Below are 72089 nucleotides of genomic sequence, written 5' to 3'. Positions count from 1 at the left end.
CTGAGAAGGCACTAATCTGGTGGCTGAGAAGCACTGATCACGTGACTCAGCAGGGACTAAACCCATGACTGAGCAGGCACTAATCACGCAGCTCAGCAGGCAATAATCACGGAGCTGAGCAGGCTGTAATGCTGTGGCTAAGCAGACTCTAATCACATGACTCAGTGGCACTAAACCCATGACTGAGCAGACACTAATCACATAGCTCAGCAGGAACTAATCACTTGGTGAGAAGGCACTAAACCTGTGACTGAGCAGACACTAATCACGCAGCTGAGCAGGCAATAATCAAGGAACTGAGCAGGCACAAATCATGCAGCTGAGCAGGCACGAATCACGCAGCTGATCAGGAACTAATCACACAGTTGCACAGGCACTATTCACGCAGCTGAGCAGGGCTAATCCTGTGACTCATCAGGCACAGATCACGTGGCTGAGCAGGCACTGATAACATGACTAGCAGGCACTGATCACATTCTAAGCATGCACTGATCAAGTGGCTGATCATGCAATGATCACGTGGCTGAGAGGCACTTATCACGTGACTGAGCAGGCACTAATCACTTGGCTGAGCAGGCACTAATCATGGAGCTGAGCAGGCACTAATCACTTGGATGAACAGGCACTAAACCGCTGACTGAGCAGACACTAATCACACAGCTCAGCAGGCTATAATCAAGGAGCTGAGCAGGCACTAATGACGTGGCTAAGCCTGACTCTTGTGAGCCCATGAACTATAGCCTACCAAGCACCTCTGTCCATGGAATTCTCCAGGGAAGAATACTGGAGTGGGGTGCCACTTCTGTTTCCAGGGGAACTTCCTGACCCAGGAATTGAACCCAGGTCTCCCTCATTTCAGGAATATGTTTACCAACTAAGCCAGACAGGAAGCTATTTAAGTCATATGGTTTTAGAATACTGTTTAGGTAGCAAGAGATAATTGCAGCAGTGTGGATATACAAACAAGAAAATATTTTAGGGATAATTATTTCCCATATATATTTATATTATATATATTTATTTTATATATTTGTATTATATTAATACTAATATAATTGTATATTTTATACAGGTATATATACCTGAATATAAATATTGTATATTATATACAGGTAAAATATATAATTGTATATTATATATATAATTGTATGTTATATATATAATTGTATATTATATACAGGTATAATATAATACCAGGTAATGCTACCTGGTATTATATTAATACAAATATATTATATTTGTATATATATACATATATATAAAATGGAGATATATATATAAAATTATATATATATATGTATATATATATATATATATATATATGTGTGTGTATATATATATATAAAACGGAGAAGGCAATGGCAACCCACTCCAGTACTCTTGCCTGGATAATCCCAAGGATGGAGGAGCCTGGTAGGCTGCAGTCCATGGGGTCGCTAAGAGTAGGATATGACTGAGTGTATTCACTTTTACTTTTCATTTTCATGCATTGGAGAAGGAAATGGCAACCCACTCCAGTGTTCTTGCCTGGAGAATCCCAGGGATGGGGGAGCATCGTGGGCTGCCATCTATGGGGTCGAATAGAGTCAGACATGACCGAAGCAATTTAGCAGCAGTAGAAGTATATATATATATATATATATATATATATATATATATATATTAGTATACCTCTGAAAAGTGAAGAAAATATTTGAAAAGTATATATACACATCTGAAAAAGAATTTGTATCCAAACTTTATGAAGTGTTCTCATCAATAATAAAAAAAAATTATAATAATAAAATTCAGGCAAAGGATTGAACAGATATGCTCAACAAGAAGATGTGCAAATAGAAACATTGTGTATGAGTTTACTCAGTATCATTCAGTTCAGTTCAGTTCAGTCTCTCAGTCGTGCCTGACTCTTTGTCCAACTCTTTGCAACACCATGAATTGCAGGACACCAGGCCTCCCTGTCCATCACCAACTCCCAGAGTTTACAAAAACTCATGTCCATCGAGTCGGTGATGCCATTGAGCCATCTCATCCTCTGTCATCTCCTTCTCCTCCTGCCCCCAATCCCTCCCAGCATAAGGGTTAGCAAAAGGTCCCTCTTTTCCAATGAGGCAACTCTTAGCACGAGGTGGCCAAAGTATTGGAGTTTTAGCTTTAGCATCAGTCCTTCCAATGAACACCCAGGATTGGTCTTCTATAGGATGGACTCGTTGGATCTCCTTGCAATCCAAGCAGATGACACAACCCTTATGTCAGAAAGTGAAGAGGAACTAAAAATCCTCTTGATGAAAGTAAAAGTGGAGAGTGAAAAAGTTGGCTTCAAGCTCAACATTCAGAAAACTAAGAGCATGGCATCTAGTCCCATCACTTCATGGGAAATATATGGCAAAAAAGTGGAAACAGTTGCTGACTTTATTTTGGGGGGGGGGGCTCCAAAATCACTGCAGATGGTGATTTCAACCATGAAATTGAAAGATGCTTACTCCTTGAAAGGAAAGTTATGACCAAACTAGACAGCATATTTAAAAGTAGAGACATTATTTTGCCAACAAAGGTCCATCCAATCAAGGTTATGCTTTTTCCAGTGGTCATGTATGGATGTGAGATTTGGACAGTGAAGAAAGCTGAGCACCAAAGAATTGCTGCTTTGACCTGCAGTGTTGGAGAAGACTCTTGAGAGTTCACAGTATTGTTAATTTTTAGGGAAAATAAAGTGACAATGTTTTCTAAATAGGTTAAAATTAGAAATATTGATCATACCTAATGTTTCCTGTTTCATATGAAGTCTCATTCAGGATTTAACAAGGACACAGATTGAGAGGTAACAGGCAGGAAGGCCAGGGGTCTCCAAACAGAAGAAATAGGCTTCAAGCATTTTTATCTCTCTTAAACGGCAGGAGGAAACAAACTAGCGATATTTTTCTTTCTTTTTCTATACAAATTTAAAAGGAGATTTCTCTTAAAATACTGTGTTGCCATAATGACACCTGATTTCACCTGAAGTTAACTATTCTCAACCCTTGAGTTAACCAATGCGTTTTTCTTATGGAAATGTTTGTATTAAGCTATGTTAATGTGCTATGCATTTACCCCAAACTCTGTCTTCAAGTCAGGCTTGCCTAAATGGCTCAGAACCTACTTGACAAGCCAGTATGTTATACTCAGACATTGTTCCCCTAATCTATGTAAACAAAACTATTTGTATGGTAATCTGCCCTTCTATAAGATTCAAGTCTGGACTGGGATGAATCATCTGGTGCCAAGATTATCCCAAAATGCATTTTATGGATGAGGGGCCTGGTGCCATTCTGAGTTTTAAGACATTACTTTCTTTCATTAACAGACTGCTAGTGACTATATAACATCCAGCTGAGGACTAGCAGGGGGTTACTCTTTCTGTCCCCTTCTGATGCCTATGTCAGAAGCTTTCTCTATCTCCTTTTTACTTTAATAAAACTTTATTACACAAAAGTTCTGACCGATCAAGCCTCATCTGTAGCCCCAGATTGAATTCTTCTCCTCCAGAGGCCAAGAATCCCAGCATCTTTTTGTTCAGCAACAATCTTTCATCTTGGGGGCTCTTCCGGGATCCTTCAGGACAAGGTAAGGATGCTTGGAGCCCTAGTTCTTTGTTCTCAGTGCAAACATGTTTTCTGCTGTACTTTACTAACTCTGTAGTGTGCTTGTGTGAATGAATGAAACACCCTGAAAGAAGCAAGTGTGGAACCCTGCTCTCTGGTTCCACGGTGGTCTCATACAGCTTATGACAGAAACCTGTCGGGGGTTTATACCGATCTGCAAATGCCAAGAGGCACCCAACGTCTCTTTGGGGACCAACCAGAAATGGGAAAAAACGTGTGGACCGAACTCTTCTTTCTCGGTCAAACTTTTCAGTCTCTTTCACCATTTCATAACTCCCTGAGAATTAGAGTGAGTCAAGTCAATCAGTCGTGTCCCATTCTTTGCAATCCCATGGACTGTAGCCTACTAGGCTCCTCCGTCTATGGGATTTTCCAGGCAAGAATACTGGAGTGGGTTGACATTAATTAGAAGCACTAACCTAATCTATTGGATCATAGACTTTCAAGGGACTTGTGATCTATACTGTTACTGTGTACTGTGGCTTAGGTCCCAAACCTGGATTGGTAGTCAGGAAGTGCCTAGCCTCACTAGGAATGGAAAGTTTGGAAGCTAGATGGAACTATAGCTCCAAGAACATCTCTTAGGTTAAAGGTTACTCAGATTAGGACTGCAATGGGTTTTTTCCTTTGGTAATGCTGGCTCTTAGTGGACCAGAGGTCCATTATTATACTGATGTGGTGACGATTGGAAAGTACATCTCAGTTTTATGTTCATATCGATCTTATTGTGGTCAGGAATATACTCAGGCTTGTGAACAGGCACTCAGGTGATGAATATTTCCACCAGCGGTTTAGCCTGTGAGGCATTCTGGAAGGTTACTCTGAGTGGCATCAGAGGCAAGCCAGGTTTTAATGGTGAAGAGCTGGACATCAGTCTGGGATGCCATCAGGTCTAACCGGTGCATCCCCATCCCATCTTGGTGGTAGAACCGGGAGGGATGAATATGATGCCTTTGTTAGTAAGGGAAAGACTAAGTCTGAATAGGAAGGAAAAGCTTTTGGTGTAAAGTATGTCTACACCCCCATCTAGAGCAGGGAGGGACGCCTCCAGTAGGAAGATGGTGCTGGTCACTTTTTTTCCCTCTTACAGATGGGAGCTAGCAATTCCAGCCTCACTCCTTTGAACTGTATCCTGAAAAACTGGGATAGATTTGATCCCCAGGGCTTAAAGAAGACACACCTCGTCTTCCTATGTGATACTGCATGGCTGCAGTACCCACTAGAGGATGACGAATGGAGGCCAGTTGGAGAGGCTTTTAAGTATAATACTGTTTTACAATTAGACTGGTTCTGAAGAAAACAATGGAAAAGTGATCTTAAAGGATAGCTTTCTCACTCACTCTGCTCCAGATATCTGCCATAAGCTATTAAAATGGGCCTATGGACAAAATCAGTCTTTAGATACTCTGTTACAACTGGTTCAAACAGTCTATTAAGATAGGGAATATGAGGAAAAGAAAGAAAGGCAGAAAAAGACAAAGGAAAAGGTGGAAGCCCTCACAATGACTGTAAGAACCCTTCTTAAACAGCCTGAGAAAAATGCCCAGAGGGACTGAAGTGAAAAGGGATGGGCTTGCTATTAATGTGGAAAGGAGGGGCACCTCAAGAGGGATTGTCCTCAAGCATTCAAGCCATCCCCGGCTCCATGTCCGGTCTGCAAGGGACCACACTGGAGGAGAGACTGCCCCCAGAGGCGTAGACTTCAGGGGTCAGGCTCTCAAGACAATCAGGACTGAAGGTGCCTTGGGGTCCCCACACAAGCTCCCATCCTAATTACACCTGAGGAACTCTGGGAATTAATAACTGTGGGGGGCTAATCTGTCGATTTCCTTTTAGATACTGAAGCAACCTACTCTGTGCTTACTGAAGCCCCTGGCCCACTTTTTTCCCAATCCACTTTCTTAATGGGACAGTGTGGATGAGCCAAAAAGTATTATTTCCGTTATTCTTTATGTTGTAACTGGGACACTGTGGTATTTTTCACACGAGTTTCTGATCCTGCCAGAGTCTCCCTCACCCTTTTGGGGAGAGATATACTGAGCAAGGTCTATGCCTCTGTTTTCATGAATAAGGAGCCCTCCTTTTCTCTCCCTTTAGTTGAACAAAATGTAAATCCTAGAGTATGGGCTGATGGAAAATCTGTGGGTTGAGCACAAAATGCTATCCCTGTCATTGTCAAGCTCAAAGACTCGCACTTATTTCCACATAAGAAGCAGTATTCACTGAAACCTGAGGTTAAGGAAGGGTTAAAACCCATCATCAAAAATTTAAAGGAGCAGGGACTATTAGTTCCCTGTAACAGTCAATAAAACACTCCTGTTTTGATTATAAAGAAATCAAATGGCAAATGGAGACTAGTTCAAGATTTACAAATAATAAATGAGGCTGTAGTTCCTTTACAGCCCATGGTGCCTAATCCTTATACTCTATTATCTGCAATTCCTGAATGAGCCAAATATTTACAGTAATTGATTTGAAAGATGCCTTCTATTCAATGCCTTTGGCAGAAGAAAGTCAATTTTTATTTGCCTTTGAAGACCCTATGCAGCCAGCTTCTCAGTTAACCTGGACAGTTTTGCCCCAGGGATTTCTTGACAGTCCTCACTTATTTGGACAAAGTTTGTCACGGGATCGACAAAACTTTAATAGTACTGAAGCAGTGGTGTTACAATATGTAGATGATATTTTGCTCTGTGCTGAGACAGAGGAAGCTTGTTCGTGAGCCTCACAAGATTTCTTAAACATTCTGGTAGGCTGCAGTTACAAGGCCTTAAGAGAAAAGGCTCAGTTTTGTCAACAATCTGTTAGATATCTGGGCCTAATCATATCAGAAGGGCCATAGGCCCTGAGAGAATTAAACCTATAGTAAATCATCCCTTACCTATGACTTTAAGACAACTGATAGGATTTTTGGGAATCACAGGCTACTGTCATATTTGGATTCCAGGTTATGGAGAACTTGCCCAACCTTTATATAAACTTATAGCTGAAACTCAGCAGGCCCAAACCGACAAACAAACTAGCTTGGTCTCCAGATACTCAAAAGGCTTTTAAGGTTCTTCAGACTACTCTCCTACAAGCTCCTTCTCTGAGCTTGCCCACAAGGTCAGAATTTAATGTGTTTGTCACTGAAAGAAAAGGTATGGCCTTGGGAGTTTTGACAAAACCCCAAGGGCCTCACCAGCAACCTATTGCTCATCTAAGCAGATAATTAGATGTAATTTCACGTGGGTGGACACACTGCTTAAGAGTAATTGGGGGAAGTGGCTTTATTAGAACCTGAAGCTTTAAAAATAATTAATGGACGAAACATTACTGTGCTGACTTCTCATAATGTGAGTGGAATCTTAAATTCTAAGGTTAATATTTGAATGACAGACAGTAGGCTTCTTAAATATCAGTCATTGTTGTTAGAAGGCCCAGTAGCTAAGCTTAAAGTCTGTGGAAATTAAAATCCTGCCACTTTCCTTCCTGAGAAGGAAAATGAAACACCTGATCACGATTGTTCCAAATTCCTAATTTTAAACTATGCAGCTTGGGAGGATCTAATGGATACCCCATTAGATAATCCTGACATGGAAACATTTAGCGATGTCAGTTCTTCTGTTTGGAATGGAAAGTGTAAAGCAGGTTACACTGTGGTGACTGCTGAACAGGTTTTAGAAGTAAAATCTCTCCCCCAGGGAATCAGTGCTCAGTTAGCAGAGCCTGTGGCTCTGACCCGAACTCTAGAGTTAAGCAAAGGGCAGCGAGTAAATATCTACACTGATTCTAAGTATACTTATTTGACTTTACATGCTCATGCTGCAATATGGAAAGAAAGTTTAAAACAGTAACAGGAATATCTATTAAGCATTTCAGAGAGATCCAGAGACTTTTAACTGCTGTATATTGTCTTAAAGAAGTAGCTGTTATGCATAGCAAAGGGCACAGCAGGGCAAAGTAGCATAAGGTAATCAGTTGGCTGACTGTCAAGCCAAAAAAAAAAAAAAAAAGCACTTTACAAAATCCCTTCACTGCAGACACCTTTGATCTGGACGGGTCCTGTGGAATAGGAAAAAAAAAAAAAAAAAACAAAACACACACAATATACTGAGGAAGAATTAGAAAGATATGAGAAAAGAGGAGCAAAGATTACTGATAAAGGATGGTTACAGTCCGAGAATGGACGATTAATAATTCCTGAAAAAGTTCTGTGGAAAATTCTTAAGGGTTTACACTAGAGTTTTCATTTGGGTGCAGAGAGTACTTACCAGATGGCTTCTTGTTCGTCTGAAGGAAAAAATGTAATGAAAACGTTAAAGAACATTATAATAAGGTATGAGGTTTGTCAGAAAAATAGCCCTGAGACTGAAAAGCTAGCAAAATCTGGATTACAAAGAAGTGGAAAGTATCCTGGAGAGGACTGGGAAATTCATTTTACTCATATGCCAAAAGCTAATGGATATTCTTGCTTACAAGTTTGGGTAGATACTTTTCCTGGAGGGACTGAGGCTTTTCCCTGTCACAGTGAGCAGGCTAAGGAGGTTATGAAAAATTTAATCCATGAAATTATCCCCAGGTTTGGGCTGCCACGGAGCCTTCAGAGTGACAATGGCTCCGCCTTTAAATCTGCTGTAACTCAGGGGGTATCTAAAGCTCTAGGAATAAAATATCACTCACACTGTTCCTGAAAAATCCCAATCCTCAGGAAAGGTTGAAAAGGCTAATGACATTACCAAAAGACATCTGCACAAATTAACTCAAGAGATGCAGGACAATTGGATTAAGTCCTACCCATAGTTTTAATGAGGGCTGGAACTGTCCCCCCAAAAGGAGGGACTGTCCCCCTTTGAATGTATTTATGGAAAGCCTTTCTTATGCACAGACATTGTTATAGACCCTGAAACCTAATTAACTAGTTATGTAACTCAGCTCTCAGCTTTTCAACAGGCATTAACAGAACACTAAGAGACGACTCCTGATCCAGCCTCTGAGTCAAGCAAGCCTCTATTTCAGCCAGGAACCAAGGTCCTCATAAAAACGTTAGGGTCTGGGGGCCCATCCGTTGAGCCCCTCTGTGAAGGATCTTACCAGGTTATTCTTTCTTCTCCCACAGCTGTCAAACTGCCAGGAATTTATTCGTGGGTACATCACACTCGAGTTAAGAGGTGGCACCCTGACCAGAACTAAGTGACTTCATTTTATATCTTTACTTTCTATGCTCTGACTTTGTACTTTTAAAAATGGGCCGGTTAACCTATGTGAGCTTACTTCTGCTGACTCCAAAAATCCAGTGTGCCGTTTGATCCTCAAGACAATGCCTTCCTGTCCTGGGATCACTCCTACACTACATTCCAAAATCGGTCTAACTGCTGGGTCTGCGGAGCACTCCCTTCTTCATCAGTGGAAGGCTTCCCATGGTGGACATCTCCACTTCAAGGAAAAGACTTTTTCCAATTCTCTGAATACCTTCAACAACAATCATATATGATGCCTCTTCTTCATCTGATGACACCTAACAACCCTAAAATGGACTGGTGCAACACTTTGTACTTTAACTATGGCCATAACATGACTTTTAACTTTTTGATTTTAACTTGTTTTAATGACTATTTTGTCTTGCATCTGGAACTGTGTAACTGGATTTGTTTCTAGTTGCATGAAAGTTTTTAAGTTACAAATGATTGTTCAAACTCCTGCTACTGCTGCAGCTTCTTACAACTACTATTTGGGGCCCCTGGATCAGAAATCCTCAGCATGAGGGTTAGGAAAATATGTTGTCTTACCAATTTAGGGACAATGCCCTTTGTCCGCTCAGAAACAGTTATGGAATGAGAAAAACGCCCCTTTACCCTAGGCATCATAATTCTCCTAAAAGAAAAGAGGGGAATGAGAGGGTAACAGGCAGGAAGGCCAGTGGTCTCTAAATGGAGGAAATAGGAGGAATATGCCTGCAAGTGTCAGACATTTTTATCTCTCTTAAGAGGCAGGAAGAAACAGACTAGCAATATTTTTTTTTCCTTCTCTATACAAATTTAAAAGGAGATTTCTCTTAAAATACTGTGTTGCCATAATGACACCTGGTTTCACCTGAAGTTAACTATTCTCAAACCTTGAGTTAACCAATGCATTTTTCTTATGAAAATGTTTGTTTTAAGCTATATTAATGTACTATGCATTTACCCCAAACTCTGTCTTCAAGTCGGTCCTGCCTAAGGGCTCAGAACCTACTTGACAAACCAGTATGTTATACTCATTGTTCCCCTAATCTATGTAAATGAAACTATTTGTATGGTAATCTGGCCTTCTATAAGATTCAAGTCAATCGTTTCATGGCCTGGGACGAATCATCTGGTGCCAAGATTATCCCAAAGTGCATCTTATGGATGAGGGGGCTGGTGCCATTCTGAATTTTAAGACATTCCTTTCTTTCATTAACAGACTGCTAGTACTCTTCCCTGGAAAATTCCAAGGATGGAGGAGCCTGGTAGGCTGCAGTCCATGGGATCACTGAGAGTCGGACATGACTGAGTGACTTCACTTTCACTTTTCACTTGAATGCATTGGAGAAGGAAATGGCAACCCACTCCAGTGTTCTTGCCTGGAGAATCCCAGGGGTGGCGGAGCCTGGTGGGCTGCCGCCTATGGGGTCGCACAGAGTTGGACATGAATGAAGTGACTTAGCAGCAGCAGCAGCAGCAGCAGTGACTATATACGGAGAAGGTAATGGCAACCCATTCCAGTACTCTTGCCTGGAAATTCCCATGGATGGAGGAGACTGGTAGGCTGCAGTCCATGGGATCACTGAGAGTCGGACATGACTGAGTGACTTCACTTTCACTTTTCACTTGCATGCATTGGAGAAGGAAGTGGCAACCCACTCCAGTGTTCTTGCCTGGAGAATCCCAGAGACAGGGGAGCCTGGTGGGCTGCCATCTTTGGGGTCACACAGAGTCAGACACGACTGAAGTGACCTAGCAGCGGCAGCAGCAGCAGTGACTATATAACACCCAGCTGAAGACTAGCAGAGGGGTACTCTTTTTGCCCACTTCTGACGCCTATGTCAGAAGTTTTCTCTATTTCCTTTATACTTGAATAAAACTTTATTACACAAAAGCTCTGAGTGATCAAGCGTCGTCTCTGGCCCCAGATTGAATTCTTCTCCTCCAGAGGCCAAGAATCCCAGCATCTTTTCGTTCAGCAACAATCTTTCAAGATTATCTTTTTATTTTGGTGGTTACTTCTCTGATTATTTCTTTTAATTGTTTCTTGGTTTTTACCTCTTTTTTTTCTCTAAAGCTAGGAAACTCATCAAACTAAATTGTGTGCAATTACTGTGTTTTTAGTTTTATGAAAATAATAGCGATAATTTTTTATGTCTTTTTATATGTCATTGCCATTCTTGTTGTGACAGCCTCAATCCTCAGATACTAACTGTCCTCCTGTGGAGATACAGTTGAGGCAAAGCTTAAGCCACATAACTAATTGTTAATAATTTTCCACCAATTAAAATCAAGAAATTTTTGATTTCTTGTGTTACAAGAAATCTCTTTGTGTTACAAAAGAGTTTAGCAACCATCATTTGTTCACTTTCTACCACACTGTCAATGTGTGTAGAATAGTCCTTGGTCACCTAATTCTACCTCTGTCCTAATTAATTTTTCCCTCAGGTAAGTCCCTATCTTCTGGGATGCAAAAATCCCTTGGGTTACATTTTAATCAGCCAGACCCGGCGTTAGTTTTTTATCAGTGCTGCTCCTCAAGACCACACAGGATAACCTCCTTTCAATATACTCCCATCCAACAATTTCAACCTGACTTTGGGTAGATACATTATTAATACAAGCTGGGCAACCTAAAATATCTCCCAATGGGATTTTCCATTAAAAATGGAGATCTGAGATAACTGAAAAACATGTATCCAAGAGAAAATGTATGCATCAGATAAAGGAAGTGAGAAAAATTTAGATTTCAGGATTTCCTAGTGCCCATGGTAACAGTAAAATCAGTTGCCTGTGTAAGCAACTATCTACTCAGAAGATGACTTTCTCAGAACATGGTTGTATGTTCCTCAAACCTGGAGTACTGTGATACAGTGTTCACTGCATGATTAGGCACCACATTTCATTATGTCTCATGGTTGTTGGGAGAATAACTAGGGGAGCCAGTGAGTGGCTATAGACAGTGTTGTTCTACAAGTAAGGAGTACTTCTAGTAATATAAATATTAATTGTGTACTGAGATATGAATGTGTGCACTACATCAGTTTCACAAATATATAATCAATACTTATTTTGTATAAGAAACTATCATATTAAAAATATTCTGATAGTGAACATTCTTTAAGGAAAACTCTTTTTTTAGAGTACAATACACATTTAGAAAATTTCTTCTATAAATGTATGCATTAGTAATGAAGAAATTCTGCTCCCAGAATAAAAACAAAGATAAAACATTACTAACATCTCAGAAATTGTCCTCCCCCCCCACATCCATCACAAATGGATACCAAATATGATCCTTCAGAGGCTTCCCAGGTGACTCAGCTGGATAAGAATGCAGCTACCAATGAAGGAGATAAAAGAGACAAAGTTTCAATCCTTGAGTCAGGAAGATCCCTTAGAGGAGGGCATGGCAACCCACTCCAATATTCTTGACTGGAGAGTCCGATGGACAGAAGAGCCTGGTGGGCTATCGTCCATAGGGTTGCACAGAGTCAGACAGGACTCAGGCGACTTAGCAGGCACACATAATATTCAGTTTGGATACTTTTGAAGTATACATTAACAAAATCATACAGCTTTCACAGCTTTATTTATGACCTCTTTCATATAACATCAATTCACCCTCATTGTTGTATAGCTTTCCTAGGTACAAACTTACCATACAGTGATTTATCTAATTTAGAGCTGGGGTCAGTATACTTGACCCCTAAAGTTTCATTGGAGATGGACATACCATTTATCTGTATATTTTCATGGGTGCTTTTGTGATACAGGTAAAATCTGAGCATTTTGACAAAGTTAATGAACTATAAATTCTAATATATACACTATTTAACACTTTAAGGATGTTTGTCAAGTCCTGAGCTAGAGTGTTGAAAATTTGGTTAAAAATATAAAATTCAGTTTTATATTATAACAGATAATTCAGTGAAGTACATTTTTGTATAAGTCTTTTGGTAGTCATATTCATTAATTTCTCTTAGGTATAATTCAAAGAAGCCATTTTTGAGCCATAGAACATATATTATTATATGTTCTACTGTATTAGACACAGCTTACAGTTGTATAAAGTGTACTGGTAACTCTCATCTAATTGTAAATTGTAAAAGCCATACTTGTTCCACATCCTCACTAACAATTTCTAATCCAATTATTTCCATCTTACTCTTCTTTAGGTGACTCATAATGTGGTTTTTATTTGCTATTAATTTTTTATTTAAGTTTTACTTACTAGATGGCTACTACATTTGGATATTCACTTTGATGAGAAGTTTATGAGATACTAAATTTGAATTGCAAGTCTCATCAAAGAGCTATGTTTGAAAGTGTTTAGTCTTCTGAATTTCATACTATATAGATGGCTTCATGTAACCACTATTTAAGGTTAAAACAGTCTACAAGTACAGTACAATTTCTGAATTCAACATAAAGTAACTCCTTTTTTTTTAATGTTTTCCAAATCTTTTCCAGTACTGGGATTGATTTACACAGCAGTAGAGTCACATTTTATGTAGACAGGTTGTATCATTTGGAAAAGACATTATAGGAAATCTACTTGACGTCTCTGTCTTACATAGGGGAATCTGATGGCTAGAAAGGGAAAGTGTTGTGTTAAGTTTAGTTTAACATTACTGCCTGGTACATGGCACATTTCTAGAGACAGAGATGTCCAGGGAGGTTGAAAGGTCACTGCCTCTGTATTTAGCTCGGACCTATGTACTTATTGGATTATTGAACATTACTTTTTACAAGTGAAGTTATATGTCCCATATCTATCTCTCTCTTCTCTGCCTTAGACAAACACTTAAATCTACTATTGTTATGCCATATTTCTCCTTAAGTATTTCAGTGGCAAGGATGAAATTGTCAAGATATAAGAACTTGACAGCAGTATTAGCCCATTACACACTGTAGTTTATAATATTGCATTTTTACAATGATATTTGCTATATTTGTGGATGCAGGAGAAAGGTGTGATATAAAAAGGGAAGTATAGGGATGGGGATTAAAGTAGAGAGAAATATATCAAAATTTATAGTGCTGGTTTCTAATTTTTTAGAATCCCCAAATAGAAAAGTTTTTATATGTTCTTGTTCAAGTTTTCATTTGAGTTATCAATTCCCTAAAAAATATTTTCATAATTTGGTATTTAACCTGGCAATATATGGGAGAAATAAAATCAATGAATTCCATTTTTGGTCTTACTTTAATGGGCTCAATTTTTTTTTCTTTTTTATATCACACAAATAGATTAAATAAATTATGCCTATTTTATATCAAATAGGTCTTTAGATATGGTAAGGAATTTCTGCCAGATGGAGTGAAATGGTTTATTCATGGCAGTCTAGTGACACCCTATTTTGATTGGACTTTGTTATATTTCAAACTATGCTTTTTTCTGCCATATTGTTGCTCATAAGAAACAACTCCAGAAGAGTTTGGGTGAACTGATAAAATATACTAGAGATAGACTTTTAACACTTTTATCTAAAATAAGAATTCTCGGTAGCTTTTTATCCACCATGAGTTCTTTTCCTAGCCTATCATGACATCTTATAAATACTACCCTGAAAACAAGAGGCATTTTTTTAGACTTTAGTGAAATTCTAAAATATTTTCACATAAGGAAACTGCAATGGCAGTAAGAAAACCTAAGAACTTTAATGACTTTTAACCTTTGCAGTTTCAATGGATTATTATGAATGTCTTTCAGTCTTATAATGTTTTTCAGATATATGGTCAAAAACCACACTTTCTGAAGGAATAGATTCAATGCTGTAGCCTTCAGGGAACAAGAACAAATGCAGATGAAATAGCCAAATATCAGGAACTCAGAGTTCTTTACTCCTAGTATAACCAATATGCATGTCTTCATGGAGACATTATTTTAGTATCCACACCATGCTATGTATCTTCTCAAAAATATGTTGTGTGTATGCATACAACGTATATACTGCAGTATATATGTACAGAAGATGCTATCTCTGTGCTAATTTTGCTACTGAGATATAATTAACACTCAAAAATATTATATAGTGTGTTTAGTTTGTCATGTATTTGTTTATTTCCCCAGAAAACATGGAATATTTTGATGTAGTGGATAGAATGCTCAATCCATTAGCAGAAAATGCTCACAGAGTGAAATAAATAAGGCTTTAAGTATGTGACTGTCTGTGATTCACAAAGGGACAGAGAGAGACATTCAACCAGGACTAAGAAGAGGAAAGAGGAGAAATAAGTTAACTTGCAGAAAGTGACAGAAAAACGAATAGTTGATAAGGAATGCACAATGATATACTTTACCCAGGTATTTTCCATTGACCCTTAAAAAACGTTTCTTCTTTTTTTCAAACTTTATTCAGATAAAATTGACAAATAGCATGTGTAAGGTATTCAGAATGAAGATGTGATATATGTATACATTATGATATGTACAATGAAATTAATTAACACATTCATTAATTCACATAGTTACAATTTGGAGTATGCATTTGATGAGGACAATTAAGATCTATTCTTCTAGCAAATTTTAAGTTTACTGTTCAAAAGTGTTAACTAGAATCATCATGTATGTTAGATCCTCAGAACTTATTCATTGACTAGCAGTTATTCACTTTGAATAACATCCTCAATCTCTTCCACCTTCTAGACTCTGGAAACAACCAATCCACTTTCTATTTCTATGAGTTCACCCTTTTTAGATTCAACATATATGTGAGATTATACAGTACTTACCATTTACTGTTTGACTTATTTCACTTAGCATACTCCCTTCAAGTTTTTTCTATGTTGTGGCAAACAAGGATATTGTACTTCTAAAAGACATGGGCTTGTCCACCTTAAAATCCATCAAATTGTTCCATCCTCTGACTAATATCCTTTCACTTCCCAACTTGAATGATTTTTAGATCTGAAACTGAGTATATCTATCCAAAGACATACTAGTTTTGTTTTTAGCTTTATGTTTATAATCCCCCATTTTTACTTATTTTAATATAAATTTATTTATTTTAATTGGAGGCTAATTACTCTACAATATTGTATTGGTTTTGCCATACATCAACATGAATCCGCCAAAGGTATACACGTGTTCCCCATCCCGAACCCTCCTCCCTCCTCCCTCCCCATACCATCCCTCTGGGTCGTCCCAGTGCACCAGCCCCAAGCAACCAGTATCATGCACTGAACTTGGACTGGCGATTCATTTCATATATGATACTATACATGTTTCAATGCAATTCTACCAAATCATCCCACCCTCTCCCTCTCCCTCTCCCACAGAGTCCAAAAGACTGTTCTATACATCTGTGTCTCTTTTGCTGTCTCGCATACAGGGTTATCGTTACCCTCTTTCTAAATTCCATATATATGCGTTAGTATACTCTATTGGTGTTTTTCTTTCTGGCTTACTTCACTCTGTATAATAGGCTCCAGTTTCATCCACCTCATTAGAAATGATTCAAATGTATTATTTTTAATGGCTGAGTAATAGTCCATTGTGTATATGTACCACAGCTTTCTTATCCATTCATCTGCTGATGGACATCTAGGTTGCTTCCATGTCCAGGATTTGTGAAATCTTATGAATTTTTTAGACAGCTTCCAAATGCTTATGTTTAGCACTAGCTTATATTCATTAGTACAGAAAGCACAGTACATACCATAGAGTATTTCATAAAAAGTTCAAATATCTGTCAGTAAACACATGAGAATTATCTAGCAATGTGACGAAATTAGAACACTCAGGAAAGTTTTCAACAAAGAGAACATGCCATATATAAATTCTTGATACATATGAGTGGGCTGTATTTGGAAGTTGTAGCATCTCTAAAATTTGGGCTTTATAACCAATGCTTATTATTAATTTATGTTTTAGTGAGACAACTTCGTTTCTCTTGTATGATGCAACATACATTTACAAATACAAAAACCACAATGTGTGTGTTTTTCTGTGTGTGAAATATGAACATTTAGCATAATATTTTAAATTTTATTTTTCTAAGGCTTGTTTCACATCCTTGTTCCTTAAGCTATAAATCAGAGGGTTTAACATTGAAATTGCGAGTGTAAAACAATGAAGTAATTTTATCTTGATCAAGAGAATAGGTTGAACTTGGCCTGAAATACATAAACAGCATAGTTCCCTAGAAAATTGCCACTGCAGTTAGGTGGGAGGTTCAGGTAGAGAACGCTTTGAACCTCCCCTAGACAGAGTGGATCTTCAAGACTGAAAGGATGATAAAACAGTAAGAGACAAGGACTCCTGAAATGGTACTCAGTTCAACGAAGCCAAAAACAATGAATAATGCCAACTCATTGACCTGTATATCAGATCAGGAAAGGAGAAAACGTGGAGGTAAATCACAGAAGAAATAGTTAATCTCATTTGACTCACAGAAACATACACGGAATGCTAATGTAATGTGTATCAGAGCATCTGCCATCCCCGCTAGGTAAACTCCAGCCATGAGCAGGAAGCACACCCCACTGGACATGCTGACTGCATAGAGCAAGGGGCTGCTGATGGTCTTGTATTCCTCATAGGCCATCACTGCCAGCAGGAGACACTCAGAATCTTCAAGGATACAGAAGACCAAGAATTGCAGAACACAGCCATAGACAGAAATTAACTTGTTTGTGGCAAATAGGTCCACCAGCATCTTAGGGCTGATGACTGTGGAATAGCAGAGGTCACAGAAGGAGAGGTGGCTGAGGCAAAAGTACATGGTTGTGTGCAGCTGGGGATCCATACTGATCAGGGTTATCATTCCAATATTTGCCAGAAGAATGATGAGATAAACAAGAACCATGGTAAATAGGGTCACTTTGTTCTCAGTAATTCCCAAGAAAATGAATTCAGTAAAAGAGGAAAAATTCCTTCCTTCCATCCTTGTTTGTTCTTATGAAAATTTTTGAGGAAATGATCAAGGACACATGGATGTGTAGTGCTTCCACACATCTGCAAAAAGATCATGTCAGAACACAGTTTCTGCAACTGTCTTTTTTATACTCAGAAAATTATTTAGTCATGCACTCACTCTTTAAAGAAGCAGAGCTGTCTTTAACCCAATAACAAAATTTATTTGGAATAAAATTTGAGAAACTGAATCAAATCTAAATGTCATTCATGAGTCATGTTACTTTCTAAAGCTCATCTTTGAGTCTTACTTTCTTTATATCAGGGAATAGATTTGACGGATTTACCTCTCTTCTCCTCTTCAAAATAATGTGAGAGAAACTACAATGTTAGAGATATTAAGCCATTGAGAGGGGACTAGCATTTTCTGTGCTTAAAAATATTCACATGTATATAAAAAGCAATTATGGTATTAGTGTTTTTCTTTAAAATCATGCTTGGTTTAAGTGTATTTCTATCAAGTATATTTCTGAAATAATGAGCACTAATAATAATGATCATAGACATTGTCAATTTTAACACAATATTATCAAGTTATCAATTTAATATATTATCAATTTAACACTCATATTATCAATTTTAGTAGTTAGTAAGACATGATATGAGTGTTAGCAACCTTTATTTTAGAAATGCATTATTACTCTGTGGCAATATTTATTTTCTCTTCACAGTGACTTGTCAAATAATGACTCTCTTGATCAGTAGAAGAAAAGAGCTAAAAGGAACTGAAAACAATGAAACATCACCTACATTTTCATCTCTTTGGATTTTAAATGGGCTTTAAAATCATAAGACTGAAATGAGAAGAAAGATACGAAATTCTTCCAAGATACACACATACCCTCCACTATGTATGTGTCTTTCTACATATGTCATGACTTTGATATCCGTATGTATTGATGTATATGAAAATAAAATGCAAATAATGCACTTTTTCTTCAGCTCTAAATAGATATGACATACTGTCATAAGGGATGAATTTGAAAGTTATTTTTACCATGGTGGTACTTGCATTATTTTTTAAACAAAATGACAAACACGTCAATTCTTGTATACACAGGTCCAATGATAAAAGGAGTAATAGAGCTTCTATGACTTAACAAAAATAATAAAACAAATAATACAATATTTAAGTTCAGGAAGATGGTACACAATCAGAGGAATAAATGCTATTTTTAGCAATTAAATGCAGAGGTTATTTAATTGAGTAAGTAGGTAGAAATGTTTTATTTACAAATATCTGTTTTAAATTTCTCAGATAGTTAAGTGTTTTCTCTTATATTTCTTACGTTAGAATTTGAAAACATACCTGAAATGAGCAGGTCTTGGGTAACTGGACAGTAACAAGCAGGTGGTCTTTTATTTGTTTCAGGTACACTGGGACTTAAATCCTTGCACTACTGCCCCTAGGCTTTGATGTTATGCAAACACTTAATTATGGTTCTGCTTTTGTATATTCCCCTGAGAATTCAGAAACCACTTAGCAACTGCTAAGCTTTGAAGCTTCACTATCATCACCAAATTGATCTATGGTAGGAAGAAAACAGCAAATTGTTTAGATGCTGTGCTTCACAGTTCCCTGAAATGGTCTCCTCCTTGTCCAGTCAAAAAGGAAACCTGAGGAAACTCAAGTAGATCCGCCCCCCGCCCCACTTATTTTTTAGATCTCCTTTTGAACATTCATTGCGTTTTTGAAATATTCTCCTTCACCACTTCATTTAGGAGCATTATTACTCTTTGATCCTGTTTCCTTTTTTATAAGAATATATGCATATTATAAAATTCACCCTTTTAATATATACAGTTACTTGGAATTTAGAATATTTTCAAGGTGGTTCATCCATCACCACTATCTGAATCCAGAATATTTTGATAGTTCCAGTAAGAAACACACATATATCTATTACCTATCACTTCCCTTGCCCCTTCCTCATACTCATAGCAGCCACTAATTTTATGTGGCTTCCTATTCTGGACACCTCATAAAAACAGAATCTTGCAGTATATGTTCTTTGGGTTTTTTGTTTATTTGTTTTCTCTATAAGTCTTCTTTCCTTGAGGAAAATGTTTCCAAGTTCCATCTATATTGTTCCATGTGTTGGAATTTTTTTTTCATCACATGGCACAGTAATATTTAATTGTACAGATATAAGGCAGATGACACCACCCTTATGGCAGAAAGTGAAAAAGAACTAAAGAGTCTCTTGATGAAAGTGAAAGAGGAGAGTGAAAAAGTTGGCTTAAAACTCAACATTCAGAAAACTAAGATCATGGCATCTGGTCCCATCACTTCCTGGCAAATAGATGGGGAAAGAGTGACAGACTTTATTTTTTTTTGGCCGGGGGGTTCAAAAGTCACTGCAGATGGTGACTGCAGCCATGAAATTAAAAGACGCTTGCTCCTTGAAAGAAAAGTTATGACCAATCTAGCTGCTGTTAAGTCACTTCAGTCATGTCCAACTCTGTGTGACCCCATAGGTGGCAGACAACCAGGATCCCCCGTCCCTGGGATTCCCCAGGCAAGAACACTGGAGTGGGTTGCCATTTTCCTTCTCCAATGCATGAAAGTGAAAAGTGAAAGTGAAGTCGCTCAGTCGTGTCTGACCCTCAGTGACCCCATGGACTGCAGCCTTCCAGGCTCCTCCGACCAATCTAGACAGCATATTAAAAAGCAGATATACAAATGCATATATATGGAATTTAGAAAGACAACCTTTCTAAATTGTAAGGTTGTAACGACAACCCTGTATGCTAGACAACAAAAGAGACACAGATGTATAGAACAGTCTTTTGGACTCTGGGAGAGGGAGCGGGGATGATTTGGGAGAATGGTATTAAAACATGTATAATATCATATAAGAAATGAATCACCAGTCCAGGTTCAATGCAGGATACAGGAAGCTTGGGGCTGGTGCACTGGGATGACCCAGAGGGATGGTATGGGGAGGGAGGTGGGAGGGGGGTTCAGGATGGGGAACACGTGTACACCCATGGAGGATGCATGTTGATGTATGGCAAAACCAATACAATATTGTAAAGTAAAAATAAATAAATAAATAAATAAAAAGACAAAAAAATAAAAATAAAATGCAGAAACATTATTTTGCCAACAAAAGTCCATCTAGTCAAAGCTATGGTTTTCCAGTAGTCATGTATGGATGTGAGACTTGGACTATAAAGAAAGCTGAGCACTGAAGGATTGATGCTTTTGAACTGTGGTGTTGGAGAAGACTCTTGAGAGTCTCTTGGACTGCAAGAAGATACAACCAGCGCATCCTAAAAGAAATCAACCCTGAATATTCATTGGAAGGACTGATGCTGAAGCTGAAACTCCAATACTTTGGCCACCTGATGTGAACAGCTGACTCTTTTGAAAAGACCCTGATGCTGGGAAAGATTGAAGATGGATGGAGAAGGAGACGACAGAGGATGGGATGTTTGGATGGCATCACCAACTCAATGGTCATGAGTTTAAGTAAGCTCCAGGAGTTGGTGATGGACAGGTGCTGCAGTTCATGAGGTCGCAAAGAGTTGGACATGACTGAGTGACTGAACCGTCTGACTGAACTGAACACATTTTATTGATCCATTCTTCAGATAAATGATCATTGTGTTGTTTCTATTTGGGCTTTCCTGGTAGCCCAGTAGTGAAAAAATCTGCCTGCCAAGCAGGAGATATGGGTTCAATCCCTGGGTCAGGAAGATGTCCTGGAGAAGGAAATGGCAACACATTCCAGTATTTTTGTTTGGGAAATTCCATGAACAGAGGGGCCTGGAAAGTTAAAGTCCATGGGGTTTCAAAGAGTTGAACATGACAGCAACAAAACAACAGTAAAAACTCAATCTATTATGACTAATGATGCTATTAACAGTATGGTCAATGATATTTTTCAAGGCAGACTTCATCATCAAACATAAATTTATTCCCATCCTCCAACTGCATGTCATTCAGAGACATTTCACTGACTCTGTGACTCTCTTACATCTCCAAAATAATTCACTCATTTCTGAATTATGTTCATTAAAATGTTTCCATTGCCATTAAAAACTCATGAAAAAAAAATTTTTTTCCTTCTAAACTTTCTGGTACAAGGATTCAAAAAGGTAGTGCTTTCTAAATATTTATTGTTTAGTATTTCTGGCTATTGAAGTGGATAATGATGTACAAAGGAAAGGAATATATATGCTTTAAGGATTTTTCTGCTGATATAGCTCATACGTGCAAAAAAAATGACTTGCTTAAAATTTTTACATGGATGTCAATTTTTCTAAATCAGAACTTTAATTTTATTTCTTAAATTAATGTGTTTGCTACTATCAACATTATTTACAGGAAAAATTGAGAAATATCTGAAGCTTCAGTTTTATGTTCTCCCCAAATCATCCCTAATAGACAGCAATGAAATTCTCCACACTCTTTAAGCTTTCGTCTATATTATCTTGGTATTTGGTGTGATTGGGCTACTTCCCAAGATCCTAGAACTAATCCTCCCTTTAAAGCAAATCAAATGATTGAAATGCCTGGCACTCTCCCTTCTGTATATGTGCTGTTCAAACACTGTTTCATTCGTTTTTTTGTTTTTGTTTTTTAAAGTACATTTACAAGAAAAATAAAGAGACTGCACACATGTTACTGTGGAAACAGTAAAGAGGTTTCTCCAAGAGATAAAAATAGAACTATTATATGACCCAGAAATTCCACTTTTGATATGTATCCAAAAACAAGAAAACAGACAATAGCAAAAATACTAAACACACATACACACACATACACCAGTGTTCATAGCATCATTATTAACAATTGCCAAGACGTGGAATCAACCTAAGTGTTGTGTCTGTAAACAAATGAGTAGATAAAGAGGATGTGGTATATATGTACAATAGAATAGTACTTAGCCATATAAAAGGAATTTTTGCCATTTCTATGACATGGGTAGACTTGGAGGGTATTCTGCTAAGTGAAATAAAACAGACAGAGAAAAATACATACTGTGTGATACTGCTTATATTTGGGATATAAAAAGCATCACAAATCAGTGAATAACATAAAAGAAGCAAACTCACAGATAAAGAAGACACACTGGTGGTTACCAGTGGGGAGGTAGTAAGGGACAAGATGGGGTGAGGGGAGTGGGAGGTGAAACTATTGGGTCCAAAATAAACTCCAGGATGTATTTTACATCATGGAGAATATAGCCAGTATTTTGTAATAATTATAAATTGAAGTTAACTTTTTAAATTGTATAACATTTTTTTAAATGATTAAAATTCAAAAGGGAAGAGACTGTACATATTCTCACATATTTAATTGCAATAACAAAAGCTATTGATAAATAAATCTGGAATTAGAAATTACAAAGTTCTACAATGGGCAAATACTAGTTGGGGAAAATTTAAAAGTACTGTACACTATTTACACATTTTCTTCAAAGATACTTTGCCTGTTTATCCTCCATTTTAATTTTTGCCACACTTTTTTGTGTTTGACCAACAGAAGTTAACAGAAATATTGTAAGTCAATTCTGAGTCTAGCCTGTAAGAAGACAGCATATGAAAGTCATGAGATGCTACGTAGGAAGTCGAACTAACGTTCTGCATATAACTTGTGACAGGTTCTGAGATACCTGGAGGGGGAAGGGGAGAATCAAGTCCCTCCTTTAGACATTCTCATCCTGTGCCAGATGTGACTGATCTTATAGAACTTCTTTCCACTAAGAACTTCATGTGACCTCAGTCAACATAAGAAGGAAGGAAATAATGAGTCAGTGATTATTGTTTTCAGTTATGAAATGCTATTTATGTATCAAGAAATAACTAGAATGGTGTGTATAAATATAATCAGAAGAAAACTGTATTAGGAGTGGTTATTTTTACAGTACCATCTGGGTCTCCTGAATTTCAAGCAGATTCTTTACCATCTGAGTCACCAAGAAAGTCCATATATAACAAGAAAATGAAGAAAAGATTTGAAAGCCATATATTTATACGAATGACAGTACTTGTTTGCAAAATACATAAAGAGTTCTCATTCATTATAATAAAGCAAAAAGCTTTGTACCAACTGGCAAGGGAATTGAACAGACACTCTCAGCAAGAAAATGTATAAGCAGCAAGTTGATGTGCAAAAATTTTCTCAGCACCCTTACTTATTAAGAAAATGAAAAGAAGGTACAATATCTTTTAAATGAGCTAAAATTAAAAATGCTATTCATACCTAATTTCCTACTTCATTTGAATCCTAATTTAGGATTTCACAGGGATGCAAATTTTCTTATTTATTTGGTTTGCTTTTCTATTTGTTTATTTTTGTTTGTTTCTTGTTTTATTCTAATTTATTATTTTTTTCAAAACCAGGCAACAGATCAAGCTATTAATAAAATTCATGTAGCTAGCACATTTTTAACTTTGGGGAAATGATTCTAGGTTCAATTTTTGATGCTTTTTTATACATCACCATCATTCTTCACATAATTAACACAACCTCATGTCTGTTTGGGCTAAGTTGCTTCAGCTGTATCCAACTCTACAACCCTATGGCCATAGCCTGCTGGACTTCTCTGTCCGTGGGATTCTCTAGGCAAGAACAGTGCAGTGGGTTTCCATTTCCTACTCCAGGAGATCCTGCCAATTAACCTCACAGCTAATTGCTAATAATATTCTACCAGTTAAAGTCAAGAACCTGACACAAGGATGCATTGGTGTTACAAAAGAATTTCTCAATCATTATTTAAGTATCTGATGCAGACTAGGAGCAGGTAGCATTGTCCTTGGTCATCATTTTCTAAATTAATTCTTCTCTCAAGTTTTTTTCTTTCTTTTTTTTTTTTACTTCAAAAACTCTGTGGGTTAAATTTTATTCAAATGAAGCCCACTTTTAGCTTTTTAACACTTCTGCTTCTCAAGACCCTATAGACAAACTTCCCTTCAACCTACACCCACCCAGCAATATAAACTGGAGTTTGGGAAACTACAATATTATTATCAGTTGGATAATGTAAAATATCTCCCAATGGGATTTCTGTTTTACTTAAAAATGTAGTTCTTAATTTAAAGATGTTTTAAAGAGAAAATGTGTTCCTCAGTAACAAGAAATGAAAAAAATCCGTAGGAAGAAACACTGGAGGAGGGCATGGCAACCCAAGCCACTATTCTTGTTTGGAGGAGACTCCCATGGACAGATAAGCATGGGGGGCCATAGTCTATGAGATCACACAAAGTCAAACACAACTGAGAAACTAAGTACAAGTGGCACCAGTAGCATATGTTGCATTATATTGTATAAATATTGCATATTTTGTGTATTGTATTACACATAGACACACACACACACATTGGGTAAATGCCATACTCTTTGTTATTTTGTGTTACAGAGATATGATTATCAGTGAAAAACGTCACTTGGTGTTTTTGGTTTATCACATTTTACCAAATATTCCCTATTGTTTCTCAGATGCAAAGAGCTTTGATGAAAAGTTATGGAATGCTCAGTACTTTGACAAAGAATGCTCACAAATCAGGTGATATTAAATAATGATTTAAATACATGGCTGTTTGCAAACCCATATGGAAAAAAGAAAGAGTGGGCAGCTTTTTGTTTTTGTTTGTTTGTTTGTTTGTTTTCACTCAACCAGGGCTGAGAACTGGGAGAAGAGAAGGAGATTATCTTGGAGGAAGAGACAGAATGGTTAATATTTGAAAATGAAAGTAAAATGATGTAATTTACCAATGCCCTTTCCATTGCTCTTTGTCGCTTCACCTTCCAGACTTATTTTCCTCTATCGTTATTTTTTTTTAATCCTAGTGAAATTTTATTTATTTGTTCTTTCACTTATGAATAGTGTCTAACAGTACTAGGAACCCAAGGCTACAAAAATGAAAAGCAATTCTTCCTTCAAAAAGTTTTCAGTCAAGGGGAAGACTGACTGATAAATAATTAAATATAATACTGTAATAATGAAAATAGCAATATAAAAGACACAATAGGAGCATAGAAGTTGCTTCCAGTCCTCTCGAGGGGAAGGCATTTCTTCATTTTTTTTAATTTAAATTTATTTATTTTATTTAGAGGCTAATTACTCTACACTATTGTATTGGTTTTGCCATACATCAACATGAATCTGCCACAGGTGTAAATGTGTTCCCAATCCTGAACCCCGCCTCTCACCTCCCTCCCCATACCATCCCTCTGGGCCATCCCAGTGCACCAGCCTCAGGCATCCTGTATCCTGCATCGAACCTGGACTGGTGATTCGTTTCTTATATATTATACATGTTTCAATGCCATTCTCCCAAATCATTCCACCCTTTCCCTCTCCCACAGTCCAAAAGACTGTTCTATACATCTGTGTCTCTTTTGCTGTCTTGCATACAGGGTTATCATTACCATCTTTATAAATTGCATATATATGCTTTAGTATACTGTATTGGTATTTTTCTTTCTAGCTTACTTCACTCTGTATAATTGGCTCCAGTTTCATCCACCTCATTAGAACTGATTCAAATGTATTATTTTTAATGGCTGAGTAATACTCCATTGTGTATATGTACCACTGCTTTCTTATCCATTCATCTGCTGATGGACATCTAGGTTGCTTCCATGTCCTGGCTATTATAAAGAGTGCTGCGATGAACATTGGGGTACACATGTCTCTTTCAATTCTGGTTTCCTCAGTGTGTATGCCCAGCAGTGGGATTGCTGGGTCATATGGCAGTTCTATTTCCAGTTTTTTAAGGAATCTCCTCTTTCTTTCCACCTTTAATTAGATAAAATTGGAAAAGATTGTGTATAGGTATAAAGATAAGCTGATGTATTCATGTGTTGTGAAATGATCGGGCTTCCCTCAATTGTTAAAGAATCCACCTGCAATGTGGGAGACCCTGGTTTGATTCCTGGGTCAGAAAGGTCCTCTGGAGAAGGGATAGGATACCCACTCCAGCCTTCTTGGGCTTCCTTTGTGGCTCAGCTGGTAAAGAATCCTCCTGCAATGTGGGAGACCTGGGTTCAATCCCTGGATTGGGAAAATCCCCTGGAGAAAGGAAAGGCTACTCACTCCAGTATTCTGGCCTGGAGAAGTCCTTGGGGTCACAAAGAGTCGGACATGACTGAGCTACTTTCACTTCACTTCATGATTACCAGAATAGGATTAATTAACAGGTTTATCACATCACATGGTTACCATTTTTAGTTTTTTATAATGAGAACAGATATTACTGTATTGACAAATGTCAAGTTTACACTGTACTATTGTTAAATAGAGTGACCTTCTGCATTGAAATCCCAGAACTTGTTCATTGAATATCAGAAAATTTGTATAGTTTGACCCAACATCTCCTGCTAACTCCACATTCAATATCCTGGAGACCATCATTCGATTTTGAAGAGGTTTGATCTTTTTAGGTTCAATATATGTGTGAGATCATAAACAGCTTATCTTTCTCTGACATTCCACTTCACATACTGTCCTCAGAATTGTTCCATGTTCTGGAAAACATAATTCCTTTACTTATAAAATATATGGACTTGTCCACATGAATAACTGATTAAAATTGCAAAACCCACTGATTATTAACTCTAAATCTCTCAACTTGAAATATTTTTTAAATCTGAGATTAATATATCTATCCAGAGTTAATTAGTTAATTGATGCTTACTATGATGCTGAGAAATGCAAAAAAGCAAAATGGCTGTCTGGGGAGGCCTTAAAAATAGCTGTGAAAAGAAGAGAAGTGAAAAGCAAAGGAGAAAAGCAAAGATATAAACATCTGAATGCAGAGTTCCAAAGAATAGCAAGAAGAGATAAGAAAGCCTTCTTCAGCAATCAATGCAATGAAATAGAGGAAAACAACAGAATGGGAAAGACTAGCGATCTCTTCAAGAAAATCAGAGATACCAAAGGGAACATTTCATGCAAAGATGGGCTCAATAAGGGACAGAAATGGTATGGACCTAACAGAAGCAGAAGATATTAAGAAGAGATGGCAAGAATACACAGAAGAACTGTACAAAAAAGATCTTCATGATCCAGATAATCACGATGGTGTGATCACTGACCTAGAGCCAGACATCCTGGAATGTGAAGTCAAGTGGGCCTTAGAAAGCATCACTATGAACAAAGCTAGTGGAGGTGATGGAATTCCAGTTGAGATATTTCAAATCCTGAAAGATGATGCTGTGAAAGTGCTGCACTCAATATGCCAGCAAATTTGGAAAAGTCAGCAGTGGCCACAGGACTGGAAAAGGTCAGTTTTCATTCCAATTCCAAAGAAGGGCAATGCCAAAGAATGCTCAAACAACCACACAATTGCACTCATCTCACATGCTAGTAAAGTAATGCTCAAAATTCTCCAAGCCAGGCTTCAGCAATATGTGAACCGTGAACTTCCAGACATTCAAGCTGGTTTTAGAAAAGGCAGAGGAACCAGAGCTCAAATTGCCAACATCCCTTGGATCATGAAAAAAGCAAGAGAGTCCCAGTAAAACATCTATTTCTGCTTTATTAACTATGCCAAAGCCTTTGACTGTGTGGATCACAATAAACTGCGGAAAATTCTGAAAGAGATGGGAATACTAGACCACCTGATCTGCCTCTTGAGAAATTTGTATGCAGGTCAGGAAGCAACAGTTAGAACTGGACATGGAACAACAGACTGGTTCCAAATAGGAAAAGGAGTACGTCAAGGCTGTATATTGTCACCCTGTTTATTTAACTTCTATGCAGAGCACATCATGAGAAATGCTGGACTGGAAGAAACACAAGCTGGAATCAAGATTGCCAGGAGAAATATCAATAACCTCATATATGCAGATGACACCACCCTTATGGCAGAAAGTGAAGAGGAACTAAAACGCCTCTTGATGAAAGTGAAAGTGGAGAGTGAAAAAGTTGGTTTAAAGCTCAACATTCAGAAAACGAAGATCATGGCATCTGGTCCCGTCACTTCATGGGAAATAGATGGGGAAACAATGGAAACAGTGTCAGAAGTTATTTTGGGGGGTTCCAAAATCACTGAAGATGGTGACTGCAGCCATGAAATTAAAAGACACTTACTCCTTGGAAGGAAAGTTTTGACCAACCTGGATAGCATATTCAAAAGCAGAGACATTACTTTACTAACAAATGTTCGTCTAGTCAAGGCTATGGTTTTTCCAGTGGTCATGTATGAATGTGAGAGTTGGACTGTGAAGACTGAGCACCGAAGAATTGATGCTTTGGAAATATGGTGTTGGAGAAGACTCTTGAGAGTCCCTTGGACTGCAAGAAGATCCAACCAGTCCATTCTGAAGGAGATCAGCCCTGGGATTTCTTTGGAAGGAATGATGCTAAAGCTGAAACTCCAGTAGTTTGGCCACCTCATGCGAAGAGTTGGCTCATTGCAAAACACTCTGATGCTCGGAGGAATTGGGGGTAGGAGGAGAAGGGAACGACAGAGGATGAGATGGCTGGATGGCATCACTGACTCGAGGAATGTAAGTCTGGGTGAACTTCGGGAGTTGGTGATGGACAAGGAGGCCTGGAGTGCTGTGATTTATGGGGTCGCAAAGAGTTGGACACGACTAAGCGACTGATCTGATCTGATCTGATCTGATCATTATGTAATATAGATAGATGTTAGATTTATAGATTAACTGAAGAAAATATTTGCAAAACAGATATGTAACAAAAAGTTTGTAGCCAGAATATACAAAAATACTTATAAATAATAAAGACAACCCAATTAAAAATGGGGACATGATTTGAACAGATACCTCAGCAAATAGATATACAAATGACAATTAAATAATTGTATAATAAAAAAATAATGATGAAAATCCAATATTTTTGCCACCTGATTCAAAGACCTGACTCATTGGAAAAGACCCTGATGCTGGGAAAGATTGAAGGTTGGAGGAGAAGGGGACTATAGAGGATGGGATAGTTGGATGTCATCACCGACTCAATGGGTATAAGTTTGAGTAAACTCTGGGAGTTGGTAATAGACAGGGAGGTCTGGCATGCTGCAGCCCTTGGGGTCTCAAAGAGTCAGACATGACAGAGCAACTAAACTGAACTGAACTGAATGATGAAAATAATAATAAACAGCAAAAACATCAATTAGGGAATTAAACTTTGCAATTATATATGTCCTTTATGTTCAGGTTTTGAGTGCATGTTCTCTGTGGTGCTTTGCAATGTCACGTCAGTTGACCAGACTTTGAAGACGCAGGTTATACACTCAGTAGCTAATTGTGTTTCTGAGATAACAGAGAAGGATGTTCCACATTTTCAGTAACACTTCCATGCATAAAAATAAAAGATAGGTAGGAAAACAAATAATTTTCTAGTAATTAACCTTTAGTCTGCAAGCTGCTACTTTGAAAAAGTTTTCAAATTAATTTGGATTAACTTGGGTATAGAAGGCTCTTGACTTGTTATTGGGCAGCACTTAAAAAAAGGGTATTTGATTTTGTATTATTCCTTTCTTTTTTTTTTTTTTTGTATTATTCGTTTCTTAGCATCCCTGCATCACACCATCTCGTTGCACTATATGTATTTTAATTGATTAAATAAATATATGTATTTAAGATCTATCAAGTGTTTAACATGGTTCAGGCATGATTCTCAGCCTTTAGTCAAACATGTAACAGTCATTGATGTAGGTACTATACTCTTCTCACTTTACAGGTCAGACAATTGAGACAGAAAAATTAAGTAATTGATTAAAGTGAAATTGACTAGTTGGGTACAAGATATAGTACAGAAACCAAAGGAATCTGACTTCCTCACTAATCCAGTAATTTTGTAATTGTAATCTTGTTAATGAGATATTCTACACATGAAAACACACACAGACACAATATCTGAGGTTCTTACTATATCTTTTAAGACAACCTATTACAATCTGTTCTAGTATTAACTCCCAGCTCCTAATGGTTGGAAGTGAAAGACTTTATTTTCTTGGGCTCCATAGTCACTGCAGGTGGTGACTGCAGCCATGAAATTAAAAGACACTTTCTTGCGCCTTGGAAGAAAAGTTATGACAAACATAGACAGAGTGTTAGAAAGCAGAACCATTACTTTACCAACAAAGGTCTGTCTAGTCAAAACTGTGGTTTTTCCAGTAGTCATGTATGGATGTGAAAGTTGGACCATAAAGAAATCTGAGTGCCAAAAGAACTGATAATTCTGAACTGTCATGTTGGAGAAGACTTTTGAGAATCCCTTGGCCTGCAAGAGGCTAAAATAAGTCAATCCTAAAGGAATATTCATTGGAAGGACTAATGCTGAAGCTGAAGCTCCAATACTTTGGCCACCTGAGATGAAGAACTGACTCAATGGAAAAGACCCTGATGCCAGGAAAGATTGAAGGCAGGTGGAGAAGGGGACAATAGAGGATGAGATGGTTGGTTGCCATCACCAACTCGATGGACATGAGTTTGAACAAGCTCCAGGAGTTGGTGATGGACAGGGAAGCTTGATGTTCTGCAGTCCACAGGATTGCAAAGAGTTGGACATGACTGAGTGACTGAAGTGAAGTGAATAGTTGGAAAGTTATTCAAATATTACATTGCAGTAGTTTTGAATCTTTTAAATGTTTACTTTATCTTGGGGCTATGAAATGTGTTTGGCTCTGTGAAAACAAGTGTTTGATAAAATGCTTGTGTGAGAAGTTGTGTATGTGCTGGCAAGGTTGTTGGCAGGTTCTTAATTACAGTTTGTCCCAAGTATTGCAGGGGTAAAGAATCTGACTGTCAATGCAGGAAACAAGAGATGCAGGTTTATCCCTATGTGGGAAAGATCCCCTGGAGGAGGATATGGCAACCCAGTCCAGTATTGTTTCCTGGATAATTCCACAGGCAAAAGAGCCTAACAGGCTATAGTCCATGGTGTTCCAAAGAGTTGGACACAACTGAGTATACACACAGCTGGAGTTTGTAATGAATCCTGGAACCTTATATCTCAGGAGGAATTTATCTTTGGTTTTAAGACTTTTTTAGTAGTGTCTTTTATGTCTTTGTTTCTCAAACTATAAATCAAGGGATGCAACACTGGGATGATGATGGTGTAGAACACTGAGATGATTTTATCAGTGTTGGGAGAATACAGGTAGCTGGGTCATGAGTAAATGAAGAGCAGAGTTCCCTGGTAGATGGCCACAGATATCAGGTGAGAAGCACAGGTAGAGAAGGTCTTCTTCCTCCCGTTGGAAGAACGGATCTTTAAGACTGAGAGGAAAATGTAAAAGTAGGAGATGATGATGACGATGAAGCAGATAATTACCACTGAGCTGCCGTATGTGGAGAAAAGCCACTCATTAAGTGATGTGTCTGTGCACAATAACTTAAGCAAGGGAGGGAGGTCACAAAAAAAAAAAAAGATTAATGACATTTTTATCACAGTATTTCAGAATAAACGCAAAGGATGTGTGCACCAGGGAACTCATATTGCCTCCAAAGTATGACAAGACGATCAACCATACACAGATGCCCTGAGACATCACAGTCGTGTACAGTAAAGGGTTACAGATGGCAACATAGAGATCATATGTCATGGCAGCCAAGATAAAGGATTCGGTATCTGCGAAAGTACAGGCAAAATAAAACTGCAGTGCACAGCCATGATAGGAAATGGACTTATTCTGAGAGAGGAAGTTGACAAACATTTGGGGAACAATGGTGGAAGAATAACAAATGTCTACAAAGTATAGGTTACTAAGGAAAAAATGCATGGACATTTGAAGATGAGGATCAACCCTGATTAGCATCATCAATCCAATGTTCCCCATTAAAATCATAGAGTACAAAGTCAGAAGCAGGAGAAACAAGATGAGTTGGAAACCCTAACAGAATAAACTCTGTTACCAAGGTATAGTTTCCATCTATAAAGTCCATATTCTGTGCTGTTTTCTTTTTATAAGAATTCTAACACTCTAAAATATTATATTAATGGAAAGAGAAAAATAGGTATAATGTTATTTTATTGCTTAAATGAACAACCAATTAAATAACCTCAACCCAAACATCCTTTCAAATATAAACTCTGAGAAGTATATTTCAGAATTTAGCAGCTATATCTCATGGTTGATAGTTACATTTTATTTATCTCATTAATGATGAGTTCTTCCATTGGACAGACATGCATGGATCATATCTGGTTTTTCTTACTTTTCTGTATCCCAAATATAATACAATAGCTGGTAAAGAGGATGAAAGGAATAATGGAGTAAGGAATGAACTGATGATATCAAGAAAAAATATGTATTATTAAAAACATGTTGACTTAAAGAGAACATCTTGTAATGATAACTAAAGAACAGTTTACTCTTTCTGTCTAGTATTTAATAGATTGTAGTATGTTATATTCTTGACATGGTGATTGCAGTGATGTAATGAAATACATCAGCTTTAAAAAAATGAGAAACTAAAATAGATATTAATGAAATGAAAACAAATGTCAATTAATATCAGATGAGAGCAGGTTTCTAACGTGGAAGACTATGGCAATTTCATAAATCCAGTCAAGATATTAAGTAAAGGAGATTAAAGTACTCAACTGCTTTTCTCTGGCATTTTTATAATTCTTGGCTTCTATTAAGCACACATACTGTTCATAGGGTTCTCAAGGCAATGGAAGAGTACTAAGTGCAGTACTTGTGTGTAATCTCAAAAATGACAGAATGATCAGTTCTTTTCCAAGGCAAACAATGAAAATCACAGTAATTCAAGTCTATGCCCCAACAGCTAATGCTGAAGAAGTTGAGGTTGACCTATTCTGTGAAGACCTACAACACCTTCTAGAACTAAACACCAGAAAAATATGTCCTTTTTAGCATAGAGGATTGGAATACAAAATTAGCAAGTCAAGAGATATCTGGAATAACAGGCAAGTTTGGCCACAGAGATGAAAATAAAGCATGGAAAACACTAACAGCATTTTGTCAAGAGAACGCACTGGTCACAGCAAACACTCTTTTCCAAGAACACAAGAGATGACTCTACACATAGACATAATCAGATGGAAAATACCAAAATCAGATGGGTTATGATTTCTTTCAGCAGAAAGCAAAGAAGGTCTATGTAGTCAGGAAAAACAAAATCTGAAGTTGATTTTGGCACAGGTCATCAGCTCCTTATTGAAAAATCCAGGATTAAATTGACAAAAGTAGGGAAAAACACTGGGCCATTCAGGCATGGCCTATGTCAAATCTCTTGTGATTATAAAGTGGAGGTAATAACTAGATTCAAGGTACTAGACCAGGTAGAGAGAGTGCCTGAAGAACTATGGATGGATGTTCATAACACTATACAGGATGTGGTGACCAAAACCAGCCCCAAGAAAAAGAAATGCATAAGGAAAAATGGATCTCTGAGAAGGCTTTACAATAGCTGAGGAAAGAAGAGAAGAAAAGCAAGGAGAAAGGGAAAGATATACCCAACTGAATTCAGAGTTCCAGAGAATACAAGGAGAGATAAGAAGACATTTTAAATGAACAATGCAAAGAAGTAGAGGAAAACAATACAATAAGAAAGACTAAATGCTGGAGTCCAACTCCAGCAACCAGGGATTCAACCTGAAAAGATGGATGATGTTGGCAAGAGAAATGAGACAGCCTCTCAGTTTTCTATGGACTGCCTCTTTATTTCAAGTTTAAAATTCTTTTTTATACTTTTACAAAAACATTAGGCCAGAGGTTTGACATTTTCAGTTCCCCCTCTCCTAGATTTAGTATCTTCATAAATCATTGTTACTCTTCAGAGTTCCTGCTTCAATGATTCTCTTGGAATCAGACATTATCTATTATCTACCTCTTCTAAGGTGTCCTATAGTTAACTTGTGATTACATAGTAACTCATGCTACATTCCCTCAGTTTACTACTTATCTTCCTGAATCCTGTTTGCCTGTAACATCCTGAGCTCACTATCTCTTTAAAAAGCTCCTAGGTATAGTGTCTCTAAAAATTCCTAACTTCTATTAGCTATAGTAAAATGTGCTAACTTTACAAGATTCCTTAACTCTTTAACTTCTAACTATTTTAATTATTTCTAAGCCCTAAATTCAGTAAACTCCTTTTCCATAAACATTGTCCTCACAAATAGGCTTCAGATATCAATCCCTCCCATGGCATCAAGCTATGGCCTATGTGCTCATCCTGGAACACTCTTTTGTAAAAGTTCTTGAACAAATGTCAATGATTAACTTTATGAGTGATTTTCTGAACAATGCTGCAGAAGGCTTTGTGCCTTCTCATAATTCTCTCAAGAACAATAAGCACCTTAATATTCCTTTTCAGTCAACTCAGCTGAGGAGAGGAAAAGACAAGTCAGAATTGCAAGGTCTAACTCCTTCCATGCCTGCAGAATGAGGAGAGGGGGGTTGGGGACCATGCCTTCATTTTGTCAGTAATGCCTAATGTGGCTCCCGACAACTAGAGAGTTCTTCAAAAAATTGGAGGTATCAAAGGAATATTTCACGCAAAGATGTGCAAGATAAAGGACAGAAATGGTAAGCACTTAACAGAGGTAGAAGTTATTAGAAAGAGGTGGAAAAATACACAGAAGCACTATACAACAAATGTCTTAATGACCCAGATAACCACAATGGTGTGGCTGCTCACCAATAACTGGACAACTTGGAATGTGAGGTCAAATGGGCCTTAGGAAGCATTACTAAAAACAAAGCTAATGGAGGTGATGGAATTCCACTAAGCTGTTTCATATCTCAAGAGATGATGCTATTAAAGTGCTGCACTCAATCTGCCAGCAAGTTAGGAAAACTCAGCAATGGCCACAGGCCTGGAAAGGTCGGTTTTCATTCCAATAACAAAGAAGGGCAATGCAAAAATGTTTAAACTACTGTACACTTGTGCTTATCTTACAGGCCAGTAAATTTACACACAAAGTCCTTCAAATTAGACTTCAACAATACATAAACCAAGAACTTCTAGATGTACAAGTTGGGTTTAGGAAAGACAGAGGAACCAGTGATCAAATTGCCAACATTCATTGCATCATAAAGAAAGCAAAAGAATTCCAGAAAAACATCTGCTTCTGCTTCATTGGCTATGCTAAAATTTTTGACTGTGTGGATCATAATAAACTATGGGAAATTCTTAAAGAAATGATAGCATAGGAACACCTTACTTGTCTCCTGAGAAACCTGTATTTGGGCCAAGAAACAACAGTTAGAACCTTTCATGGAGCAACTGACTGTTTCAAAATTGGGAAAGGAGTTTAAAAAGGTTGTATATTGCCTCCTTGTTTATTTAACTTATATGTAGATACATCGTGTGGAATGCCAACTGGGTGAATCACAAGCTGGAATCAAGATTTCTGAGAGAAATATCAACAACCTCACATATGCAGATGATACTACACTAATGGCAGAAAGTGAAGAGGAACTAAAGAGCCTCTTGATGAGAGTGAAAGAGGAGAGTGAAAAAACTGGCTTAAAACTCAACTTTCAAAAAATGAAGATCATGGCATCTGGTCCCATCATTTCATGGCAAATAGATAGCCAAAAAGTGGAAAATAGTGACAAATTTTATTTTCTTGGTCTTCCAAGTCACTATGGATGGTGACTGCAGCATAAAATTAAAACACACCTGCTCATGGAAGAAAAGCTATGACAAATCTTGACAGTATATTAAAAAGCAGAGACATAACTTTGCTGGCAAAGGTTCATATTGTCAAAGCTATGGTTTTTCCAGTAGCCATGAATGAATATGAGAGTTGGGCCATAAATAAGGCTGTATGCTGAAGAACTGTGTTTTTGAATTGCAGTGCTGGAGAATACTCTTGAGAGTCCCTTGGACTGAAAAAAGGTCAGACAAATCATCTCCAAAGGAAATCAACCCTGAATATTAATTGGAAGGACTGATGCTGAAGCTGAAGCTCCAGTACTTTGGCCAACTTATGTGAAGAGCCAACTATTTGGAAAAGAGCCTGATGCTGTGAAAGATTGAAGGTAAAAGGAGAAGAGGGCCACAGAGGATAAAATGGTTAGATAACATCACTGACTCAATGACATGAATTTGAGCAAACTTCAGAGATAAAGAAAGACAGGGAATCCTGTGTTGCTGCATTCCATGGGGTCACAAAGAATTGAGCATGACTTAATGACTGAACGTGGAACACATAGTAAGCGCTCAATAAATATTAACTGAATAAGGTGGGAAAAATTGGTCATAAGTTAACTTCTAATGCTTAAATTTTTCTATATATAAATATTATTTTCTTCCTCACTAATTATATAGGTGAGCAAACACAAATAAATGTCTTTAATTTTATCCTAGTATAATTCAGGATGTTGAACCTAAGAGTTCTGTCAATTTCTGTTTCTGGAGTCTCAGAGCTTTTCCTGGTGTAGGAAGAATTTGAATATGACTTGTAAGAGGAAGAAATTTTATTTTAACCTTGAAGGAGGACTTGGAAATCTGTAAAACAAATCAACAAAACATGCAATGAGCTATGTTACCTTTGCCACAAACAAACGGGTCAAAAAAAAATGGTTGGGGTCATTCTATCACGTGTAAAAATTATTGACAGCAACAATATTAAGAACTTTATTGTTCTAATGTCTTCTAATTCTTAAAACCATGCTCTGATATAGGCACAGAAAAGTCTAAGAGAAATGAAATAGTTAGGGTACTGTCTTATTTTATTACCTCAAAAAGTGTGACTGAGATGCAGCAGCTTGTCAGGAAAGTGGTTGTTATTCTTATTTTGTCTGTTTTCAAGGTATTCAGAGTGTTTATAAATGTAAGACCTGTCTTTAGACTTAATAAGAATTTCATTAGAATCTCATATTAACTACCTTTGGGCTGTGTGACATTGTACAATTATGTGTGTAGAGAGAGAGAGAGTATATTTCTCTATATATATATATACACAACATATATGAACTGGGTTAGACTTTAACGTATACTTTAGAGTAAAACATTTACTACATGTATACTATTATATATAACATCACATATATATGGATATACTTAGATCAGATCAGATCAGATAGGTCGCTCAGTCATGTCCAACTCTTTGCGGCCCCAAGAATCGCAGCACGCCAGGCCGCCCTGTCCATCACCAACTCCCGGAGTTCACTCAGACTCACGTCCATCGAGTTAGTGATGCCATCCAGCCATCTCATCCTCTGTCGTCCCCTTCTCCTCTTGCCCCCAATCCCTCCCACCATCAGAGCCTTTTCCGAATGAGTCAACTCTTCATATGAGGTGGCCAAAGTACTGGAGTTTCAGCTTTAGCATGATTCCTTCCAAAGAAATCCCAGGGCTGATCTCCTTCAGAAGGGAACAGTTGGATCTCCTTGAAGTCCAAGGGACTCTCAAGAGTCTTCTCCAACACCGCAGTTCCAAAGCATCAATTCTTCGGTGCTCAGTCTTCACAGTCCAACTCTCACATCTATACATGACCACTGGAAAAACCATAGCCTTGACTAGACGCACCTTTGTTGGCAAATTAATGTCTCTGCTTTTGAATATGCTATCTAGGTTGGTCATAACTTTCCTTCCAAGGAGTAAGCGTCTTTTAATTTCATGCCTGCAGTCACTAACTGCAGTAATTTTGGAGCCCTCCCCCCAAAAAAATTCTGACAGTGTTTCCACTGTTTCCCCATCTATTTCCCATGAAGTGATGGACCGGATGCCATGGTCTTCATTTTCTGAATGTTGAGCTTTAAGCCAACTTTTTCACTCTCCACTTAAACTTTCATCAAGAGGATTTTTAGTTCCTCTTCACTTTCTGCCATAAGGGTGGTGTCATCTATGTATCTGAGGTTATTGATATTTCTCCCGGCAATCTTGATTCCAGCTTGTGTTTTTTCCAGTCCAGCATTTCTCATGATGTACTATGCATAGAAGTTAAATAAACAGGGTGACAATATACAGCCTTGACGTACTCCTTTTCCTATTTGGAACCAGTCTGTTGTTCCATGTCCAGTTCTAACTGTTGCTTCCTGACCTGCATACAAATTTCTCAAGAGGCAGATCAGGTGGTCTGGTATTCCCATCTCTTTCAGAATTTTCCACAGTTTATTGTGATCCACACAGTCAAAAGCTTTGGCATAGTCAATAAAGCAGAAATAGATATTTTTCTGGAAATCTCGCTTTTTCCATGATCCAGCGGATGTTGGCAATTTGATCTCTGGTTCCTCTGCCTTTTCTAAAACCAGCTTAAACATCTGGAAGTTCACGGTTCACATATTGCTGAAGCCTGGCTTGGAGAATTTCGAGCATTCCTTTACTAGCATGTGAGATGAGTGTAATTGTGCGGTAATATGAGCATTCTTTGGCATTGCCTTTCTTTGGGATTGGAATGAAAACTGACCTCTTCCAGTCCTGTGACCACTGCTGAGTTTTCCAAATTTGCTGGCATATTGAGTGCAGCACTTTCACAGCATCATTTTTCAGGATTTGGAATATCTCAACTGGAATTCCATCACCTCGATTAGCTTTGTTCGTAGTGATGCTTTCTAAGGCCCACTTGACTTCACATTCCAGGATGTCTGGCTCTAGGCCAGTGGTCACACCATCGTGATTATCTGAGATGTGAAGTTCTTTTTTTATACAGTTCTTCTATGTATTCTTGTCATCTCTTCTTATTATCTTCTGCTTCTGTTAGGTCCATACCATTTCTGTCCTTTATTGAGCCCATCTTTCCATGAAATGTTCCTTTGGTATCTCTGATTTTCATAAAGAGATCTCTAGTCTTTCTCATTCTGTTGTTTTCCTCTATTTCTTTGCATTGATTGCTTAGGAAGTCTTTCTTATCTCTTCTTGCTATTCTTTGGAACTCTGCATTCAGATGTTTATATCTTTCCTTTTCTCCTTTGCTTTTCACTTCTCTTCTTTTCACAGCTATTTGTAACGCCTCCTCAGACAGCCATTTTGCTTTTTTGCATTTGTTTTCCATTGGGATGGTCTTGATCTATGTCTCCTGTACAATCACGAAGCTCAGTCCATAGTTCATCAGGCACTCTATCTATCAGATCTAGGCCCTTAAATCTATTTCTCACTTCCACTGTATAATCATAAGGGATTTGATTTAGGTCATACCTGAATGGTCTAATGGTTTTCCCTACTCTCTTCAATTTAAGTCTGAATTTGGCAATAAGGAGCTCATGGTCTGAGCCACAGTCAGCTCCTGGTCTTGTTTTTGCTGACTGTTTAGAGCTTCTCCATCTTTGGCTGTAAAGAATATAATCAATCTGATTTCGGTGTTGACCATCTGGTGATGTCCATGTAGAGAGTCTTATCTTGTGTTGTTGGAAGAGGGTGTTTGTTATGACCAGTGCATTTTTTTGGCAAAACTCTGTTAGTCTTTGCCCTGCTTCATTCCGTATTCCAAAGCCAAATTTACCTGTTACTCCAGGTGTTTCTTGACTTCCTACTTTTGCATTCCAGTCCCCTATAATGAAAAGGACATCTTTTTTGGGTGTTAGTTCTCAAAGGTCTTGTAGGTCTTCATAGAACCGTTCAACTTCAGCTTCTGCAGCATTACTGGTTGGGGCATAGACTTGGATTACTGCAATATTGAATGGTTTGCCTTGGAAAAGAACAGAGATCATTCTGTCGTTTTTGAGATTGCATCCAAGTACTGCATTTCGGACTCTTTTGTTGACCATGATGGCCACTCCATTTCTTCTAAGGGATTCCTACCTGCAGTAGTAGATATAATGGTCATCTGAGTTAAATTCACCCATTTCAGTCCATTTTAGTTCACTGATTCGTAGAATGTCCACGTTCACTCTTGCCATCTCCTGTTTGACTACTTCCTATTTGTCTTGATTCATGGGCCTAAAATTCCAGGTTCCTACACAATATTGCTCTTACAACATCAGACCTTGCTTATATCACAAGTTATATCCACAACTAGATATTGTTTTTTATTTGGTTACATATCCCTTCATTCTTTCTGGAGTTATTTCTCCACTGATCTCCTGTAGCATACTGGGCACCTACCAACCTGGGGAGTTCCACTTTCAGTATCCTATCATTTTGCCTTTTCATACTGTTCGTGGGCTTCTCAAGGCAAGAATACTGAAGTGGTTTGACATTCCCTTCTCCACAAACTCCAGTGACCACCTTCTGTCAGAGCTCTCTGTCATGACCCATCCATCTTGGGTGGCCCCTCACGGCATGGCTTATTTTCATTGAGTTAGTCAAGGCTGTGGTCCATGTGATCAGATTGGCTAGTTTTCTGTGATTATGGTTTCAGTGTGTCTGCCCTCTGATGCCCTCACACGACACCTCCCGTCTTACTTTGGTTTCTTCTACCTTGGAAGTGGGGTATCTCTTCACGGCTGCTCCAGCAAAACATAGCTGCTGCTCCTTACATTGGACGAGCTCGCCCCTCCTGACCTTGAACGTGGAGTAGCTCCTCGCAGCCCTATGCGCCCACTCAGCCACCACTCCTTGGAAAGGGGGTTGCTCCTCTTGACCACCGCCCCTGACCTTGGATGGAGGGTGGCTCCGTTATAGCCATGTAAAGGGCTTCTCCAGTGGCTCAGAGTTAAAGAGTCTGTCTGCAATGCAGGAAACATAGGAGACCTGGGTTCAATTATTGGGTAGGGAAAATCCCCTGAACGGGGGCATGGCAACGCACTCCACTATTCTTGCTTGGAGAATCCTATGGACAGGGGAGCACGGTGAAAAGATACAGCCTTGACGTACTCCTTTTCCTATTTGGAACCAGTCTGGTCCACGTTCAGTTCTAACTGTTGCTTCCTGACCTGCATACAAATTTCTCAAGAGGCAGACCAGGTGGTCTGGTATTCCTATCTCTTTCAGAATTTCCCACAGTTTATTGTGATCCACACAGTCAAAGGCTTTGGCATAGTCAATAAAGTAGAAATAGATGTTTTTCTGGAACTCCCTTGCTTTTTCGATGATCCAGTGGATGTTGGCAATTTGAGCTCTGGTTCCTCTGCCTTTTCTAAAACCAGCTTGAACAGCTGGAAGTTCACGGTTCACATACTGCTGAATTTCACGGATCACATTCTCCTGGCTTGGAGAATGTTGAGCATTACTTTACTAGCGTCTGAGATGTGTGCAATTGTGTGATAGTTTGAGCATTCTTTGGCACTGCCTTTCTTTGGGATTGGAATGAAAACTGACCTTTTCCAGTCCTGTGGCCACTGCTGAGTTTTCCAAATTTTCTGGCATATTGAGTGCAGCACTTTCACAGCATCATCTTTCAGGATTTGAAATAGCTCAATTGGAATTCCATCCCCTCCACTAGCTTTGTTCGTAGTGATGCTTTCTAAGGCCCACTTGACTTCACATTCCAGGTTGTCTGGCTCTAGGTGAGTGATCATACCATCATGATTATCTTGGTCATGAAGATCTTTTTTGTACAATTCTGTGTATTCTTGCCACCTCTTCTTAATATCTTCTGCTCCTGTTAGGTCCATACCATTTCTGTCCTTTATCGAGCCCATCTTTGCATGAAATGTTACCTTGGTATCTCTAATTTTCTTGAAGAGATCTGTAGTCTTTCCCATTCTGTTGTTTTCCTCCATTTCTTTGCATTGATCACTGAGGAAGGCGTTCGTATCTCTTCTTGCTATTCTTCGGAACTCTGCATTCAGATGTTTATATCTTTCCTTTTCTCTTTTGCTTTTCACTTCTCTTCTTTTCACAGCCATTTGTAAGGCCTTCCAGTGGCTGCAAAGGCATCCAAGTGTGGGCGGCTGCAACTGTGCACATGTGCGACCGAGAGGAGTATCACACGTCTGAGGTCAGGGGCAGAAGCTGGGAGGACCTTATGCCCACAGGACAGTGGCCAAGAGGAGCTACCCCACATCCGAGGTCAGGGGAAGAAGCTGAGAGTGCCAGGCTGTGACAGCACAGGAGGAGCTGAAAGGAGCTACCCCACATCCAAGGTCAGTGGTGGCCGCTGGGAGGAGCTACCCCCACCCGAGGTCGGGGTGGCGGCAGAGAGGAGCAACCCCAGCTCCAAGGAGTGGTGGCTGCGCGGGCACAGGAGGGCCGAGAGGAGCTACTCCACGTTCAAGGTCAGGAGGGGTGGAAGTGAGGAGATACCCCTTGTCCAAGGTAGGGAGCCATGGCTGCACTTTGCTGGAGCAGCTGTGAAGCGATATCCCATGCCCAAGGTTAGAGAAACCAAAATAAGATGGTAGGTGTTGCAAGAGGGCACCAGATGGCAGACACACAGAAACCATAATCACAGAAAACTAGTCAATCTTATCACACTAGGACCACAGCCTTGTCTAACTCAATGAAAATAAGCCATGCCCTGTAGGGCCACCCAATATGGGTAGGTCATGGTGGAGAGGTCTGACAGAATGTGGTCCACTGGAGAAGGGAATGGAAAGCCACTTGAGTATTCTTTCCTTGAGAACCCCATGAACAGTATGAAAAGGCAAAATGATAGGATACTGAAAGAGGAACACCCCAGGTCAGTAGGTGACCAATATGCTACTGGAGATCAGTGGAGAAATAACTCCAGAAATAATGAAGGAATGGAGCCAAAGCAAAAATAATACCCAGCTGTGGATTTGACTGGTGAGAGAAGCAAGGTCCAATGCTGTAAAGAGCAATATTGCATAGGAGCCTGGAATGTTAGGTCCATGAATCAAGGCAAATTGGAAGTGGTCAAACAGGAGATGGCAAGAGTGAACATCGACATTCTAGGAATCAGTAAAGTAAAATGGACTGGAATGGGTAAATTTAACTCAGATGACCATTATATCTCCTACTGCAGGCAGGAATCCCTTAGAAGAAATGGAGTAGCCATCATGGTCAACAAAAGAGTCCGAAATGCAGTACTTGGATGCAATCTCAAAAACGACAGAATGATCTCTGTTCTTTTCCAAGGCAAACCATTCAATATTGCAGTAATCCAAGTCTATGCCCCAACCAGTAACCCTGAAGAAGCTGAATTTGAACAGTTCTACAATGACCTACAAGACCTTTTAGAACTAACACCCAAAAAGGTGTCCTTTTCATTATAGGGGACTGGAATGCAAAAGTAGGAAGTCAAGAAACACCTGGAGTAACAGGCAAATTTGGCCTTGGAATACGGAATGAAGCAGGGTAAAGGCTAATAGAATTTTGCCAAGAGAACACACTGGTTATAGCAAACACCCTCTTCTAACAACACAAGAGAAGACTCTACATATGGACATCACCAGATGGTCAACACCGAAATCAGATTATATTTTTTGCAGCCAAAGATGGAGAAGCTCTATACAGTCAGCAAAAACAAGACCAGGAGCTGACTGTGGCTCAGATCATGAACTCCTTATTGCCAAAATCAGAGTTAAATTGAAGATGTAGGGAAAACCACTAGACCATTTAGGTATGGCCTAAATCAAATATCATTTAGGTATGACCTAAATCAAATCAAATCCCTTATGATTAAAGGGAATCAAATCCCTTATGATTATAAAGTGGAAGTGAGAAATAGATTTAAGGGATTAGATCTGATAGATATAGTGCATGATGAACTATGGACAGAGGTTCATGACATTGTACAGGAGACAGGGATCAAGACCAACCTAGACAGTGTATTAAAAAGCAAAGACATTACTTTGTCAACAACGGTTTGTCTAGTCAAGGCTATGGCTTTTCCAGTGGTCATGTATGGATGTGATAGTTGAACTATGAAGAAAGCTGAGTGCCGAAGAACTGATGCTTTTGAACTGTGGTGTTGGAGAAGACTCTTTGAGAGTTCCTTGGACTGCAAGGAGATCCAACCAATCCATTCTAAAGGTGATCAGCCCTGGGTGTTCATTGGAAGGACTGATGTTGAAGCTGAAACTCCAATACTTTGCCACCTGATGTGGATAGCTGACTCATTTGAAAAGACCCTGATGCTGGGAAAGATTGAAGACAGGAGGATAAGGGGATGACAGAGGATGAGATGATTGGATGGCATCACCAACTCAATGGACATGAGTTTGAGCACACTCTGGGAGTTGCTGATGGACAGGGAGGCCTGGCGTGCTGCAATTCATGGGGGGCAAAGAGTCAGACACGACTGAGCGACTGAACTGAACTGAAGCTGAAAAATGTTTCACTTCGGATATATTTTGTTAATCTAGCCATTAGTTGGATGAAGATTGGGTCACTTCTACTTTTGGATATGATAAATATTGATGCTATAATCATTCTTGTTTCAAAGTCACTTTCATCACCATATATTACTCCCATCCTCCAACCATATGTCTTCCAGGGACATTTCACTGATTTTGTGACTCTATCATATTCTCTATGCTATTACTCTCTTTCTTCAATTATGCTTATTTTATTCATAAAGGAACTTCTCTACTACTGTTAATGCTTTGGAAATATCAGTGTGTACTTTTGGTATTCCCTGAGGTCCCTAGTACAAAGATTTGCAAAAATTATTGTTTCTTAATATTTATTGTTAAACGTTTAAGGCTACTAAAAATAGAGGGTGATGTAAAAAGAACAGAAATAAACTGGAATGTGGGTTTTTTTTCCCTCTAATGATATATCCCATATGTGCAAGGATGATATTGTAAAGCATCCAATTAAAATAAATAAATTTAAATTAAAAATAAATAAATAAAATAATGAGAAGACATAAAAAATAAAGTTTTTGGCATGGATAATACTTTTTCTAAAAATATCAGACTTCAGCTTTATTTTCTGAAAATAATCTTATCTTGTTTGTATCCATATCAGTTCATTGAAAAATTGAGTAGTATTGGAAATTTCAGTTTGTATCCTCTCTAAATCCTGCCCAGGAGCAATGATAACAATGAATTTTCCATACTTCTTGAACCTTGGTGGCATCTTGGTATCTTGAACCTTGATAGCATCTTGGTATCTAGCATGATTTGACTACTTCCAAAGTTCAGAGCTAACACTGTTTTCACAGTGACCTGGATGATTAATATGTCTGTCACTCCTCTTTGTGTCTGTGGTTCTCAAGTACTATTTCATTCTGTGAATTTGCTAAGCACGTCCTCAGAAATAAATAAATAAATAAAGCATAATACATATTCACTAATTTTCTTAAAATGTTAAAAGCTATTCATAAAAAAATCTAGAATATGTAATTTAGCCTTCTACAACAGGCTGATGATAATTTGGGCAGATTAAAGATTGTTGTTATTATTCAGTCGCTAAGTCCTGTCTGACTCTGGACTGCAAGACGCCAGGCTCCTCTGTCCTCCAATATCTCCAGATTTTCCTAAATTCATGTCTTTTGAGTGGGTGATGCTATCTCACCTTCTCATCCTCTGCCCCTTTCTCCTTTTGACTTCAATCTTTCCTAGTATCAGGGTCTTTTCCAATGAGTCAGCTCTTCACATCAAGTACCCAGAGTATCCAAGCTTCAACTTCAGCATCAGTACTTCCAGTTCATGCTCAAGGTTGATTTTCTTTAGGCTTGACTGGTTTGATCTTGCAATCCAAGGGACTTTTAGAGTCTTCTCCATCAGCACATTTTGAAAGCATCAATTCCTTGTTGCTCAGCCTTCTTTATGGTTTAACTCTCACATCCATACATGATGACTGGAAAGACCAAAACTTTTTTTTTTTTTTTTTTTTTTTAGGGCTGATATTTTACCACTTTACGTGGCATGTTGAAAACTTCCCAGCACAGAAGTTTCCTTATTCTCCCCTATCCTTTGTGGTAGTTGCCATGTATTACATCTACACAACTTCAAAACTCCATTGTTATTGATAATGTTATGACAATATCTCTCAACTGCATACTTGAGTCAAACAACATAAGAGGAAAATAATAGTTTATTATATCTGTTTATATATTTATGATTTGTTTCATCCTTCCTTCATTGCTGATGTTCTGAGTTTCTCTCTGATATAAATTCACTCTACTTGAAGAACTCACCTTAACATTTCTTTTGTATAGCAGGTCTGCTCACAGCAGATTCTCTTATTTTTCTTTTATCTGAGAATATTTTTATTTCATTTTTCTTCCTATAAAGTTTTTTTTTTTTGCTAGATATGCAGTTCTCAATGGATAGTTCTGTTCTTTCAGCACTGTTATAATGTTGTTGCACTGCCTTTTCTTTCCATGGTTTCTGATGAGAAATATGTGATTCAATGGATGAGGTCAATAGCAAAACAAAAATGACAGAAGAGTCGATGAACTGAAGACAGAAATTATACCATCTGAACAGCAGAGAGAAAATGGTTTAAAAAAATTGAACAGAGACTCAGAGACTTCTGGAAAACAAAAGATCTAGTATTTATGTCATCAAAATCCAAGAAGGAGAAGAGAAAGCAAAACACAGAAAACCTGCTTGAGGGGGAAAAAAAAGTCTGAAAATTTCCTAAATTTAGCAGAAGACACAAACTTACAGATGTAAGAAGCACAACAAATCTCCCAAAGGATAAACTCAAAGAAATCCACACCCAGACATGATGTAATGACTGCAAACTAAAGAAATAGAAAAAAGGAGCTAGAGAAATAAAATGTGTTACCTATAAGGAAACAATGATTAGAATGAAGACCAAAACTTTTAACTATATAGACCATTGTCAGCAAAGTGAAGTCACTTCTTTTTAATATGATGTCTAGGTTTTTCATATTTTTCCTTCCAAGGAGCAAGTGTCTTTTAATTTTATTGCTGTAGTCACTGTCCACAGTGATTTTGAAACCCAAGAAAATAGAATCTGTCCTAGCTTTCACTTTTCTGGCTTCTATTTGCCTGAAGTGATGGGACTGGATGCCAGACATGGAGGTACTTTATTTTTAAACATTTTCTTTAAACAGTGCCAATTTATGACCCCTCCGAACTTCTGCTATCCTTTAATGGTTATAATCACAGAAATTGGTAGAAATATTGTATGTCACTGCAGAATCTAGCCTTTGCAAAAATAGATACTGACAACCAGGAGCTGGTACGTAAGAGTGATAACTAAGCTTCTGGATAAACTGTGTAACAGGACATGAGACTAAATAGAGAAGAAAAGGGAACCAGCTCAGTCAACTTTTGTAGATGTTCTTATCCTGGTGCCAGTATTGAGACCATACAGCACAATCCAGCATTTGGTTCTATAAAAACTGTCCTCATTCAACATGATGAATAGGTAAATATAGCTCAGTAGTATTTATTTAATAACTGTTCCATTTAAGATGGTGCCTATATAGTGAAATTAAACTGAAGCAGTATGAATAGAATGAATAGAATATAAGCAGAGAGGAAAATTTATTTTTCTCTGATAATTTATTATTGCTATTACACAATTTAAGAAATCATTATTAATACTATATATAATTATGTAATACAGAAAGATGCTAGATTGATAGATGAACTGAAGAAAATATTTACAAACCATATATCTGACAAAGAATTTGTAGTCAGAATGTACATACTTTTTATACATAATGAAAACCCAATTTGATTAAAAATGAAGAAATTATTTGAACCTGAGTAAAGTGAGCCTTAGAAAGCATCACTATGAACAAAGCTAGTAGAGGTGATGGAATTCCAGTTGAGCTATGTCAAATCCTGAAATATGATGCTGTGAAAGTGCTGCACTCAATATGCCAGCAAATTTGGAAAACTCAGCAGTGGCCACAAGACTGGAAATGGGCAGTTTTCATTCCATTCCCAAAAAAAAGGCAGTGCCAAAGAATGTTCAAACTACCACACAATTCCACTCATCTCACATGCTAGTAAAATAATGCTCAAAATTCTCCAAGCACAGACTTCAGCAATATGTGAACCATGAAATTCCTGATGTTCAGGCTGGTTTTAGAAAAGGCAAAGGAACCAGAGATCAAATTTCCAACATCCGTTGGATCATGGAAAAAGCAAGAGAATTCCAGAAAAAAACATCTATTTCTGCTTTATTGACTATGCCAAAGCCTTTGACTGTGTGGATCACAATAAACTGTGGAAAATTCTGAAAGAGATGGGAATACCAGACCACCTGATCTGCCTCTTGAGAAACCTATATGCAGGTTAGGAAGCAATAGTTAGAACTGGACGTGGAACAACAGACTGGTTCCAAATAGGAAAAGGAGTATGTCAAGGTTGTATATTGTCACCCTGCTTATTTAGCTTCTATGCAGAGTATATCATTAGAAACGCTCGACTGGAAGAAGCACAAGCTGGAATCAAGATTGCTGGGAGAAATATCAATAATCTCAGATATGCAGATGACACTACCCATATGGCAGAAAGTGAAGAGGAACTAAAAAGCCTCTTGATGAAAGTGAAAGTGGGGAGTGAAAAAATTGGCTAAAATCTCAATATTCAGAAAACTAAGATCATGGCATCTGATCCCATCAGTTCATGGAAAATAGACGGGGAAACAGTGGAAACATTGGCAGACTTTATTTTGGGGGGCTCCAAAATCACTGTAGATGGTGATTACAGCCATGAAATTAAAAGACGCTTACTCCTTGGAAGGAAAATTATGACCAACCTAGATAGCATATTCAAAAGCAGAGACATTATTTTGCCAACAAAGGTCTGTCTAGTCAAGGCTATGGTTTTTTCCAGTGGTCATGTGTGGATGTGAGAGTTGGACTGTGAAGAAAGCTGAGCACAGAAGAATTGATGCTTCTGAACTGTGGTGTTGGAAAAGACTCTTGAGAGTCCTTTGGTCTGCAAGGAGATCCAACCAGTCCATTCTAAAGGAGATCAGTCCTGGGTGTACATTGGAAGGACTGACGCTAAAGCAGAAACTCCAATACTTTGGTCACCTCATGTGCAGAGTTGACTCATTGGAAAAGACCCTGATGCTGGGAGGGATTGGGGGCAAGAGGAGAAGGGGACAACAGAGGATGAGATGGCTGGATGCCATCACTGAATCGATGGACGTGAGTCTGAGTGAACTCCGGGAGTTGGTGATGGACAGGGAGGCCTGGCATGCTGCAATTCGTGGGGTTGCAAAGAGTTGGACACGACTGAGCGACTGAAATGAACTGAACTGAATAAGCACCAGGAACTCTACTCAATACTCTGTAATGGCCTATATGGGAAAATAATGTTTATAAAATGTCTATATATGTGTAAGTATAATAGATTCATTTTACTGTTTAGCTGAAACCAACAGAACATTGTAAATCAATTACAGTGCAATAAATATTTTTTAAAAAGAAATTTTCTCACTATTCTGTAGTTTCCAAGTCTGAAACCAATGTAATAGCAGGGTTGATTTTTTTATTTTTATTTTTTTGATGTCTCTCTTCATCATTTGTAGATGGAAGCCTTACACTCTGTTTTCAAGCTATATCTATTTTTTTCTCTGAACTTCAGTGCCTTATCAGCAATATGTGAACCATGAACTTCCAGATGTTCAAGCTGATTTTAGAAAAGGCAGAGGAACAAGAGATCAAATTGCCAACTGGATCATCAAAAAGGCAAGGGAGTTCCAGAAAAACATCTATTTCTGCTTTATTGACTATGCCAAAACCTTTGACTGTGTGGATCACAATAAACTGTGGAAAATTCTGAAAGAGATGGGAATACTAGACCACCTCACCTGCCTCTTGAGAAACCTATATGCAGGTTAGGCAGCAGCAGTTAGAACTGGACATTGAACAACAGACTTCTTCCAAATAGGAAAAGGAGTACTGTCAAGGAAAAAGTCAAGGCTGTATATTGTCACCCTGCTTATTTAACTTCTATGCAGAGTACATCATGAGAAATGCTGGGCTGGAAGAAACACAAGCTGGAATCAAGATTGCTGGGAGAAATATCAATAACCTCAGATATGCAGATGACACCACCCTTAAGGCAGAAAATGAAGAGGAACTCAAAAGCCTCTTGATGAAAGTTAAAGAGGAGAGTGAAAAAGTTGTCTTAAAGCTCAACATTCAGAAAACAAAGATCATGGCATCTGGTCCCATCACTACATGGGAAATAGATGGTTAAACAGTGAAAATAGTGTCAGACTTTATTTTTTTGGGCTCCAAAATCACTGCAGATGGTGACTGCAGCCATGAAATTAAAAGACGCTTACTCCTTGGAAGAAAAGTTATGACCAACCTGGATAGCATATTGAAAAGCAGAGACATTACTTTGCCAACCAAGGTCCATCTAGTGAAGGCTATGGTTTTTCCTGTGGTCGTGTATGAATGTGAGAGTTGGACTGTGAAGAAACCTGAGCACCTAAGAATTGATGCTTTTGAACTGTGGTGTTGGAGAAGACTCTTGAGAGTCCCTTGGACCTCAAGGAGATCCAATCAGTCCATTCTAAAGGAGATCAGCCCTGGGTGTTCTTTGGAAGGGCTGATGCTAAAGCTGAAACTCCAATACTTGGGCCACCTCATACAAAGAGTTGACTCATTGGAAAAGTCTCTGATGCTGGGAGGGATTGGGGACAAGAGGAAAAGGGGACGAAAGAGGATGAGATGGCTGGATGGCATCACCGACTTGATGGACGTGAGTTTGAGTGAACTCCGGAAGTTGGTGATGGACACGTAGGCCTGGTGTGCTGCGATTTATGGGGTCACAAAGAGTCGGACATGACTGAGTAACTGAACTGAATCTCTTCTTGCTTGCTTAGTCTCTGAGTTGTGTCCAATACATTGTGACCACATGTACTGTAGCTCTACAAGCTCTTCTCCCATGGGATTATCCAGGCAAGAATACTGGAGTTGGTTGCCATTCCCTTCTCCATAATCTCCTCTTACATGGTCAACAATTATATTAGAAACGATCTCCCCTAAAGCCATCATTTCAGTTAATTTCCTCCTCAAAAACTTCTACAAAGCAATTACATCTGCTAGGGCCTAAGACTTCAGTAAGCAGATATTGGATTTATTTGCATACACACAGAGACATATACACATGTAATCTTCACGTTAAACATATATTGTCATATTCTGTCTCCATATAACTCAAAAGTGATATGTTCCCATTATAATTATAAGTGATCTGACTAGCTTGAACAAATACAACTCATGCAGAACAAAACCACACCTCACATATTCCAATCCACTTTCCATGGAGTCAATGGCAACTAACTTCAGATTAAAACTGTTAAACAGATGAACTCTGCTTCATCTATACATGTGCAGCAGACTAAACCCAGGAAACTAAACCCAGCCTTTAATTCTTAGAGTGCAGATGATGGAGCAAATTCCTGATGTCACTACATGCTGTTTAAGAGGGTACTTTTTTTTTTTCTTTGCTTTTACTTTTTTTTTGTTGTTGTTGTTATCCACAGCATGGACACTAAAACCACATTTTATTTCTTCACACTATACAGAAACTGCACACATGCTTGCAAAGTCACTTCAGTCCTGTCCTACTGTTTGTGACCTATGGAGTGTAGAACACCAGGCTCCTCTGTCCATGAAATTCTCCAGGCAAAAATACGAGTAAGTTGTCATATCCTCCTTCAGAGGATCTTCCCAACCCAGGAACTGAACCAGTGTCTCTTATGTCCCCAGCATTGGCAGGCAGGTTCTTTACAACTAGCATCACCTGCAAAGCCCATACTTCTTGGCATTAGTATTTATCAGGATTATCAGTTCAGTTCAGTGAATCATTCATATCGGACTCTTTGAGACCCCACAGACAGCAGCATATCAGGCCTCCCTGTCCATCACAAAATCCCCTAGTTTACCCAAACTCATGTCCGATAAGTCTGTGATGCCATCCAACCATCTCATCCTCTGTCATCCTCTTCTCCTCCCACCTTCAATCTTACCGAGCATCAGAGTCTTTTCAAAAGAGTCAGTTCTTCACATCAGGTGGCCAAAGCATTGGAGTTTCAGCTTCAGCATCAGTGTTTCCAATGAATATTCAGGATTGTTTCCTTTAGGATGGACTGGTTGGATTTTGTTGCAGTCCAAGGGACTCTCAAGAGTCTTCTCCAAGACTACAGTTCAAAAGCATCGATTCTTCTGCACACAGGTTTCTTTATAGTCAAACTCTCACATCCATTCATGACTACTGGAAAAACCATAGCCTTGACTAGATGGACCTATGTTGGCAAAGTATTGTCTCTGCTTTTTAATATGCTGTCTAGGTTGGTCATAACTTTTCTTCCAAGAGTAAGCCTCTTTTAATTTCATGGCTGAAATCACCATCTGAAGTGATTTTGGAGCTCCCAAAAATAAAATCTGCCACTGTTTCCACTGTATCACCATCCATTTGCCATGAAGTGACAGGACCAGATGCCATGATCTTAGTTTTCTGAATGTGGAATTTTAAGGCAACTGTTTCACTCTCCTATTTAACTTTCATCAAGAGGTTCTTTAGTTATTCTTCACTTTCTGCCATAATGGTGGTGTCTTCTGCATATTTGAGATTATTGATATTTCTCCTGTCAATCTTGATTCCAGCTTGTGCTTCTTTCCAGTTAAATAAGCAGGGTGACTATATGCAGCCTGATGTACTCCTTTTCCTATTCAGAACCAGTCTATTGTTCCATTTCCAGTTCTATCTGTTGTTTCCTGAACTGCATACAGATTTCTTAAGAGGCAGGTAGGGTGGGCTGATATTCCCATATCTTTTAGAATTTTCAATGGTTTATTGTGATCCACACAATCAAAGGCTTTGACATAGTCAACAAAGCAGAAATAGATGCTTTTATGGAACTCTCTTGGTTTTTCGAAGATGCAGTGGATGTTGGCAGTTTTATTTCTGGTTCCTCTTCCTTTTCTAAAACTAGATGGAACATCTGAAAGCTCACAGTTCATGTATTGTTGAAGCCTGGTTTTGAGAATTTTGAGCATTATTTTACTAGCATGTGAGATGAGTGCAATTGTGCAGTAGTTTGAGCATTCTTTGGCCTTGCCTTTCTTTGGGATTGGAATGAAAACTGACCTTTTCCAGTCCTGTGGCCACTGCTGAGTTTTCCAAATTTGCTGGCATATTGAGTGCAACCCTTTCACAGCATCATCTTTCAGGATTTGAAGTAACTCAACTGGAATTCCATCACCTCCACTAGCTTTGTTTCTAGTGATGCTTCCTCAGGACCACTTTAATTCGCATTCCAGGATGTCTGGCTCTAGGTCAGTGATCACACCATCGTGATTATCTGGGTCATGAAGATCTTTTTTGTATAGTTCTTCTGTGTGTTCTTGCCAGATCTTCTTAATATCTTCTGCTTCTGTTAGGTCCATACAAATTCTGTCCTTTAATGAGCCCATCTTTGCATGAAATATTCACTTGATATCTCTAATTTCCTTGAAGAGAACTCTAGTCTTTCCCATTCTACTGTTTTCCTCTATTTATTTGCACTGACCATCGTGGAAGGTTTTCTTATGTCTCCTTGCTATTCTTTGGAACTCTTCATTCAAATGGGTGTATCTTTCCTTTTCTCCTTTGCTTTTCACTTCTCTTCTTTTCACAGCTATTTGTAAGGCCTCCTCAGACATTTTGCTTTTATGCACGTATTTTTCTTGGAAATCCCCTTGATTCCTGTCTCCTGTATGATGTCATGAACCTCTTTCCATAGTTCATCAGGCATTCTGTCTATTAGATCTAGTCCCTTGAATCTATTTCTCACTTCCACTGTATAATCATAAGGAAATTGATTTAGGTCATACTTGAATGGCATAGTGGTTTTCCCTACTTTCTTTGTTTAAATCTGAATTTGGCAATAAGGAGGTCATGATCAGAGCAACATTCAGCTCCCAGTCTTGTTTTTGCTTATTGTATAGAGCTTCTCCATCTTTGGCTGCAAAGAATATAATCAATCTGATATCAATGTTGACCATCTGGTGATGTCCAAGTGTAGATTCTTCTCTCTTGTTGTTGGAAGAGGCTGTTTGCTATGACCAGTGCATTCTCTTGCCAAAATTCTGTTAGCCTTTGCCCTGCTTCATTCTGTACTCCAAGGTCAAATATGCATGCTACTCTAGATGTTTCTTGACTTCTTATTTTTGCATTCCAGTCCCCTATAATGAAAAGGACTTTTTTTTTTTTTTGGTGTTCTAAAAAGTCTTGTAGGCATTCATAGAACCATTCTACTTCAGCTTCTTCAACATTACTGGTCAGGGCGTAGACTTGGATTACCATGATATTGAATGGTTTGCCTTGGAAACAAACAGAGATCATTCTGTCATTTTTGAAATTGCTCCCAAGTACTGCATTTTGAACTCTTTTGTTGACTATGATGGCTACTCCACTCATTCTCTTAAGAATCTCTGCTGATTCTTGTCCACAGTAGTAGATATAATGGTCATCTGCATTAAATTCTTCCTTTTCAGTCCATTTTCTCTGATTCCTAAAATTTCAGAGTTCACTGTTGCCATCTGCTATTTGACCACTTCCAAATTGCCTTGATTCATGGACCTAACATTCCAGGTTTCTATGCCATATTGCTTTTTACAGCATTGGACCTTGCTTCCATCACCAGTCACATCCATAACTGGCTGTTGTTTTTGCTTTGGCTCTGTCTCTTCATTCTTTCTGGAGTTATTTTTCCACTGATCTCCAGTAGCATATTGTGCACCTACTGACTTAAATCGACCAAAATTGAATTAAAATTATTAAAATAGATAGTCTTGGCTCCTCATTACTTCCCAGAAATGAGCTACTTTACAGCCCCAGAGACCTTTCAATGAAGGGGAGTTTGAGTCCTCTAGAAAAGCATGTGACAATAGCCAGAATTTTTATTTGTAATATTTATACCACCCTCCCCAAAAGGACTCAAATATTTTATCAAGGTAAATGCACTTGGGAAAAGGAAACAAACATTATTTTCTGAAACTACTGGACTCTTTATTTTGGGGGCTCAAAAATCACTGCAGATGGTGACTGAAGACTTGAAATTAAAATACACTTGCTCCTTGGAAGAAAACCTATGACCAACCTAGACAGCATGCTAAAAAGCAAAGACATTACTTTGCCCACAAAGGTCTGTCTAGTCAAAGCTATGGTTTTTCCAGTAGTCATGTATCGATGTGAGAGTTGGACTATAAAGAAAGCTGAGTGCAGAAGAATTGATGCTTTTGAACTGTGGTGTTGGAGAAGACTCTTGAGAATTCCTTTTACTGCAAGGAGATCCAACCAGTCCATCCTAAAGGAGATCAGTCCTTTAGGAATTCAGCTGAAGCTGAAATTCCAATACTTTGGTCAATTGATGTGAAGATCTGCCTCAATGGAAAAGACCCTGATGCTGGGAAAGTTTGAATGTGGGAGGAGAAGGGGACAATGTAGGATGAGTTTGTTGGATGGCATCACTGACTCAATAGACTTGAGTTTGAGTAAGCTCCAGGAGTTGGTGATTGACAGGGAGGCATGTCATGCTGCAGTCCATGGGGTTGCAAAGAGTTAGCCATAAATGAGCAACTGAACTGAACAGAAAACTGGTTATGAAATGACATTGATTCCAAGAGACCCAAGTTGCCACTGTAGTCATCCAGTGAAAGTAGAACTTTATGGGGGTTGAATGATCAACAGAACTTTAGCTCAGATTCACCTCATAGTGAGTCCAGGGGAGTTCCTGAACTCATTCCATAGTTATTTTCCATGTTCCAGAATGTATAATTAGAATAGATATTCTTAGTAGTTGGCAGCATCCCCACATAGGTTCCATAAACTGTGAATTGAGGGGTGTCATGGTGAGATAGTCCAAATGGAAGCCATTAAAACTAACCATTTCTAGGAAAATTTTACAGTAGTACTACATTCCTGAAGGTGTTGCAGAGATCAATACTATCTGAGTGCATGCATGTGTGCTAAGTCGCTCCAGTTGTGTCCTACTCTTTGAGACCCTACGGACTGTAGGCCACCAGACTCCTCTGTCCATGAGATTCTTGGAATCAATGCCAGGGATCTAACCTGCATCTGTTAAGTCTCGTGCATTAGCAGGCAGGTTCTTTACCACCATCACTACCTGGGAAACCCAGGTGCTACAAGGACTTAAATGACACAGTGATGATAATTCTTCCTATATTCCCATTTAGCTCTCCCATTTGAATTATCCAGAAGACAAATATTGAAGAAAAGAGTAATTAGCATGAGCTTAACCAAGTGTCTTCAGTTGTCTTAACCAGGTGTCTTCAGTTGCTCCTGATGAACCTGATGTAGTTTCACTGGTTGAGCAAATGACCACATCCCCAGACCCTGGCATGAAACTATTGGTGTTCTTCTCCACATTGTCTGTGAAGCCAACAAGACAGAGTTTGCTTTCTGCTAGCAAAACCAGCAACACATCTTCACTCACTCACTTCAAGGGTGTATGAGCTCTCCATCTCTCCATCATAATTTAGTTTGTAGAGCCCTTCATCATCTTTCTCTTCCAAGGAATATAATGCTGGTCCTAACATTGATGGTATGATGCTGATCAGACCGAGGGAACAAGAAGCAGCAACTGCTCTGGCTTGTTGGTAAAGTACTTTCTTGCTTTTCTTATCCTGGGTAAGAAATAAACATGACTAAATTTGAAGGGTTTTCTGACTCAGTGAAATTTCTAGTGGGCCAGTGAAGTGGAGTATATTAAGATAGCTCTTCTCAGATGAATAGTCATTGCTGCATCTGCTTTCTCCTAGATCAAAGAAAGAAGGGTCAGATATACTAGGCCTTTTTAGAGTTGGGAGGCAACATATTCATTTTATTAAGTATGTTCCTATGATCCAGTTCCCAGGTGACCCAAAAACTTGCTAGTTTTGAATGAAGCCTAGAACAACAGAAGGCTCTGCAATAGGTTCAAGCTGTTATCTAGGCCTCTCTATCACCTGGTCCATATTTTTCAGTAAATCCAATGGTGTCTGAAGTGTCCATGGCAAATAGGGATGCTGCTTGAAACCTTTGACAGGTCCCCAAATGTGAATTATAGCTCAAGCCCTTAGGATTTTTGAGTAAGACTCTTTCATTCTCTTTAAAGCGCTCAACTTTTTAATATTGAGCTCTTAACTCGCTACTGGACATTAATAGAAACTGAACACTTGTTCATTACCTACCAAATTACCCTAAGACCTATGATGCCTTTGCTATGACCAGTGCATTTTCTTGGCAAAACCCTATTAGTCTTTGCCCTGCTTCATTCTGTATTCCAAGGCCAAATTTTCCTGTTACTCCAGGTGTTTCTTGACTTCCTACTTTTGCATTCCAGTCCCCTATAATGAAAAGGACATCTTTTTTGGGTGTTAGTTCTCAAAGGTCTTGTAGGTCTTCATAGAACCGTTCAACTTCAGCGTCTTCAGCGTTACTGGTTGGGGCATAGACTTGGATTACTGCAATAGTGAATGGTTTGCCTTGGAAATGAACAGAGATCATTCTGTCGTTTTTGAGATTGCATCCAAGTACTGCATTTCGGACTCTTTTGTTGACCATGATGGCCACTCCATTTCTTCTGAGGGATTCCTGCCTGCAGCAGTAGATATAATGGTCATCTGAGTTAAATTCACCTATTCCAGTCCATTTCAGTTCGCTGATTCCTAGAATGTCGACATTCACTCTTGCCATCTCTTGTTTGACCACTTCCAATTTGCCTTGATTCGTGGACCTGACATTCCAGGCTCCAATGCAATATTGCTCTTTACAGCATCGGACCTTGCTTCTCTCACCAGTCACATCCACAGCTGGGTATTCTTTTTGCTTTGGCTCCATCCCTTCATTCTTTCTGGAGTTATTTCTCCATTGATCTCCAGTAACATATTGGGCACCTACTGACCTGGGGAGTTTCTCTTTCAGTATCCTATCATTTTGCCTTTTCATACTGTTCATGGGGTTCTCAAGGCAAGAATGCTGAAGTGGTTTGCCATTCCCTTCTCCAGTGGACCACATTCTGTCAGATCTCTCCACCATGACCCGCCCATCTTGGGTTGCCCCACAAGCATGGCTTAGTTTCATTGAGTTAGACAAAGCTGTGGTCCTAGTGTGATTAGATTGACTAGTTTTCTGTGAGTATGGTTTCAGTGTGTTTGCCCTCTGATGCCCTCTTTCAACACGTACCATCTTACTTGGGTTTCTCTTACCTTGGGTGTGGGGTATCTCTTCACGGCTGCTCCAGCAAAGTTTAGCCATTGCTCCTTACCTTGGATGAGGGGTGTCTCCTCACCACCGCCCTTCCTGACCTTCAACGTGGGATAGCACCTCTAGGCCCTCCTGCGCCCGCACAGCCACAGCTCCTTGGACAACACAAGACTCTATACATGGGCATCACCAGATGCTCAACACCGAAATCAGATTGATTATATTCTTTGCAGCCAAAGATGGAGAAGCTCTATACAGTCAGCAAAAACAAGACCAGGAGCTGACTGTGGCTCAGATCATGAACTCCTTATTGCCAAATTCAGACTTAAATTGAAGAAAGTATGGAAAACCATTAGACCATTCAGGTATGACCTAAATCAAATCCCTTATGATTATACAGTGGAAGTGAGAAATAGATTTAAGGGCCTAGATCTGATACATAGAGTGCCTGATGAACTATGGACGGAGGTTTGTGACATTCTACAGGAGACAGGAATCAAGACTATCCCCATGGAAAAGAAAAGCAAAAAAGCAAAATAGCGGTCTGGGGAGGACTTACAAATAGCTGTGAAAAGAAGAGAAGTGAAAAGCAAAGGAGAAAAGGAAAGATATAAGCATCTGAATGCAGAGTTCCAAAGAAGAGCAGGAACAGATAAGAAAGCCTTCTTCAGCGATCAATGCAACGAAATAGAGGAAAACAACAGAATGGGAAAAACTAGGGATTTCTTCAAGAAAATCAGAGATACCCAAGGAATATTTCATGCAAAGATGGGCTCGATAAAGGTCAGAAATGGTATGGGCCTAACAGAAGCAGAAGTTATTAAGAAGAGGTGGCAAGAATACACAGAAGAACTGTACAAAAAAGATCTTCATGACCCACATAATCACAATGGTGTGATCACTGACCTAGAGCCAGACATCCTGGAACATGAACTCAAGTGGGCCTTAGAAAGCATCACGAACAAAGCTAGTGGAAGTGATGGAATTCCAGTTGAGCTATTTCAAATCCTGAAAGATGATGCTGTGGAAGTGCTGCACTCAATATGCCAGCAAATTTGGAAAACTCAGCAGTGGCCACAGGACTGGAAAATGTCAGTTTTCATTCCAATCCCAAAGAAAGGCAATGTCAAAGAATGCTCAAACTACTGCACAATTGCACTCATCTCACATGCTAGTAACATAATGCTCAAAATTCTCCATGCCAGGCTTCAGCAATATGTGAACCCTGAACTTCCTGATGTTCAAGCTGGTTTTAGAAAAGGCAGAGGAACCAGAGATCAAATTGCCAACATCCACTGGATCATCGAAAAAGCAAGGGAGTTCCAGAAAATCATCTATTTCTACTTTATTGACTATGCCAAAGCCTTTGACTGTGTGGATCACAATAAACTGTGGAAAATTCTGAAAGAGATGGGAATACCAGACCACCTGATCTGCCTCTTGAGAAATTTGTATGCAGGTCAGGAAGCAACAGTTAGAACTGGACATGGAACAACAGACTGGTTCCAAATAGGAAAAGGAGTTAGTCAAGGCCGTATATTGTCACCCTTTTTATTTAACTTCTATTCAGAGTACAACATGAGAAATGCTGGACTGGAAGAAGCAAAAGCGGGAATCAAGATTTCCGGGAGAAATATCAATAACCTCAAATATGCAGATGTCACCACCCTTATGGTAGAAAGTGAAGAGGAACTAAAAATCCTCTTGATGACAATGAAAGAGGAGAGTGAAAAAGTTGGCTTAAAGCTCAACATTGAGAAAACGAAGATCATGGCATCTGGTGTCATCACTTCATGGGAAATAGATGGGAAAACAGTGTCAGACTTTACTTTTGGGGGCTCCAAAATCACTGCAGATGGTGACTGCAGCTATGAAATTAAAAGACACTTACTCCTTGGAAGGAAAGTTATGACCAACTTAGATAGCATATTCAAAGCAGAGACATTACTTTGCTAACAAAGTTTCATCTAGTCAAGGCTTTGGTTTTTCCTGTGGTCATGTATGGATGTGAGAGTTGGACTATGAAGAAGGCTGAGCGCTGAAGAATTGATGCTTTTGAACTGTGGTGTTGGAGAAGACTCTTTAGAGTCCCTTGGACTGCAAGGAGATCCAACCAGTCCATTCTGAAGGAGATCAGCCCTGGGATTACTTTGGAAGGAATGATGCTAAAGCTGAAATTCCAGTACTTTGGCCACCTCATGCAAAGAGTTGACTCATTGGGAAAGACTCTGATTCTGGGAGGGACTGGGGACAAGAGGAGAAGGGGACGACAGAGGATGAGATGGCTGGATGGCATCACTGACTCGATGGCCGTTAGTCTGAGTGAACTCCAGGAGTTGGTGATGGACAGGGAGGCCTGGTGTGCTGTGATTCATGGGGTTGCAAAGAGTCGGACACGACTGAGCGACTGATCTGATCCAATGTGATCTGATGATACCTTTTATGAACTCGCATTATATAATTAAAATATTGAAATGCTTGTTTTAAAAACACATGTATTGAAAATAAAATAGAAGTATAATATGTGGTATTTATTCCTGTATTTACCATATTGTTTTTAGTTTTTTTCTGATATGAAATTACCAATAGTGTCATGTTACTACTGGCTAGATATTTGTTTGACATTGTTGGTAGATCAAGACTGATAGTAACAATTACTCTTTGTTTTCTTTTAATGAAAGTTTCTACTTTCAACCCCAATCTTTTAAAAATGTCTTTTTAACATGTTGCTAATGTGTGAAATTGAAAGTCGCTCAGTCATGTCCAACTCTTTGGGGCTCTATGGACCATACAGTCAATGGAATTCTCCAGTACAGAATACTGGAGTGGGTAGCTATTCCCTCCTCCAGGGGATCTTCCCAACCCAGGGATTGAACTCAGGTCTCCTGATTTCATGTGGATTCTTTACCAGCTGAGCCACAAGGGAAGCTGAAGAATACTGAAGTGGGTAACCTGTCCCTGTTCCAGTGGATCTTCCAGACCCAGAAATTGAACCATCATCTTCTATATTGCAGGTGGATTTTTTTACCAGCTGAGCTGCCAGGGAAGCCCTAATGCATAAAGTGTAATAAACAGTGAATATTGAAAGCTTCTAATTAGACATATTTTGCACGTGTGTACACCAGTGAAACCACCATCTCAACCAAGATGAGGAACATGTCTATCATTTATGTAAATTTTCTCATACTCCTTCCCTTCACCATTCCCCACCACTCACAAAATATCATTTGCATTTAATTCTATTGTGCCCATAGAACATAATTTGATTTTTTTGTTTGTTTGTTTGGTTGGTTTTAGTTTTGTTTGTTTGTTGTTTAGTTTTACAGTTTTTGGTCTTTTTTGGTATTTTTTTTTCCTTAAAAATGTAAAGATACACATACCATTGTGTTGAGAACTGTAGACTTAAAAAAAAAAATAGGTCGTGCATTTTTTATCCTCACTAGGGGCTTCTCTGGTAGCTCAGATGGTAAACAGTCTGCCTGCAATGTGGACAATCTGGGTTTGATCCCTGGGTTGGGAAGATCCCCTGGAGAAGGAAATGGCAACCCACTCCAGTATTCTTGCCTGGAAAATTCAATGAATGGAGGAGCCTGGTAGGCTACAGTCCATGGAATAGCAAAGAGTCAGACACACCTGAGCAACTTCACTTCACTTCCCAGCATCTAACAGTGTGTGTGCTTTACTCCTTTGTAGTAATACTGAAGGTCATTCAAATTTTGATCTACAGTATTCAGCAGAGAGACTTTTATTTTAGTCCAAATATATTAACTTTGTGAAATAAATTTTCAGACATGAAAGTACTTAGAAAATTTTACCATATATGAGTATTCTAAAACAACAATTAAAATGCACATTTCAGTATAGACAGAAACAGAGAAATTTTTGACATCAATGAATAATATACAGTTTAAATAACTTGTACATAATGTTGTATAATTGATTCAAAAATCCTTAAAGTATCAGATTGCAAATCTGCTGAATTTGATTACATCTTTATATCATTTATGGATGAGCTGTAGCTTCTTTCTATGTGCTCTTTAATTGTCCAGGAGTGTAGAGTGAACTTTTTAACACAGTGATTAAAAGATTTCCATTGTTAGAAAGGACAAATTCTAATGTCAAAGTGCTATTCATATTTACTAACGTTTCCTTGCCAAAGGTAATCATATAGCTAAACAAAGGGTCAGTGTAGGAAGGAATGACAAAAAAAAAATGTAGACAAGAATAAATGATTTATTGGGGGCCCTTAGCATATAGATGTGATGGTTTTTTTTTTTTGTACTGACTCTATATTTTTCTATCATATTTATGCACAATGTTTATTAAAACCTTTCTCAGTATGAACATTCATTTCCTTTTTTTTTTTTGCTTAGAAAAATAGTGCTGCAATAAGCATTGACACTACACATAACTGTTTTTATAAGTACTTCTCATACTTATACCCTTACATATGTAGGCTATTTTTCCCTATGAGGAAATCACTTAGTGATGATTTTGTAGCATCTGAGGGCATTTTATTTATTTAATAGAGAATATAAATGTAGAGTATAGAAAGGCATTGAAAATAAAGGGAAAACGGCATAATTTCAATTATAGCTCATCCTGAATATCACACCTTGTTTATTTAGACATATCTATTTACTAGTTTACAGTGAGGAAAAAAACTGATCTTTAAAAGTAAAACATTACTAAGTAAATGAACACAATTGCCATAAACTTGAGGACATAATTCTCTACTAAAAGGAAATTACAGCATGAGATTATTTCAAAATTTAGGACAATACTGAACAGTAAATTTCAGTTAAGTCTGTGAACAACTTACATACAGAAATGCAGCATAACTTCTGTATTATTTCAAATGTCTCATAATCCTGATAATTAGGGAAGATATTTTTTCATTGCCTTTCAAACGTCTTTGTTCCGTGGGCTATATATGATAGGATTGAACATTGGAGTCAAAATGGTGTAGAAAAGAGACAGCAGTTTGTCTAGTCCTTCATGCTCATTTGATTTAGGCTTTAAGTAGGTGACAGTGGCTGATCCGTAGAATAAAAGTACAACAGTGATGTGGGAAGAGCAAGCTTTGGTCCTTCCTGTGTTTTCTAGCAACTTTAGGATGGTGGAGCTAATTCTAATATAGAATCCAAGTATCAACACAAAGGGAACAGTGACAAACAATATAGCAAATATATAGACCACCATCTCATTAACAAAGATGTCTCTACAAGCCAGTTTTTTTTTTAATTTTATTTTATTTTTAAACTTTACATAACTGTATTAGTTTTGCCAAATATCAAAATGAATCCGCCACAGGTATACATGTGTTCCCCATCCTGAAACCTCCTCCCTCCTCCCTCCCCATTCCATCCCTCTGGGTCGTCCCAGTGCACCAGCCCCAAGCATCCAGTATCGTGCATCGAACCTGGACTGGCAACTCGTTTCATACATGATATTTTACATGTTTCAATGCCATTCTCCCAAATCTTCCCACCCTCTCCCTCTCCCAGAGTCCATAAGACTGTTCTATACATCAGTGTCTCTTTTGCTGTCTCGTACACAGAGTTATTGTTACCATCTTTCTAAATTCCATATATATGTGTTAGTATACTGTATTGGTGTTTTTCTTTCTGGCTTACTTCACTCTGTATATACAGTGTCACTCTGCCATCTAGTGGATATGCTATTTGTATCACTTGCTGCTGCTGCTGCTGCTGAGTCGCTTAAGTTGCTTCAGTCGTGTCCGACTCTATGGGACTCCATAGACAGCAGCCCACCAGACTCTGCTGTCCCTGGGATTCTCCAGGCAAGAACACTGGAGTGGGCTTCCATTTCCTTCTCCAATGCATGAAAGTGAAAAGTGGAAGTGAAGTCGCTCGGTCGTGTCCGACTCTTAGTGACCCCATGGACTGCAGCCTACGAGGCTCCTCCAGCCATGGGATTTTCCAGGCAAGAGTACTGGAGTGGGGTGCCATTGCATCACTTGTTAGGGAAAGACAAATTCATACTCTTTGCTACTAATTTGCAGAGGGATTTTATGCTACTTGAAGCTCAGAAGGTAAAGGATCCGTCTAGAATGTGAGAGATTCTGGGTTCGATTCCTGGATTGGGAAGATACCCTGGGGAAGGGAACAGCAACCCACTCCAGTATTTTTGCCAGGAGAATTCCAGGCAGAGAGGAGCCTAGAGGGCTACAGTCCACAGGGTTGCAAAGAGTCAACCATGGCTGGGCGATTAGCCCTTTATACTCTTAGATCCTATGAAAAAATTCTACCAATTACTATGCAATTTTGCTGAGAATGAGACCACAAATATATAATGTAGGGTCAAACTGGGAATGTTGGGGAAAATAAAACCAACATTTCCTTCCCATTGTGTCAAACTAGTATTTAAACTGTATATAAACTTAAGCTGAATAAATAACCTCTTGTGTAATAAGAAATGATACTGGACTGAGACTATCAGATTTACTTTAATTCTTTAATCTTTTCTGAATATGTGCCAGACTGGAGCCCCAGACCAGATCAAAGAGAGATAAATAAAACTGCCTGTGTGCACACTAGACACCAGGGTGCCCTTGATGTCCTGCACTTCATACTTGCCATTCTCAGAGGTATCTACACATAAATACATGCAGGGGAAAAAGTGCAAGCGTTAGTTGCTCTGTCGTGTCTGACTCTTCATGACATGGGCTATAGCCCACCAGGCTCCTCCATTCATGGAATTCTCCAGGCAAGAATACTGGAGTGAGTAGCCATTCCCTTCTCCAGGGGATCTTCCCAATCTAGGGATAGAAGCCAGGTATCCTGCATTGCAGGTCAAATCTTCACCATCCGAGCCACCAGGGATCTATCTAAAATTACGTATTTACATGTCATACTGAATTTAGGAGGCTATTTTGAATTGAATTTCTTACTTTTTTTAAGCATGCTTTAACTACATACACTTATAGGAATGATCTCTTCAGTTATGTGCTGTGCTCAGTCACTCAGTTGTGTCCGACTCTTTGCGACCTCATGGACTAGAGCCCACCAAACTCCTTTGTCCATGGGAATTCTCCAGGCAAAAATACTGGAGTGAGTTGCCATTCCCTCCTCCAGAGGATCTTCCCAACCCAGGGATCAAATCTGGGTCTTCTGCATTGCAGGAGGATTCTTAACCATCTGAGTCACCAGGGAAGCCCCTCCTCAGTTATAGACAAAGATTAATAAAGTTTGTATTTAATTCAATCCTTATGTATTAAGGTGGTTAGAATGTACTACTTAGTTATAGTAATAGATTTTTTTTATCAGATGGAGTAGTTAAGTCAACCTGTTACAGATGTGTAAATTATGGATTTTGAGAATTATACAGATAATTTAAAAACAGTATTTTGGGAACACCAAGCAAAAAGTGATCTTAGTGAAAGCTCTAGGCCAGTGTGAGGACCAGTCACAGAATATGGGAAATGTAGCGAGACATTGTGGAGTTTAATATCTTGTCTGCATTCTTCCGGAAGAGTCTCCCCCTTTCTTTTGTTTACATTAAAGTTTGTGTCTCTAGAGCCCCTTCTTATATACTTTTAGTGAAACTGGGCAACCCAGAGACTCGGAGTCATTCACACTATTCTGTTCATCTACACTGGAGAAAAAAAAAAAAGAAAATTCTTTTATTGTTGTTGGTCTGAAATTAGCTTCCTGCGGCTTTTAAAAGTTAATTCATTTAAAATTAAATTTCTGTCCTCAGGACACAGAAAAAAGGTCAGTGTTTCTTTCATATTTCAGCCTTGAAATATTTGAAGACAGTGGTAAGAGTCTCCTTTTGTTTTCCCTCTGTGTTCCAGATGTCTTCAGGCCTTTGATTGGTTTATCAGATGCTCTAGCTCCCATATTACACCTCACTGTTTACTACTTCACGTTGTAGGTGCCTGGGTAATTATTGCTAGCTTCTGGGAATCATTGACTTGTCTGCAATGAGATGCTGTCAAGAACATAGTGTTAGTTTCTGAAACAAAATGAAAATGGGAGTTATTTCCTTCTGTTTACATCAACTACTAATGCAACTGCATTGAATGCCATGATTATAATATTGAAACTGAGTCAATTTCATTCCCATTGTCGACACCGGTTTACAACCATACTCTCTCCATTACTACATACTTGTCCTGTGGGCATAGAACTCTATTTCAACTCTATTCAGCAGTCGGTTTAGTTCAGTTCAGTTCAGTCACTCAGTCATGTCCGACTCTTTGCGACCCCATGAACTGCAGCATGCCAGGCCTCCCTGCCATCACCAACTCCTGGAGCTCACCCAGACTCACGTCCATCGAGTCAGTGATGCCTCCAGCCATCTTATCCTCTGTCATCCCCTTCTCCTCCTGACCCCAATCCCTCCCTGCATCAGTATTAATCCTAATTGCATTCTTTACACCATTTAGATTCTCTGGTCCTCTGATTGTATCTCATACTTTTTGTTGTTGTTCAGTCTCACAGTCATGTAAGACTCTTTGCAACCCCATGTCCTGCAGCATGCCAGGCTTCTCTGTCCCTCACCACCTCCCAAAGTTTGCCCTGCATAAACTCTACTTCTAATTGAAAAAAAATTTTGAACATTCAAATTCCTACCTTGGTTCAGACTGTCCTCTCTGCTAAAAATGTCTTTTGTTTTTCTTTCTTATCCCTGCAATCTATCTTAACACTATAGTTTGACTCAAAGTTCAAAGTCCTATTGTGATTTTATTGATCAGGAAATATCTTGGTCATTATTCAAGTATCTCAACATGTGAAGAACACTCTTAATATGCTTGACAAAAGCTTAATGAAAAATAAATAAGCAAAACACAAAAATATTTTACACAGTGCAATGCAGAAAAGTGTAGTATTTTTTTAAGCAAATTATTATTTCTCTCACTACATTATAATTATACCATAACAATGCCATTGTTGAACTTCCCAGTTGGTGCTAGTGGTAAACAACCCAACTGCCAATCCAAGAGAGACAGGTTTGATCCCTGGGCTGGGAAGATTCCCTGGAGGAGAGCACTGCAACCCACTCCAGAATTCTGCCTGGAGAATCCCATGGACAGAGGAGCATGGCGGGCTTCAGTCCACACCCTCTCACAGAGTCAGACACCACTAAAGTGACTTAATGCACACGCACCCAGTCACATTATCATAAGCCATAATTGAGAACAAGCTTAAGTCTCTGCATTGCCACTCAGAGGACATCTGCCTACTGATCTTGAAATAATTTTAGATTTTGAACGGTCAAGAAATGCCTTCTATTCCATAGGTTGACAAGGTGTGTTCTGCAAACCAAATCTGTCCTACTGTCTTTTATAAATAAAATTTTATTGGAACAGAGTCATGCCTATTGATTTATATATTGCCTACAGGTGAATCCATGCTGCAAGATACAAAAGTGCATAGCTGAAGTTGAGACTATGTGGCCTATGAAGGCTAAAATATTTACTGTACAGCTTTTTCCAGAAAAAAGTGCTGCTCCCTGTTCTATTAAATTAAGTCACTGGAGTTGAGATGTTTATATGTTAAGATATGACAGTTTTTTAAATAATAAATATACTATACTTCTCATAAACCTAGACTACAAATTGAAAAATAGAATACCAGAATACTTTTTTGCAATTTCAATAATAAATGTAAGAATAAAAAAGAATTGTGCTCATATTTGTAATAGTAATGCAAGTTGTATTATCTTAAGAAAACCAATGGTTTTTACAGAAAATGAAACTCACAACACAATGTTAAGGAAAGGATAAAAAACACTATAATATGATTCATATTGTATAAGTTTTACATCCAAACACATCAATATGTCCCTCAGATACAGAGAAAGTGAAAGTTGCTCAGTTGTGTCAGACTCTTTGTGACCCTATGGCCTGTACAGTCCATGGACTTCTCGAGGCCAGGATAATGGAGTGGGTAGCCTTTCCCTTCTCCATGGGATCTTCCCAACCCAGGGATCAAACCCAGGTCTTCCACATTGCAGGTGGATTATTCACCAGCTGAGCCACAAGGGAAGCCCAAGAATACTGAAGTGGGTAGCCTATCCCTTCTCCAGGGGATCTGCCTGACCAGGAATTGAACCGGGGTTTCCTGAATTGCAAGAGGATTCTTTACCAACTGAGCTATGAGGGAAGCCCACAGATACAGGGGGACAGCCAGAAATTCAACAAAAATTAAGAATCTTTGGATTGTTACCCAATAGCTGATTTTACTTTTGCATATTTCTGCATTTTGCAAGTATTTAAAGACAAAAATATAGTGTCTAGTTCAACATTTTAAAAAGATCAGTGGACTAGAGTGCATGATGAAATTGTTCCTCAAACTTTGGGAAAAAATGCATATGCAACCAAAGTATCACAAGGGCATTATTTCATCTAATTGCCCCATTTGTGGTCTCAAGGCAATAGTTAAATAATATTCTCTAAGGTTAACCTCCTTAGGATTTTGGTGTCCTATATATGTGACAGTTTTATGTTAGGGTTCAGCTTTTTTGGTCTCCTTTTTTCTTGGTCAAGTCTGAATGTATTTTTAATACATTATAAGAGAAATTCATTTTTCTGAAATATTCATTGCAATATACTCTAGATTCCTGTTACTATTTTTCAGGCTTATTACTATATTAAAAAAAATGACTTCTCAGCAGAAATTTTCCTGGAATCCATTAAACTTAGTAAAGAAGCTTTATTAAATGAGCCAGTCAAATTCTTCTACACTCAGGTGAGTTGATTTTTATTTCACTTTAAAAGGAATATAATATGTTCCTAATATACTCCATTAATCTTTGCAGGAGGCAAACAAGCACGGGTATATATCTAACTGCCAGGTTACCTGTTTAGTTGACTAGAAGTCTTTGATTATTTATCTTTCACCACATTTATTATTGTTCACCATGCTACATCACAAGGAAATTTTTTTTTTCTGGATCACAATATTTTCATTCCCTTTATACATACAAACTTTAATAATAAACAAGAACTATAAGTTGTCATTTGTGCTTATATGGATTATATCCTGGAATAATGCTCTAAGAAACAAATTGAGGCTGAGATTTTATAATTTTATAGTTTCTAAAATGCCTGTTACATGACTGAGTACATAGTGGGTCTGCAATGGGAAAATTATTCCAGGCTAATTGCACAGAAAAGAAGATAAATACTATGCACAGCACCTGTGCTCACAGCTGAGCATGGCTGACACTTCCTGGGCTACATGAGTGATTGGGAACATTGGCCCCAAGCCTGTTGACAAATACAGAGTTTGGGAGGTGGTGTGAAAAGCTACAGGTGTGGAGAAGGAACAAGTGTGCATCAGAAATTGTATTCATCTTTGGTGAAGATTTCCCTTTCAACCCTGAACTACTCAAACTTTGTTACCATAGACATAGGGAACACATCCTGACTTTTTAAAAAAGTGTTTTCAGTTAGAGAATATGTGCTGTATGATTTGTATGTTAAATTGAAACATACTTTCAGGAAATCAGGAATTAATCACATGTTTAAGAATGTAAAGGAATAACTGAAGAAAAAGAGTGGGGGAATATGTGAATGACATAGTTATACATGTACAGGAAATCTTGAAGTGTTATATGTGTTCTTGGAGTATAAATTTATAAAACCTGAATGAAAATAACAGAGTGTTTAATTTCAACTCCTAATGAGATATAGAATTTTTAGAGAATTCTATGTGGAATGAACTTCCCTTTATACTGAGTGCCATTTCAGGTTTTGGTAAGAATTTAGGAAGTAGCTTTGAAAAGAATGAATTTTAATGTCAGAAAAAGACAGTAGAGGCATTTTGGAGGGAAAGAGGCTAATTAAAAAAATAATGATAATTCAATGCACTCTTTTTCCCCATATGTACTCTCATTCTATGCCTACGTGAGGAAGATCCCCTGCAGGAGAGCATGACAACCCTTCCAGTGTTCTTGCCCAGAGAATCTCATGGACAGAGGAACCTGGCAAGCTACAGTCCATGGAGTTGCAAAAAAGTCCGACAATACTGAGGGAATAACATTACATTTCATTCAAATTTTGCTTCAGATTTCTCTGAATCAGCTTTTATATTTTGCCCACAGGAACCAAGAAAACCAGATTGCTGAAGTCACTTTCATTCTCTTGGGGTTCTCAGAATATCCAGAACTCCAGATACCCCTTGTCCTGTTATTCTTAACCATCTACTCCGTCACTGTGCTGGGGAACCTTGGCATGATTCTAATTATCAAGATAAATTCCAAACTCCACATCCCTATGTACTACTTCCTCAGATATTTGTCCTTTGTTGATCTCTGTTACTCAACAGTAGTTACACCCAAGCTACTAGAAAACTTCATTGTGGAAGACAGAACCATCTCCTTCATAGGATGTATCATGCAATTCTTCTTTGCCTGAATATTTGTGGTGACAGAGACATTCCTGTTGGCAGTGATGGCATATGACTGATTTGTGGCCGTTTGTAACCCTCTTCTCTACACAGTTGTCATGTCCCAGAAGCTTTGTTCCTTATTGGTGGGTGCATGATACTCTTGGGGTACAGTCTGTTCCCTGACTCTTACCCACTTTTTATCTGAATTGTCCTTTAGAGGAAATAATATCATAAATAACTTTGTGAGCACGTGGCCATTGTTGCTGTTTCCTGCTCTGACCCCTACATTAGCCAGGAGATCATTTTAGTCTCTGCCACGTTTAATGAAATAAGCAGCCTGATGACTATTCTCACCTTCTATGTTTTCATTTTTATCGCTGAAGATGCCTTCAACTGGGGGGCGCCACAAAGCCTTCTCCATCTGTGCCTCCCACCTGACTGCCATTACCATCTTCCACGGGACCATCTTTTTCTTTTACTGTGTTCCTAACTCCAGAAGTTCATGGCTCATGGTCAAGGTGGCCTCTGTCTTTTATGCAGTGGTCATCCCCATGCTGAACCCAGTGATCTACAGCCTCAGGAACAAAGATGTGAAAGAGACTTCTAGGAAGCTTGTCAATACCAAATTTTATGTCAATGAATGTAAAATGGCTTAGGTTTGCTTTTTCATTTACAAGAGCACTGTGGAGAACTGTCCACGTTTTCTAGCATTTTTAATAGCATTTCAAATTCCAATTTTAAGGAAGGAAAACAGTGCACACATTTAACGTAATTCCCTTGTTGATACATCATTCAACAACTTTAGTAAACTGTAGAGACTTGGCAATAAAATAATAAATAACACCTAATTAAAACCTAGACGGTTTAAGTCTCTAGATAAACTGTCATGTAAAGATTTCTGAGTAAAGACACATTACCATTTGGCTGTTCAGGTGAATCTTCTTTTTTTATTTTCTTTAAGTCATTATAAGTCATTGAAGAATGGATTTGAGTTGTCATGAAAGTTTATAGTTAACCATGAGGGAGTTACATCAGTTGAATCATAGTAGCTAAGAGTTGTTCAATACTAAGACACCAAAGTTAAAAGACATGCCTGTGCTTAGTTGCTCAGTTATGTCTGACT

General features: G+C 38.5%; 3 pseudogenes; 1 reads left to right on the top strand and 2 right to left on the bottom strand.

Moving 5' to 3' along the window:
• Positions 1-16835: 16835 nt before the first annotated feature.
• LOC102401250 lies at positions 16836-17733 on the bottom strand (annotated as a pseudogene).
• Positions 17734-31699: 13966 nt separating this feature from the next.
• Positions 31700-32631, bottom strand: LOC112578422 (annotated as a pseudogene).
• A 2707-nt stretch (positions 32632-35338) lies between these two features.
• On the top strand, positions 35339-71622 carry LOC102401569 (annotated as a pseudogene).
• The last annotated feature ends 467 nt before the right edge of the window (positions 71623-72089 follow it).

This window comes from Bubalus bubalis, chromosome 2 (genome assembly GCF_019923935.1).
Source record: "Bubalus bubalis isolate 160015118507 breed Murrah chromosome 2, NDDB_SH_1, whole genome shotgun sequence".
Taxonomy (NCBI): Eukaryota; Metazoa; Chordata; class Mammalia; order Artiodactyla; family Bovidae; genus Bubalus; species Bubalus bubalis.
This window is presented reverse-complemented; position numbering and strand designations above follow the sequence as displayed.